Source organism: Chenopodium album, chromosome 19 (genome assembly GCF_948465745.1).
Source record: "Chenopodium album chromosome 19, dcCheAlbu1.1, whole genome shotgun sequence".
Classification (NCBI taxonomy): Eukaryota; Viridiplantae; Streptophyta; class Magnoliopsida; order Caryophyllales; family Amaranthaceae; genus Chenopodium; species Chenopodium album.
This window is the reverse complement of record NC_137852.1, coordinates 7,862,184-7,934,272: the sequence shown is the minus strand read 5'-3', so window position 1 is coordinate 7,934,272 and position 72,089 is coordinate 7,862,184. Positions and strand designations below refer to the sequence as shown.

The 72,089-nt window shown below is 32.6% G+C and overlaps 6 protein-coding genes across 7 annotated transcripts in view; 1 reads left to right on the top strand and 5 right to left on the bottom strand.

Annotated features, from left to right (window-relative positions):
- Nucleotides 1–16,276: 16,276 nt before the first annotated feature.
- Nucleotides 16,277–19,077, bottom strand: LOC145595786 (uncharacterized). Its single transcript, XM_081652208.1, has 2 exons — nt 18,402–19,077; nt 16,277–17,372 (listed from the first exon to the last, which is right to left on the bottom strand). The coding sequence occupies exons 1-2, from the start codon at nt 19,014–19,016 to the stop codon at nt 16,545–16,547; spliced, it is 1,443 nt and encodes a 480-aa protein (XP_081508334.1). The 5' UTR covers nt 19,017–19,077; the 3' UTR covers nt 16,277–16,544.
- Nucleotides 19,078–20,919: 1,842 nt separating this feature from the next.
- Nucleotides 20,920–23,460, bottom strand: LOC145595785 (uncharacterized). The gene is made up of 2 exons (XM_081652207.1): nt 22,814–23,460; nt 20,920–22,181 (listed from the first exon to the last, which is right to left on the bottom strand). The coding sequence occupies exons 1-2, from the start codon at nt 23,429–23,431 to the stop codon at nt 21,348–21,350; spliced, it is 1,452 nt and encodes a 483-aa protein (XP_081508333.1). The 5' UTR covers nt 23,432–23,460; the 3' UTR covers nt 20,920–21,347.
- A 6,667-nt stretch (nt 23,461–30,127) lies between these two features.
- LOC145595789 (uncharacterized) lies at nt 30,128–32,661 on the bottom strand. The gene is made up of 2 exons (XM_081652210.1): nt 31,989–32,661; nt 30,128–31,100 (listed from the first exon to the last, which is right to left on the bottom strand). The coding sequence occupies exons 1-2, from the start codon at nt 32,598–32,600 to the stop codon at nt 30,369–30,371; spliced, it is 1,344 nt and encodes a 447-aa protein (XP_081508336.1). The 5' UTR covers nt 32,601–32,661; the 3' UTR covers nt 30,128–30,368.
- Nucleotides 32,662–47,173: 14,512 nt separating this feature from the next.
- LOC145595937 (uncharacterized) lies at nt 47,174–48,814 on the bottom strand. The gene is made up of 2 exons (XM_081652368.1): nt 48,704–48,814; nt 47,174–47,820 (listed from the first exon to the last, which is right to left on the bottom strand). The coding sequence occupies exon 2, from the start codon at nt 47,809–47,811 to the stop codon at nt 47,185–47,187; it is 627 nt and encodes a 208-aa protein (XP_081508494.1). The 5' UTR covers nt 47,812–47,820; nt 48,704–48,814; the 3' UTR covers nt 47,174–47,184.
- Nucleotides 48,815–52,706: 3,892 nt separating this feature from the next.
- LOC145596040 (uncharacterized) lies at nt 52,707–57,849 on the bottom strand. Its single transcript, XM_081652474.1, has 3 exons — nt 57,774–57,849; nt 55,239–55,865; nt 52,707–53,692 (listed from the first exon to the last, which is right to left on the bottom strand). Exons 2-3 carry the CDS (start codon nt 55,854–55,856, stop codon nt 52,898–52,900), a joined length of 1,413 nt encoding a protein of 470 aa, XP_081508600.1. The 5' UTR covers nt 55,857–55,865; nt 57,774–57,849; the 3' UTR covers nt 52,707–52,897.
- A 12,989-nt stretch (nt 57,850–70,838) lies between these two features.
- The window catches only part of LOC145594819 (uncharacterized), a 5,460-nt gene continuing 4,209 nt past the window's right edge, over nt 70,839–72,089 (top strand). The window contains exons 1-2 of one of the 2 annotated variants that reach the window (XM_081651155.1): nt 70,839–70,926; nt 71,703–72,089. The exon at nt 71,703–72,089 is cut by the window's right edge and continues 2,212 nt beyond it. In XM_081651155.1, the coding sequence (XP_081507281.1) occupies nt 71,814–72,089 (276 nt within the window). In that variant the 5' untranslated portion in view covers nt 70,839–70,926; nt 71,703–71,813. Of the gene's footprint in view, nt 70,927–71,611 lie in introns of those variants that run through there. The other variant, XM_081651156.1, reaches the window with a different exon arrangement.

The following is a 72,089-nucleotide window of genomic DNA, read 5'->3' as shown; positions in this document are numbered from 1 at the left end:
TTATTTAATAAATGTGGCTAAAGGTAAAAGGAATGATGTTAGATTAATTAAATTATTTCGGATAATCAGAATAATGTATTAGATTAATCTTATAAATTAAAAAAAATTTATATGTTTTTTTTTTGTGTTTCACCCGGCTCACCCTTTGGGCTAATTCGGATTCAGAGATCCGTTATGAGTGGTTAAGTCACACTGTAAAGCCGGGGTTATTTTTCTCAATAAAAAATTAAAAATATATTTTTACTTGCCTAAACAGGTATGACATTATTGACATAATTACTACACATCTGTAACATATTAGTTACAACGTTATGTCTCAAAAATAATACTCAAAGTTGCAACTAATATGTAAAGGAGGTAGTACAAATATATTTCAATTTTTATGTTAAATACACCAACTTGCATTGGTAAGAAAAAAAAAACAAAACCAATTTACATAATTATATGATTATTGTAACAAAGTATTTAAGGTAAAGAATCATCAATTCACGCCTAACTAACTACGGAGTAGATAAAGATAAATAAAGACAAAGTTTATCAAAAACTAAAAATAAATCCTCAATTTACGTAACTAACTGCAAGTCCTTTATTTCTTCTTTCTTTTTATTTACTTCATTTCCTTTTTTTTCGGATTTAGAATTTATTCATTAACATAATTGTAACAAATAAATTTAATAAAATATCTTATAATATCTTTACCTAAAAAAATACCCATAATCAATACATTATAATATTTTTTCCCTAAACACACACTTAATAAAGGAATTTTTTTAAAAAATAAAAATAAAACAATATTACTCATCTTCAACCTATGGTCATCTTCAATCTTTAGTCATCTTCAACCTTAGCATTTAACAATGGCAGATTGTCATTCAAAGAAAAAAACAAACAAACAGACAAAACAATTGCGGATGAATCATTAAATTATATCAAAATGAGCACAATATAATTTCGACTAATATTTAAATAATTTTAATTCGAATCTTTAAATAAATTACTTGATTAGTTTATAGAACTTTGAAGTTCTTATTGATGAATGCATCTAACAAAGTTAAAAGACGAAATCAAAATATAAATATTAAGTGATTTTTTAAACAATGATACAAATAAAAAAATTAATTATAATTTATAAAATGTAACTAAATATAAGAATTTAATTAATTTGAACCAGAAGAATGAATGTTGTAGGTTGAACGACATGAAGGCTTTGAATGATAAAGGTTGAAGATGAATATTTATTTTTTAGAAGATATTTTTATTCAAATTTATAAAAGAAACAAAAAAAAAAAATCGTTTGAACAAAAAATTTAACCAAACAAGACTTAGTGACTTGATGACTAGACTTGATGATTGTTTTTTTGAGGTGTCGAATTGGACGCCTAGGATTAGTCAATAATAAAATAAACGGTTGAGATTTAATCTCTTATTGTAGTCGACCATAGTCGTCCGTAGTTGACGACTACGGTAGAATTTTTACAATTTTAAATATGGTTCGTTGCTCAAATATGATTCATTTGTAGAGCATGTTTGTTTATAACCTTGGATCAGATAACATCTCTTGCAAAATTTAATACTACCTCCGTTAACGGTTATTTGCAACATATACTATAAATGAATGCTAATTATTATGTGCAACAAATGTTTTTTTTTTCTTTTTAAGTAATCATTTCTCTCTATCTCTCTCCTTATCACATGCACCCAACTTTTTCTCTCTCCATTTTACTCTCACAAACAAATTTTGCCTAGGAGTCCGCAAACACCCCCTTTGTTGCAAATAATAGTTAACGGAGGAAGTAATTGATTGTCACAACCATTAGAGCATCTCCAATGGTGTTTTTTAAGGACTTGCTTGCAAATATGAAAAATAAAAAAATTGTTTCTTAACCATTGGAGCACTATTGAATTACCTGCTCTCTTGAGCAATACTGCTGAGTTAAGCTACACTGCTTGAAAATTTTAAACATTTAAAAATTTAATTAAAAATATCATTTTTTATCTTTTGCTTAAAAAATAAATATTACAATATTATTTTCATCATTATCAACTAACATATAGGTAGGTGATATTAACTGATCTTAATCCTAGCATATAGCTGTAGACTATTTTTTTTTTTATAAAAAAAAAAAAAAATTAACTATAGTTTACAAGATTTTTTTTTTCTTCTTTTTCTGAATAGTAGTTTACAGATAATAGGTTTTTTGAATAGTAGTTTACAGATAATAGGTTTACATATAACACATTCATTCACTGGTAATGTATGTTGTATGTTTCACTTTTCATTTTTTTTTTTTTTTTTTTACAATTTCTAAATTTAAAATTCCACTTTATATTGTAGTAAATAAAGAATTACAAATCAAGCTACAACTTCTTGTAGCTTATCATTGGAGTACTTTGTAGCTTAAAAAGGTTGTAGCTCTAAAAGTTGACATGGCAAAGCAAGCTACAAGCCTACCATTGGAGATGCTCTTAGCTTCTGCTTTTAGTTGAGATGATTCTTTAACTATTACCATTTATATCAATATGTTTATAATCTTGTAAAAGAAATTTTAAGGTGTAATTTTTATTGTTGTGACTTATTCCAGTGGTACTTACTAAGGAATTCATACACAAAATTGTATGGTTTGCAATAATGGATGACTTTTCGCCCATGATAGGGAAAGATCAATAAATGCACACATCAGGTCCGAATAACGTTGGAATTAGTAAAATTGAGACTAGTCACATATTCTGTTGGATTAAAATCCAAGAAGTTGCAGCGAAACATCGTAAATCTTTCTCGAAAACGCACATCATACATGCATTATGAATTTATGATAGGAAGTATACAACTTTTTTTATAAGATTTTACTATTAAAACAGTGATGTAAAAAGGTCACGATTTAAGTCGAGTGATAAAACGTTTGTTAACTCAATCTACTAGCTCTATTCTATTTTTTATTAGCCTCTTTATTTCACTCCTTTCACCAAATAATATTTTACGCAATTTCACCCACTCATGTTTTATTTTATCGACCCTTTTTTTTAGGCATGTGTTATCATTCAATTATTTTAGCCAATTATTTTATTACACTACTAACATAACATTAATCAAACCCTTGTATACAAAAGAAACAACAATGACTGAATAGAAAGCGTTGATTATTCAAGGATATGGACTAATTGTGTAATTGATAGTCCTAGCTCTTGTGGAAAAGTAAGCTTAAACGTATACCATTAAAAAAACAACGTTTGATATCTAGATCATCTGGTAGCTAGTAGGAGTGATGTACACTACTCAATTACTCATTCGTAGAAAAAAGACCTGGTCTAATTTGTATAATATGCATCATTGAAAGATATTTCAACGATAAAGAAGTTACAATAATGACATAATTTGTAGTAAAATGTTTAAAAAACCAATGACCAGTATTTTAGTAACAATTGATCTGATTTGAAAGCCTTATATGTATGATGGTATAGCGTATATGTAGGGGTGTCAATCGGTTTGCGGTTCGATTTTGGGTTCGGTTTATCGATTTTCGGTTTGTAACGGGTCAGTTTTTAACGGGTTGCATGGAATTATTATCGGGTTAGTTCGGGTTGATTTTAAATAATTTCAGGCCGATTCAGCTTGGTTTATTTTTATTACAGTTTCTTTTCGGGTCGGATTCTAATCGGTTCGGGTTATAATTGGTTGGGGCATAATCAGTTCGGGTTAAATTCGGTCGGTTTAAAAACGGGGTTTGTCAGTTTAAAGCGAGGTTTAGGTCAAAACATATCGAGACCTAATCGGGTCGAGTTGTAATCGATTCAGGTCATAATCGGTTCGAGTTGAACTTAGTCGGTTTGACAACTAATTTTGCCAGTTTTAAACGGGTTATGTTAACGTATATATTCTAGTATATCCTCAACATTCTTTAATTAATTATTCCAGTAGATCATACAGAGTATTAATGAGTTGTTTAGCTGTATGTCCCTTTTTTGTATAATAACTTATTACGGGCTATAAACTGTTCGGTCATAACTTATTACGGGTTATAAATGGTTTGATCCTAACCAGTTACAGGTTGTAAACGATTTGGGTTTATCAGGTCTTTGTCGAGTATAAACGGTTTCGGTTTACAATGGGTCGGGTTGCTATCGGGTTCAGAAGTACTCTGTTGGGGTTGTTCTCGGTTTCGGGTTATATCGGTTCGGCTTGATAACTGGTACGGTTCATAAACGGTTCTCAAACATTCGAATCTGTTCAGTTTCAGGTTATAAAAAATCGGGCTGGATCGGTTTACGGTTAAGTCTTTAAGCAAAGCTTTGAACTAAGTCACCTCACAGGCAGTCAGAGCCATTGCTCTATACCCAGCTTCAGCTAATGACTTTGCAACCACAGATTGCCTTTTGGACTTCCAAGAGATAGGAGATTGGCCAAGAAGGATGCAGTAACCTGTGGTTGATCTTCTAGAAGTAGGACAGCTTACCAAATTACTGTCACAATATGCAGTAAGAGTTGCTGCAGATTCTGTAGCAAGCAGAATGCCTTGAGTCTTTATACCAGCTAAGTATCTAAGAAGCCTTTTTGCAGCCTGCATATGGACGGTAGTAGGAGAATGCATGAATTGGCTTAGCATTTGTACAGTAAAAGAGATGTTAGGCCTTGTTACAGTGAGATAAATCAATCTTCCAAGAAGCTGCTGGTATATTATAGAACAGGATTAGGCAAAGCATCACCTCTGTCAGCAGAAAGCTTAAGATGATCATCCATTGGGAGCTTTAATGGTTTCGCATGAAGCATATTATAATCATTCAGCAAGTCTGTGATGTATTTCTTCTGAGAAATAAAAATCCCTTTATCAGATCTGTCTATTTCTAGGCCAAGAAAATACCTTAAAGCCCCTAGATTCTTCATGTGAAATTGAGATGACAGAAAGGACTTAACCTTATCAATTTCATCTTGATCACTGCCTGTGATCAATAAGTCATCAACATAAATTAGAACAGCTGTGAATTTCTTTGAATCAGTCTTTGTAAAAAGATTGTACTCAGCTTTTGATTGATGAAATCCAAAGGACAGAAGTGTATTAGACAATTTTGAAAACCATTGCCTTGGTACTTGCTTTAAACCATACAAAGATTTCTTCAATTTAATTTGCACACAAATTGTTCATTTTTCCTTGGAACAGAACCGCCTTGAAATAGCCTCCACCACCCTCTAACCCCAAAACCACCACTTCTAACCCTTAAAATCACCATCCGATTACGAAGCATGAAAATACGGAACATCCTCCGTCCAACCACCTAAAAAATAACCTTACCACCTTGAAAACCAACCACCGCCGTAATTTCGAGGGTGTTTTGAGGTGGCAATGCTGTGAAATTAGGTTAACGATACGGTGGAAATTCGGCTCAAGGTAGTATCTTAAAACATTTTACCTTTTTCTAGATAGTTTCTTACAAAAACATTTTATTAGGTATTTCTCACAAAATTTAGGTTTTAATACGTAGTTTCTGATTAAAAATAATAATAATAATAATAATAATAATAATAATAATAATAATAATAATAATAATAATAATAATAATAATAATAAACAAAAACAAAAAACTAAAACAAACCAATTTTCAAAATACATCTTCACATATCAAAATTTTTATAATGATTTTGCTAAAAAAAAATATTTAAAGATGCTAATGAGCAAAATTGTCCATTACCCCTCATACCAATCAAATCGATGTACTTGTCTTGTTCACATGCAAAATTATTCAAGACTTGTTAGATATGCTAGCCAGTTTTTACTTCCAGTCTTAGAAAACAAATATCTAGCGTGGGTTGAGATAGAGATTTTCCGCATGGTCGTTTTTTAAGAATTAAACAAAACATGAAAACAAGTATACAATTACAAACACAACTCATACAAATTAGTGCACACGTCATTAAGACTTATTCCTTAACTAAGGAACTGAGGCAACCATTTAATGGGGGAATTTGTACTGTGGCAGCTGCCATTTTCATGATAGCAAGATGGTCCCCCTACTATACATTAATATAAAATAAAAAGGGAAATTCCCAATGGTAACCCCCAACTTTTGCTACGCACCAATGGTAACCTCCCCTTTTTTTTATTATACAAAATGACCTCAATTAAGAATTTCATCTCACTTATGACATTAATGAGTGTTATGTAGTTAAAAAAAAAGTTTACTATGGTTAGCTTTGTAAAAAAAAAAATCAAAAAAAAAAAAAAAGCACCAACCTAACCACCACCTCCACCCTCATCCCTCACCAGACCTAGCCAGCCCGCCTCCAACCTCACCGGGACCTCACCCGAGCCACCGAAACCGCCGAATCACCCACCTGAACTACCGAACAATTGCCTCCCCCCTTCCTCCACCTAGACCCAAACCCTAACCTCGCAACCTTCTCTCTCCTGTGGCCGTTTTGGTCGAGGAGGGGCGGTGGGTTTAGGGTTTGAGGTTTCGAATATGGGCGGGATCGGAGAAGGTGGAAGGTGAAGAGAGAGAGGGTGGAGGAGAGGGCGGATAAGAAAGAGAGAGAGGGAGGGAGGATCGGTGGTCTGTTGGTGGTCTGGGGTGATCGTGGCTTGGCTCGGCGATCTGGGGTGGTTGGGGTTCTAAGTTCGGCGATCTAGGAGGGCTGGGTTGTCGGGGTTCTGTGTTCGACTGGGGTGGTCGTGGTCACGGTTTGGGTTCGGTGGTTTGGGGGCGGACGTGGTTTGGGGGTGGTCGCGGTTTGGGTTCGATGGTTTGGGGGAGGTCGTGGTTTGGGGGTGGTCGTGGTCGCCGGAAAGGGAGATGGTGGCTGGCTAATTGGGGTGGCTGGTTTATGGTGGTTGAATTAATTTATTTATTTTTTTTTTTTTTTTTGAAAAAAATCTAACTATAGTTAATTTTAATCAACTATTTAATGAAATAAGGTTATGAGTGAGATGAAAATCTTAACTAAGGTCATTTTGTATAGCTAATTTTCAAGAGGGTTACCATTGGTGCGTAGCAAAAGTTGGGGGTTACCATTGGGAATTTCCCAAATAAAAATGGATTAAAAATAATTAATGAATTCGTCACAAGTAAAAAAAACTATTGAAGTAAAACTAAAATACAATAATGTTACCAACAAACCGTTTTTATGTAGTTGTTCATTTTGCACAACCTTCACTGGTTATACTTTTAAATTCCGTATAAGCATAAATTTATCTATCAATATTATAATCATGTATTAGTAAAAATTGAAGATTTCACATGTTCTTGTGATCATATATATGCAATAATTTTATTTATTGGTGTAGATAGAGTCACACGATAGATGCAATAATATAGACAGTGGACACAGATCTTAGGTACCACATTTTAAGATTTTAGTCAGCTAATTAATTGATGTTTGTGTTAGCGACAAATTAATTTGATCATACTCAAAAATACAAATATAGCTATGATTTTACAACGGTCGTTTGAAAAATGACTATCATATTATTTTAATGATATATAATATGATCGATTCATTTTTTCACGTTATAAAATGACCACAATTACTCTTATAATATCAACGGTGTAAGTCTTGATTTTGAAAATTTTTATCCGACATAAAATAAATATTTTTTGAGAAATTATAAAATAAAAATAAAAATTACATAAATGAAACTAAATTTTTGATAGATAAAAAAAAGTTGATAATGCTATTTAATATCATTAATAAAGTAATATAATTAATTACTTGGAAAAATTATATCAATTATGAACTATATAATCATTAAAACATTATGATAGTCATATTTCAAAAAAGGAAAATTTGACAATTACCACTAACTATTATGTCCATTTTAGCAATTACCACACATTCTAGTTTTTTTTTTTAAAAAAAAATTACCACCTTCTCTGTTAAAAAAAAACATCAAAAGTTACCACATTCTTGCCTCCCAACTACTACATGACATTATCTTGGGCCCACCCTTTACCTTCCCTCCCTATTTCCCTCCCATTTCTCATTCCTAACTCGATTCTCATCTTTCCTTTCACTTTTCCCCCCCAAACCACCAATAAATGTTTGTCAATTTTGATTTGGAGGAGTGAATTGAAGTGTTTCTGATTTTTTGGGGAAAAAAAATGAAAGGGGAGATGAGATCGAGTTTGGAATGAGAAAAGGGAGAGAAATAGGGAGGGAAGGGAAAGAGTGGGCCGACGTCATACGGTAGTTGGGTGGCAAGAATGTGGTAACTTTTGATATTTTTGAAGATAGAAGATATTTTCTAAAAAAAATAATAAAATAGAAGGTGATAATTGTCAAATTTTCCCTTCAAAAAATTATTGTAAAATTTTCACATTTTGAAACGGAGGGAGTACCTCATAATGTTTTGCAGCCACTGCTAGGTGTAAAACGGTATTGCCATCGCTGTCCTTGATGTTAAGCAGTTGACCATCACCCATTGTTTGAACCAAAGATCTAAGGACTTCTGGCTGACTATGCTTCATACACAAGTGCAAAATACTTTCGCCGCTCGTAGTCCGCTCTCGCGCAGCCTCTGGCTTAGCCCTAAGAAGTGTTGAGTGATGATCAAAATCCACTCCTATTGTTTAGGAGTTTGGTAGCCTAGGATTCCTAATTGAATAATGTAGTTGGCAGTACTTAGTTAGTAGAGTATGGGATTAGCCGTTAGTGGAGTTGTGTTCCTAATATTTAGCATTTTATTTTGTAGGTAGTTATTATCATTTGCTTCTATTTAAGGCTTGTGTAAATTGGTTTTTTGGTGGAATATAATTAGATCATCAAATATTTTTTCTCTTATCTCTCTTTATAGTTTCAACAAGAAGCACTTGAACCACATGAATTTGACCGTATATAGCCGCAACATGGACTGCGTTCCTACCATCTATATCGCGGGTAAAACACATGTTTGGATTTGCACCTAACAATACACTAACTATCTCCAAGTACCCTTTCGTCGAGGCCATGTGTAGTGGTGACCATCTTTTTAGTTGATAAAGCTCTTCTGCGAGCTGGGGCTTTATTACCTCAGTTGTAAACTCTAAGTACCCGAGGTTAACAGCCACATGTAATGGTAATTGAATAAAACGGCTTGATTTCTCGATGATGCATCGATCTAGGATAAGTGGATCTTGTTGGAGGAAGTTGCGCAACGATGGTACGTCTCCCGTAAGTGCTGCATCATATAGTCTCGTTGTAAGTAGCTGAAGTCTTCTCTTGTTGTGCTTCCATCTAGGGATGGCAATGGGTCCTGGACCCGACCCTGACACGGTTGGACCCCACCCATATTTTAGGGTCTGGGTCCTTAAATTTTAGACTCGACGGGTCTGGGTCAGATTTGGGTCTAAGCTTAATGGGTCGGGTCTGGATCTATGTCCAAAAATTGTAGACCCAGACCCGACCTAGATCCGACCCATAGATCAGACCCATTTTAAATTTTTTATAAATAATAAATATATATTAGTAATAATATTATTTAAAAAATCACTTTATATACTACATAATTAGAGGTTGAGAAGATAGATTTTAGTGAAAGTGGGCAAATAAAATAGCAAGCAAGCAAAAAATTAAGTTTTTGCGTAGTACGGTTTTTTTTTTTTCTTACATTGTCTTTACTTTTTAATGAACAAATTTTTGTGTGTCAAAAATATAAACACATCTTTTTTAATGCATCTATTATTATTTTGAAGTAGTTATATAATTACAAATTTATAATATATATACAAAATTCTTAAATATTAATAAAAATCATAGTTAGACCCGTTTTGGACTCATTTTAGACCCTAGACCCGAGACCCGCTAGACCCGATGGATCTGGGTCTGGGTCTGATTTTTTAGACCCAGTGGATCTGGGTCCACCTCCGAAATTCCGGGTCTAGGTCTTTCATCGATCTTTTACAGCAACAATTTTGAGGAAGAATAAAAGGGATGATTATCAAGTTCAAATAAGGTTGAAGGCAAGTAAAAATTCTACAATGTCATTCTTTAAAAATGACACCACAACTTGTTGATGTGGCAAAATCTGATTGGCCTGTATTTTGTATTTTTATTTTCATTTTGAATTATTTTTAATGTCCATAATGTATTAAAATTGTATTTTTTTAATTGTATTCTTTTTAATACATGTATAATTATAAAGTATGAAAATCTAGTTTTATAATAAAAATTAATTTCAAATTTAAAATTATAATTAGGAATCATAAAATTAAATTCGTTCATCATCCGTGTTCATCATCGTTCTTCACATCGTTCATCATATCGTTCATCATCTTTAATCAATCATTTTCGACTGCCAATTCAGAGTTGTTGCTCACATTTACACCCTCGCCTAGCTCAGATAAATTCCACACTCGTCTTCCCTATCGAAATCAATCTCTGAAAGCTTTAATCATTTCATAAATTATGAAAATCTGTTTTATAATATTTATAAATTTTCGAAATAATACACCGCCTGAAAACTGACCATATCCCTCCCGAGAAAGTCGCTTGAAACCATCTTGAAATTGACCAAAATCGATCCTAAAACCGTCGCCAAATAGTCCAAGAACTGCCATGTCGGAATTTCTATGCTGTCGCCTGAAAACCGCACCAGAAACCCACCCAGAAACACCCCTAAAAAGCACCAAAAATGCACCCAAAATACGCCTAAAACCGCTTGAAATTTCATCAGAAGCTTGAGCCGCCGCCTTGAACCTTCGCCGGAAGAGTCGCCGGAACCTACAACCTAATTGCTGCATCCTAATTGCCCAGGAGAGAGATCATTAAAAAAGAATGGCCATTAACGATGATGAACGCAATTGTCAATTGAAGAACAGTACTCCGTAAATATTTGATTTGCATTTTTTTTTTAGTTTGATTTTCAGAAATTTAATTATAATTTAATTTTTGCAAATGTTTTTTTTTATATAAAAATTATAATGACGTATTCTTTATAAAAAATACATGTATTTACAAGCATATATACATGTATAGTACATTTAGCCTTTTAAAAATAAATAAAATATTGACCAATTATAACTTGACACGTCATTATATTATGGTGTCATTTATTGAAAAATGACACTGTAGAAATATCCTGAAGGCAAGGCTATAAGAAGCTTTTTTTTTTTTTTTTTTTTTTTTTTTTTTTTTTTTTTTTTTGAGGAAAGGCTATACTAAGCTTTGATGTATAGAATTTTGATAGTATTTTCATCTTTGAATAAAATTTATAATGACGGTATGATAATGAACAAATTGAGAGTTTTGAATAGTTAATTACAAGGTTGATCATTTTGAAATGTATTTCCTTACTAGTTCATGTCAAAGAGAACTCAATTAGAGAAGTGGCGTAACCGTAACCAGGGGCGAAGATAGATAATTATTTTTTATAAACTCAAATCGTTAAACTACCAAGCAACTTAAAAAAATGGATGAAAAACGTACAGTGTTAAAAAAAATTTCAAAATAGAAGATCGTATACCTATATTCATTGATAATCATTTTGAAATCAAATCATGCATGCTGCCACCACTTGACATTCCTACCATTGTTACCACTATCTTTGTTCTCTAACAACTATCGTTGATTTACTAACATTTTTAGCACCTTCTTTGATTGTATTGCATTAAAAAAGCTTAGGATATTGCAAAAATAAAGCTCCTCGTAGTTTATTGATTATAGGATAATGCTAAATTAGACAGAAAATAGAATAGAATGGCTTGATTATTATTCATCAATAGGTAGAGTATTTATACAAAACTTACCAACATAAGATAGGAAACAATATTCCTAAAAGATATACTACCATAATCATAAACCCTAAAGATATTATTCTCTAAATATATCTTAACATAATATAAACCTAAATATATTATTCCTTTAATGATATCTACGGAAAATATATCAGACATATATTTTTTCGATATCCCATATCTCTAACAGATGATCTCATTAAATGATACAATCTAAACTTGAAAAGTTGATAACCTACTTCTCCGTATATACTATATTGCGATTATATAAGAAATATATGAGACGACTTGGCTCAGGGTGAAATATGAAAGTGATATATCTTTGTATTTGTGAAAAAATGCAAAAAAGAGCAATATATTTACTTGTACAAGAAGAAGGTGAATAAAAATCTCTAAGCTTGCAATTGCAAGATTATGTACACCTTCTCAAACTCGAACGGTACATTTTATGACCAAGTATGAAAACACACATAAAACATTTTATGACCAAGTACATTGTGAAATCTATATGAAAGTACACACGATGATACATTTTTATTTAATAATTAAGCATGCCTTATTGGATTAGTTATACGTACTTATTAAGTGATCGATGAATTAAACATATTAACAAATATCTTCAGCTCCCAAAACTTTTTTAACTTTGACCTCAACTTATGACCGAGACACATCCATATGAAGCGCAAACCATGTCCAAAGAGTATCACTAACATGAGCCATAGCCAGATCTCGACGGAATACTCCATAGCTTCAACCAAGGCAGCTTTGTCCCAAAGCTCATTTGTGAGGTACCCTATCGTGAAAAAGTAAGTAGCTGCACTCGCGGTTACAGCAATCCACAGAGCAACCCTCAAAATGAACACAAAATGTCGCTTGCAAGGAAGACCGCTAATAAGGAGGAGGATGACACTTAGAGATGACATAAGTCCGATTGTGTTGCTAACTTGTACGACATTGTATAGACCTACATCTTTATCGTATGACATTATGGAAGTGCCTGCCTCATGACCATTACTGTTATCCTGCCAAACGCTTCCGGGTGGATTAATTCCGACTTGGAACGACAAGGTTGCAATACAAGATGCCACAACCATTAGAGCTGTGTTCTGCTCCTCCAACCATTTTTCGTCTTTGCTACGCTTCATCACCTTTTCAGCTCGTAATGTGTTGTGTCCTTTAAGTAATTTCTTAATTTCCTTATCTGCTGCTTCACCTTCCGTTGATTCATCCTCTGTTTTTCTCCCTAATTTTCTTAAAATAGTTTCCCAACAACTTGTTTTTAATTTATTCTCATCGGATTTTTTATCCTTCCTAATTTTTGTCAAGTCGTAAATATCCATTATTGTTTTGTCTTTCTTGTTCATAACATTTTTATCTATCTTGTCATCTTGCTCTAGTAGAAATCTTACCATCTGCATCGTCACCAAATACACATTTAATAAAAGGCTGGCAAAAATGCAAGGGTTTGGTTAATAAGTATGTTGATTTGTTGGTAATCTTACTCAACATCAATATTTGAATTGAACCCGTTTTTATTTTATATATACACACATTTACCTTTTCACGTTACTTTACAAAAATGGTTCTCACATGATTTTACATGCAATTTCCAAACAATTAAATTGGGGTTGAGATACTTTAAGAGCATAATTAAGTGGATCATGATCTTTAAAAAGGGTTTATATAGTGCAACTTAAAAATAAAAAAAAAAATAAAAAAAAAAAAAAAACCTTTATCCAGCAGTTTAGTTGGTAAGTAGCACTTTGTTAGGAGTTTAATATTTAGGTGGGTTTAATTTTTTTATTATACATTTATTCTAGTGGAGTTATGCTTCCTAATTCCTATCATGTAGCTTTGTTTGTTATTTTTGCTGCATGTTATACAAGCAGCAGCCGTGTACTCAGTCAAATTTAATGCAATTAATAAAATAGCTTTTCAATTCCATCTATCCTCTAATATTTCATTTATACTTTATTTTACTTTATAAAACTAACACATAATTGTCACTGATACGAAATTAAAGATGTTAGTGATCAAAGTTATGTATGATTGTATGGTACATGTAAAATAATGCAAGAGCAAATTCACGATAGTATAATACTAAAATCAACGTAAAAATTAAACCTTAATATGTAAAAATTTAAAGAAAATTGAAGTGTTATTTCACTTTTATTTCCCATTTCAAATTGCGGTTTTTCAAAATATAGAAAGCTGGGAAATTCTTTTAATGGGCTTAATGAAAATTTAATTGCAGGCTTTCTATATATGGTTATTTCAAAAGTTGGTTATTGAGATAGAGTGTAATATAATACGAAGTATAAGTATCAATCAAAAAGGATAAAGGTAACAACCAATATATTAAGCTGATCAAGGAAAGAATAATGAGAAACTTTGTACGACAACACTTAAGGAATATTATTATAATTGGACTTGTAACCTATAATACTTATTATTGTTGTAATAATTGTTGAAACTAAGGGCCTATTCTCATTGACTGAACTCAGCTGAACTGAACTGAACTCAGCTGAATTGAACTGAACTGAAATGAATATTTTATAAGAGAAGGAAATTAGGAGCTGAACTGAACTGAACTGAACTGAACTGAATTGAGCTGAACTGAACTGAATTGAACTGAACTGAATTTCAACGTAAGAGAACAGGCCCTAAGACTTAAGTGAAATAATATTAATGGAGGTAAACAAAAACTGATTTTATTAACTCAATGCTACACTACGAGAATACAGAGATGCTTGAATATAAATAGCATATGGAATAACAACCTAAAGCTAATAATTAGGAGCATGATCTTATCTAACTAACTCACTATGCATGACTCCACTAACAGTAACAATGACTACTCCCACTTAATTAGCCACTAACCATTTACTTCTAAAGACTCTAACTTATCAATAACATTTAACAAATTCACCTAAAAAATAGCTAGTTACTTTGAATCAATCCAACAATAATAGCATATTTTATACATTATAATATCATCTCATGTCATATTAACGGTGAAGTTAATTACGAAATAGACTATGTTAAAAACTTAATTTTAAACATTTGAAAGTGGCGGTGGATGAGATTTGAATGTAACTAACCCTTTAGGTGATGCTGGTTCTTGATATCATGTGAAAAACCAATTCAACTAAAAGCTTAAACTAATTATTGTTGAAGCCTAAGGAAATATTTTATCACGCCCTCTCATATGAGAGCCCGTTGGATTTGAAGTGTGGATACATCATGGGCCCTCATCACTGAGGGATAGTATATGGTTTTGCATGTCTTGCCTGTCAAAAAAAAAAAAAAAAAAAAAATAATAATAATAATAATAATAATAATAATAATAATAATAATAATAAAGGGAGTATTAAAATATTATCTCATTATCTCTTTTCAGTAATATTTTAAATTTAATGTTGATCAAACTGATGAAAAAGAAATAAACAAATAGAGTACTACGTATAATTAATCATTTTGATAACTATTAGTTGATAGCATTGAATGCTGATGCATGATTGCTTGATCACTTGCCTAGCATCTCCTTGTGAAGTGTGAGTAAAAGGCTTGAAGGGTGCCAAAATGTGATGCATACCAAAAAAAAAAAAAACACGATACTCCGCTATGTAATGGAGACAAGCTAAGATTGATTAAAGAAAATTCGATTTGTAAAGTGAGCGAAAGTAATATAAATGTAAAATCTCACTCAATGAATATTGTATTGGGCAAAAAAAGCGTTGTGGCCTTTACGCACCAACCATTAGAAGTACATAGTACTAGTATAAATTAGACTATTGAATATTGATAATTCTATTAGGGCAGTATTTAGGGCTTCGGTTGACCAAGGCCCAAGGATCAATCATCAATATGTATTAGTAATTCTTTGCCAATTAGGAGTAGTTCAATAGAGGTATATATGCCTACTCCTAGAATTGATAAAAACATTGGTGAAAATTAAAAACAAGTACTCCGTACTACGTACTACTCCTTCCGTTTCAGAATGATGTTCTTGTTTCGTAAATCAATGTAAATTTTTACCCATATTTGACCGCAAATATTTTTAATCTCACACTATAAAAAAATAAAATAATAAAAAACTATAAAAGTTAAGTATTAATAATCTATTCACCAAGACGAATCAAACTAGATCCCACATTAAGAGAAATTTAGAATGTTCTTTCTTTTTTAAAAAAGTCAAAGATTTCAACCAAGAATTTAGAATGTTCTTTATTTTTAAAAAATAAAATGGATAACACGCAAAGCGTTAAGAAATTACATAACTGAAGACAGTATACCCAATGGTTAAAGTGAAGATATGAACCTACATTTATTTTGGTTATAACATACCGATGGTTTTTTGTTGCAGTCATAGAAGAACCCTCAACATGGCCTAGATTATAGTAATCAACTAATCATAATTATCCATCCTCATGCTTAACAACCATTGTTAATTTGCTCACAGTTTAGCACCTTCTTTGATTGTAATGCATTGACAAAACTTAAGAGATTGCAGAATTTAGCTCCTCGTAACTCATTGAATATAAGTAATACAAATTAAATTTGAAATACATTACGGTCATATTATAAGAAATATATGTTTCAAATCAAAATAAGAAAGTGATACATCTTTGTAAAATACAGAAAATATCATTTGTACAAGATCGATAAATATTTAACCTTCTCAAATCGAATAGTACACACACAGACACACCGATTGTACATATGATGATCCGTACATACACATTAGACTATAAGAAAGCTCTTAATTAAAACACACAGGATGGTACATTTTATTGTTAATGCGATAATCAATAATTAAGCAGGTTATTTAATATCATAAGTGATGATCAACAATACCGACTCCACTGATCAGTTTTCAAAGTTTCTTTAATATTTTTCCTCTTTTTATGACCAATAATATTCCATATGAAGCGCAAACCATGTCCAAAGAGTATCACCATCATGAGCCATAGCCAGACCTCGACGGAATATTCCATAGCATCGACTAAGGCCGCTTTGTCCCCAAGCTCATTAGTAATGTACCCTATCGTGTAAAAGTAAGTAACTGCACTCGCGGTCACAGCAATCCACAAAGCAACCCTCAAAATGAACACAAAATGTCGCTTGCAAGGAAGGCCGCTAATAAGGAGAAGGATGACACTTAGCGATGACATCAGTCCAATAGTGTTGCTAACTTGTACTAGATTGTATGAATCTTTATCGGTATCATATGACATTATGGACGTACCTGCCACATGACCTTTTTCATTATCCGTCCAAACGCTTCCGGGTGGATTAATTCCGACTTGAAATGACAAGGTTGCAATACAAGATGCAACAACCATTAGAGCTGTGTTTTGCTCCTCCAACCATTTTTCGTCCTCGCTGCGTTTCAGCACCATTTTTGCTCGTAACGCATTTTTATTGTTAAGTAATGTCTTGATCTTTTCATCAGCTTCGCTATATTTCTTTTCTTTAGCCTCTTTTGATGAACCACACCATCCTACTATTGAACACAAGCATTGTGCTAAATTATTCTCGTTAGCTTTTTTACCCTCGTCAGGGTCCTTCCTTTTTTTTGTTAGGTCGAAAATATCTCTAATTGTCTTGTTTTTCTTGTTCATAGCGTTTTTATCTATCTTGTCATCACCTTGCTCTAGTAAAAATTCTAACATCTGCATCGTCACCATATACAAATTTAAGAGAAGTTAAGGAATGCAAGTATGCAACTAATAATGCAAGGGTTTGCTTAATGTTGATTAGTTTGGTACTCGATCCTATTACATATCAATATTTGAAAATGTATATTAACAATCTCTAACAATACATGCTAATAACTTTTAGATTTATTTTCAATTCGTTGTTTTTTTTCTTTTAATTATTTCTAAACATCAAAAACATTGCCATCATGTATTCTCTTATTGATGAATTTTTGTACATAACTATTAAAAACTAAACTTTCATAATTGTTACTACCATAAAACTAAGCTAAAGACATTAATGATCAAAGGTATGTATTATACATGGCATAAAATGCAGATAGAGGCACATACTTAAAACAAACATCTTGCAAGCAAGGAGCATAAACAAACAAAAAAATAGGCAAAATTGATCTCAACCCCATGAAATATAGCTTTTTTTTTTTTTTTTTTTTTTTTGACAAGTTAGTTGTTGGCACACCACCTACTAGATTGGGGGGTGTAGCGTACCGTGTCTCATTATTGGGTATTTTTAGACATTGAACCATTAATGGCATATGTTGCACCTCAATATAATAGATGGTGTACTAGCGACTAGTCGTCAAAGTTCAAGGTGCTAGGTACACAAGCTACAGTTCATAGTGTTCAGACTAATTTTGCCCATAAAATACGAAGTAATAAAACAAATTAGTAAAACTTGGTTGATAAAAACTAAAGGATGGACTACTTGTGAACCGAGTATATTCATGATAGTATTATTAAACTAACAGAGTAAGGATGATTTGAATAAGATAGTCATCATTAAAATTACTATCATTATCTATTTTTTATTAGCTGATTTTGTTTAAAATTTTAATTTCAAAATTAATTATAAATCACTATTCAAAAATAAATGAATAATAAAAATTTTCTAATTTTTAAAATTCAATTATAAATAATTACAAATCAGCCATTAAATAAATAAACATTGACACTAAAAATTTGAAGTCCTATATCTCATGTTACCTCAAATTCTTTGTAAGCCACAGCAAGGTGCAAGACAGTGTTGCCATCATTATCTCCGGAGTTGAGTAACTCAAGATCATATGTATCCTTAACCAAATTTTTCAAGGTGTCTACCTGACAATTTTTCACGCACAAATGTAAAATAGTCTCACCTTTCGGAGTTCGTTCCAAAGCAGCCTGACGCTTCTTCTCTAGAAGCTTTTCAAGCACTAGAGTATTCCCATTTACTGCCGCAACATGAAGGGGCGTCATTCCATCTTGATCGTGCACGAAACACATGTTTGGCTTCACGTCGAGCAACTTCTCGACAATTGGTAACGATCCTAATTTTGCAGCTGCAATGTGTAGTGGTGTTGATCTTTTTATTTGATCCACCACCTCCGCCATTTCTGGCTTTTCATCTAGAATTTTTTCAACGAATTTTAAGTGCCCCATTTTGACAGCTACATGTAATGGAGACTGCATGACGATACATGATTTTTCAATGATGCATCGATCGAGAATTAATGGATCTTTTTCTAGCAACACATTCAAGGAAGGGACGTTATTCGTAAGTGCGGCTTCATATAGGGTTGTAGCAAGTGTTTGATGGGTTATTTCATTATGTTTCTCCATTTAAACTGCGTGGTTTTTTTTAGTTAAAAATAAAAATAATAATAAATCTATTATTAAAACAAAAAATTTTAATGGGTTTAATGAATACATACTTGTAGGCATTCTATATATAGTAACTCAAGAGGTTGTTATTAGGGAAGAGTATGGTATAATATATCAGTTCAAAAAGGATAAAGGTAACAACCAATATAATAAGCTAGTTAAGGAAAGAATGAGAAACTTTGTAACACTACACTTAAAGAATATAATACTTGTAAGTAATTCCAATTGTACCCTACCACACTTATCAGTCCGTAACAATTACAGATTTATTATCATCTCATGTCATATTTACCTTGAAGAGTTGAAGTTAATTATTCAATACAATACATATGTTGCAGCTTTAGGCAATCATATGCAAACTCACCAAGCCATTGATTCTTTTTATATATATATATATATATATAATTCCGTCTAAATGAAACTATGAAAGTGATGCGTAAAAATAAGTAAATAAATAAATTAAAACTGGGCATGCTGATAAATTATAATTCCATAATCTCATTTTAATAATATTTAAATTACTAACAAATTCCATTTACAACTTCCTAAAACTTAATGCCAATCATCAAACTGACACACTTAGAATAAGATGGACAAATTAAATTACCTCTTATAATAAATCAAACTGACACACTTATTTATTTATTTATTTATTTATTATTTTTTTGAAGTAGAGCCCATTGAATGCTGATGTATGCTTGGTTGATCACTTTCCAAGCATCTCATGTGAAGCATGAGTAAAAGGCTGGAATTGAAGGACGACAACATGAGAATACACAAAAAGAAAATGTTATGCAGACAAGCTAAGATTAAGTAAAGAAAATTCGATTAGTAAAGTGAGTAAAAGTAAACTTGTAAAATTTAATCTCACTCAATGAATTAGATTCATAACCTTGCCCTACATATTCATGTATGTTTTCTTACTTATCCTACCCAAGTGGCAGATCTAGGATTTTCGAGATGGTGAGTCACCATCATTTATTTATTGATCACATATGAAAAAAATTTGGGTCTAGTTCATAATTGTTTCCAATCCAAAAATTATATTAAAAAAAAAATTATATTACAACCAAATTAATTGATTTCAATCCAAAGATAGGACACAAAAATCCATACTACAACCAAATAGTACTTAAAAATTTATCTTACAAGCCGAAATTACTACAAATAACATCTAACAAACAGATAGTATCCATCTATTACTTTTAATAGTAGCAAAAAAAAATTAAAAAAAAAGGACAATGACCTTAGAGACCGGTTGCTTAATATAACCGGTCTCTTTGACCCGTTATTATAAAGAATAGAAAAATATGACCTTAGAGACTGGAGCGGTCTCTTTTAATTTCTAAAATAAAGCACCGAGAATAAAGCGGGAGTGATTGAGTGAATACTGCATTATTACTGCTACCATCTAAGAGAGATTTTATTTATAATAATTTGTTTTTTAAAAAAATAAAATCAACTTCAATTTTTTTTTGGCATGCTGATGCACGTGCATCAGTGTGCACCAATGTACCTCCGTCCCTAATCCTACCCATTTCTATTTTTCACATGTATGTTCTTTGTTTTAGAAAATGTAATTATCGTAATTAGATATATTGTTTCCGGTGAACTCTTAGCTTCAGTGAGGGACTACTGATCACATGCATGGTCGAATTGCGATCGCCCGCTCGGGTGTGTGAGGAAACAAACATAACTGCCCTGGGATATTGTTCGAGGAACTCACTCCGATGATCAAGTAAGTAGTTAAAATTTATTGAGAGAGTGTACTACATACGTACTTTAGTGAGAAAAAAGTGAATGAAAGTACAAATTATCTAACCCCTTAATATTTTGTTGTTCTACAAATTAGCTTAGACTATTTATATTATACGTTTAAGGTCAACACGAGTTATTCTTAGGAGTCGTTCTACTGTCTTATTCTGACTTAATTAGATCCCGGTGGTGAACTAGTAGCTTGTCAAGGAAGCACCCACGCATAGGGCATAGGAAAGGCCAACATTAGGAGATAGATTAGCAAGAGTGATAGAAATTTGAACAATATTTTATTTCCCATGGAAAAAACATAAACATGTCTAGATGAAGAAAATGTAATCATAAGAAACTGAATTTGACAAACTTTTGCCGTGTAAGAGAATAGAAAACTATGCCCTCACAATGGGCATGCCAAAAATTAAAAAAAATAAATAAATAAATAAAAGATAATAATAAATAAAAAATAAAAAATAAAAAAAAAATAAAAAAAAAAACATATCCTTTAAACACAATATTGTATCTTTTCCCAATCATCTAAACATTAGGACAATATGTCTCTTTTCCCAAAACATGTTTAATATGCGACCTCCTGGTATGACCTATTAGCTTCCATATGAAGCGCAAACCATGTCCCACGAGTATAACCAACATCAACCATAGCCAAATCTCAACAGAATACTCCAAAGCATCTTCTACTAACACTGCCTTTTCAAGAATCTCATTTGTTAAATACCCTATCGTGTAGAAGTAAGTTGTTGCACTCGCGGTTACAGCAATCCACAATGTAACCCTCAAAACGAACACGAAATATTTCTTGCAAGGAAGGCCGCTAATAAGGAGAAGAATGACACTTAGCGATGACATGAGTCCAATTGTGTTGCTAACTTGTATAATGCTATAGAAATCTCCATGTTTATCATACGCCATTATGGAAGTGCCCGCCTCGTGACCATTATCATCTTGCCATACGCCTCCAGGTGGATTCATTCCAACTTGAAACGATAAGGTTGCAATACAAGATGCAACCACCATTAGCGCTGTGTTTTGCTCCTCCAACCATTTTTCGTCTTTGCTACGTTTTAGCACTTTTTTAGCTCGTGATGCATGTTTTTCTTTAACTAAATTCTCGAGCATTATATCAGCTTTTCTTAATCTATCCTCTTCATCTTTTCTTAATTTTTCCTCTTCACCTTCGTCTAAATCATACTCATCATCAACTTCTTTTTTATTATCCATGTCACCTTTTTTATCCGTAGATTCCTTGCTACAAATTTTAGTTTTCTCTAAAATGTCCTTAATTGTCTGCCCTTTTTTGTTTATAGCATTTTTATGTATCTTGTCACCTTTCCCTAGTAGAAATTTTACCATCTTCATTGTCACCAAATACAAAATTATCTAAGAGAAGGCATACAAATGTGCAAGGGTTTTGTATAATATGGAACTAACTAAGATGTTGGTGATGGAAGAACTTAATTAAAAAAAACACACGTATTCCGAGTTTTATGGTAGCCATTATACTAATTTTTTGTTGCCTAATTTTGATCTACTTTTTTAGTCAAAATTAATTATAACTCATTTAGATAATTTTAAATATTCATTTATTAATTTTGAGATTTTTTTTTTTATAATTTTCCTAATTAATTTACAAAATTCAGTTTTTATTATTACTGAAATTGAAAAATAATTCATAAATTAATTAGAATAAAAAGTACATTTTATAAATAAGAATAAACATTTATAATTAATTTTGACATGATAAAAAAATTTATAAAATCAACCAATAAAAAATTAGTACAGTATAATGGTATAAAACTTTTAGAAAATCAGAGTAACCCGGTGATATTCATGACAGTGTAACTTAAAAATAGAAAAAATTATGCTAGTATAACTTAATAAAGTAAATTGTTGATAGTATAACTTAACAACGTAAATTAATGCTTGTATAACGAACTTATGTAGAAATTTGAAGAGAATTATTGAAGTGTTAGATTTGATGTTACCTCGACTTCTTTGTAAGCCACGGCAAGGTGCAAGACAGTATTACCATCACTATCCTCGGAGTTAAGTAACTCGAGATCATACGTAATTTCAACCAATTCTTTTAGAGTCTCTAATTGACAATTTTTCACACACAAATGTAAAATAGTTTCACCTCTCGTAGTTCGTTCCAAGGCAGCTTGACGCTTCATCCGGAGAAACACCTTAAGCACTTTGATGTTCCCATTTACAGCCGCAACATGAAGGGGCGTCATTCCATCTTGATCGTGTACGAAACACATGTTTGGTGCCGCGTTGAGCAAGCAGTGGACAATTCCTAACGGCCGTTTCGTTAGAGTGGCCGCAATGTGTAGTGGTGTTGATCTTTTTAATTGATCAACAACCTCAGCTAGTTCCGGATTTAGTCTTAGAATTTCTTTGACGAATTCTAAGTGCCCCTTTTTAACAGCTACATGTAACGGAGATTGCATAACGACACACGATTTTTCGATGATGCATCGATCGAGGATAAATTCATCGTTTTTTAGCAATTCACCCAAGGAAGTTTTGTCTCCCTTAAGTGCGGCTTCATATAGTGTTGTAGGAAAAGATTGGCTAATTTCAACATTTTGTTTTTCCATTTTGAATTTTGGTTTATGAATTTAGAAAGTTGAAACAAATTGTTTTAAAGGGCTTAATGAAAATGTAATTGAACGCCTTCTATATATAGTATATGAAAAGTTGGTATGTGGGAAAGAGTATGATCACTACTACAAAAGGAGGCTTTTTTCGACACTATTCACTCGACGCTTAAGTTAGGGTGTCAACAACAAATTTAATGGTTCCGCGTGTCCACGACGCTTTTTAATGTCTGAAGTAATTCTAGACATTTTTTAGCGTCGAGAACACAAACATGTGCCCCGCACGTGTACTCAATTAGGTGAATCCACGCGAAACGCGGTCATCATACCGCTTAAAATTACAAAACCCCCAACTCGTCATATTCTTAACCCTAACTAATCTGTATTTTTTTTCTTCATTCGATCGAAATTCTACGCAGCGATTCATGGAGTTAAGGCCTAGATTTTGAATTCAAATCTTCTTCCTCCTTGCGTTTCTCAAATACTATCACACCAATTTACATATCTTGCCGAAAATTACTATCGTTCTCTCAGATCTGATTGTTTGCATTGAAAATTGATTTGCGACAGCTATTGCTCTTGTTCTCTTCACAGGTTACATTCCTGCATCACTCTTTGTTGATTTTTAATTCTTAATGGCAATTCTTTCATTTTTTGTGTGAGTTTAATTGATACTTGCAAGTTGCAATTGCCCAATTTCACTCATTTTGAAACCCTAGGTTATAGATGTCGTTGAATTACTGGTTCTTTTATTAAAACTCTTTGATTCTAGATTTTTTTTTTATATATTCGTAGATTGAAAAGTTTAGATCTTTTATATTACAGTATGAAAAATTCAACATTGAAATTTTTTGTTTATTGGAGCAAAATAAGATAAAATAAAAATCAGTTTTAGTACTTTATCTTGGTAAACAAGGTCCGTGGATTTCAAATCGTGAATCTTGCAGATTCTGCAATATGAGCATCAACATTAGCCTAAGCAACAATGGCGATCTACAAAGGAATCTTGAGGTACACTTACGAGAAGAAAATTAATAGTTGAACAAGTACTTATTGGTGAAATATGTTATGAACTTTAATGCTGAAATCTTTGTCTGTTGACTAATGCATCATAATGAATGGATAGTGGGAGCTATTGTTGGTTTTTACTTTTAGCTCAAGCAGTATATCTAGTCATTTTTTAATTTAATGTGAATAATAATTTTTCAAATTACACTTATTTAATTTGTTGAGAATTCATGCTAATTCACTTGTATTTCATGGTATTAGGTAAATTTCTTCCTATTCCTATCTCTCTGCCACCTATGTTTTGTATGTGGTTAGGTCCATGTTTCAATATTTTATAAATAAGAGAGAAATCATTTTATTATAGAAACGAGTTAGCAAAAATTGAATTTTGATTGATATTTACACTCTTCAACTGAATTGGAAGATATGTTACTTTAGTTGTATGGTGAAACAATTTTGGTGTGGGCCTTGCGGCCTTAGAGTGCCTGTTGATATGGAATATCATGAATATTGTTCTATGTTGTGACTATTTAGGTTCTGTATTATAATTGAATGGATAATTGAGAAGGATAGATGTGTGTCTCGGGCCTCTCGGCGCATTTGTGAATTAGGTGATAATAATTATTGTTTTGTATGAAAAGTTTGGTCTTAAAGTATTTTATTTCTACTACTGCCTGGACTCTCCTCTGCCATCTATGTAAGAGGGGTATAGTGCAATGTGTTCCCTCTATGGTTGTTCTGAAGCTATAATATCATACTTTAATTACCGTTTTCTACTGATCAGTTGTGTGGTTTTCTGTTTTTTCTTTCCAGGTTTATCTTAAACTTTGTTCATCAGATCTTGTTGCAGGCTTGTCATCTTTAGATCGACTTGAAAGCTTAAGAGGTATTTGTTTTATCCTTCTATATTTGTTCCTTTTAGAAGAACTAACATCAATACTTTGGGTTTCAAATCATACCATTTTATATTTCCCTTTAAAGTTACTGAATTCTAGAGTATTGGTGTAAAAAAATAGCTACACAATCTTAAGTAGCCGTAAAAACATCTGTTAGACTATTATTGTTAGTTAAATGACTTATTTTTTTAAAAAGTTTTGTAGCACTCAAGTTCATTTGTATGCATAATCAACATGATGCAGCCTCTTAGATTTTTTCTTCAAACCTTCTGTTTTTCCCATATTAAGATATGCCTTTCCAGTTGATCCCCTTGCCTTTACTGGGCTTTTAGGTTGGTCCTGCTGCCTTGCTATTTGATTTTTATAGGGAAATGTGACATTGAGCATCATCTTATTTAGAGAATTTTGTTTTTGCATAGTTAATGGTTGTTTTTTCTCTTTAGGTTGGTCCAGCTCCCCTGCTGCTTGCTGTCCTACTCCCCTGCCCCAGAACACAAGTTCTGATGTTCAGGCATAGTCTCATTAACCAAACAACCTTCCAATGCAACGTATTATTTGAAAACTCTCAAATCTGCCCCAGGAGAATGCAAACCCTGGTTTTTCCGATTTCCTTTTTTATTTTAATAAATCGTTTCAGATCTAAGGCATACATGATTGACATTTAGAGCTTGTGTGAATGCTTGCTTGTGATGTGTGTGTGTGTGTGTGCCCTGCTCCCCTACTACTGCTTGTCCTGCTCCCCTGCTGCTTTTATACTACTTGTCTGCCTTTTGCTGTTGGGGTAGCAAGAAGTTAGGAACTACTCTGAGCTGTCTTCCCTTGGGGACTGTTTCTTTGGAGACTATAGTATCACATTATCACACCAGAAACTATTGCTGTTTTTTTATGGAAAGAGAAAACATTGCTGAGAGGCTTGTAAAGGGGCTATTTCAAAAAAATTCCATATAAGTATTTTACATCCTCTATTTTTATTTAACTGAAAAAGGGTCCCATGCAATTGATTGTATAATGGGAACATTGTACCGTTGCACGGTTCTGTCTTTAGTTTGTTACCTTAAGCTCTCAGCGTGCAGTAACTTTACTTATTTGTTCCAGTGCTCTTTTTTCTAAAGTGGTGTAAGATGTAATCTGATCAGATTTCAAATCTCAATCTAATTGTATCTGTTGTATCAATTTACCCCGACTTTAGGTTCATCTCAAAATTTTTTCCTACATCTTTCATTCTAACCATTTCCTTTTACTCTAGAGTTCTAGCCTCTCTGGTTTAATATTATTTTATTTTAAAACATATGGAATGTGCCAGAAAGTTCACATAGTTGAATAGTTGATCACGATTGTGACCTTGAGCGTACAAGCGCGAGACCATTGCTAGTTGTTTATACCTTGGAAAAAGTTTCCTGGCATAGTTGTTTATACCTTGGAAAAAGTTTCCTGCCATATGATGACATGTATGTATGATTTTGCATAATGTGTTTGGGGATAAAATTGTCTTTGTTGTTAGAGTTGTTACCTCCCCCATTTTACTTGCTCTAATTTTTACAAAAAAAAAAAGATACAAAATTTCTCATAAAAGATGGATGAATAAATAAGACAAGTAAAATGAATGTGAGATGAATTCAAACAAAGCTGATGTACATATATCTATATGAAGTATGAACTGATTGTGATCAAGTTATTCATATGTGTAATGGTGGTTGCTCTGGTAAAAAATTATTTAGACTAATTTATACTTTGTAATTTTTTTTTTTGAAGATTGGAAAAGGCAATTTAGGTGCAACAAAAGAATAGGCCGGGACACTTGAGCATCAACAAGCGACTATATCGATCAATGTGGCCATCATCTATCTATTTTGGTTTAGTCTTATATTAGTGATGTATTTATTTAGGGACAAGCTACATACTATTTAATATGCGACCGTTTTTTTTTTAATTGTACTGTCTTGATGTTTTCTTTTCTAAATTTGGTAATTAACTAACTACGACTTACTCTTTTTATTGTTGATTAATTATTGTTTCTTTTAATCTAGTTATATAGAATTTTTGTTTATTTTTATTTTAATGTTATTAATTAATTTAATTTATGATAAATTTAAATAATTATAATGTATGTATGATGATAAATTGATAAAAGAAATAAAAAACTTAAAACATAAATCTAGACGCTTTTTAATGTCTACATAATTGCATATTTTCAAATTTCAAAGACTTTCCCGCCATACCATAGGCTGACACGAATAAACGCAAGACAACAAAAAGTGTCACTAAATTTGATTATGTGGACAGGAAAAAGCGTCGCTAAAAAACTACATACATTTGGGATAATGCGCGAAATACGTAATTTTCGACGCTTCGTATATTAGTTTGGACATTAAAAAGCGTCGAGATTCTCGACGCTTTTTTGTGTCTCTGAAAAATTTTCGACTCATGGATTTGCGACGCTTTTTTGCAGCGTCGAGAAATAATTTTTCGACGCTTTTTAGCGTCGAAAATATGCCTTAAAAGCGTCTAAAAAACACGCTTTTTGTAGTAGTGGATATAATATATCAATTCAAAATGGATAAAGGTAACAGCCAATTTACTAAGCTAGTGAAGGAAAGAATGAGAAACTTTGTAAGACAGTGTAAGGATTATATGCTGGCACTATTAAATCTAACTTTGTAAGACAGTGTACGGATTATTTGCCTTAAAACAAAGTCGATGGCCGGAATAAGGTTCAAAGAACCCTCTTCACAAGCTAAGTGGGATAAAACCATCTTTGTTGACACGTTTTTACAAAAGGACCTTTGTCACAATGTGGACCATTTAATAGGACTATTCTAACAAATTTTCCTAATTAAAATCACGGTAGTATAGTGAATGTAGTTCTATGACTAACAATATGAGTTAACTAGGTTAGTGCCTTGCAATGTAATTTTCAATAATTATTCTAAAATTTACACTACAATTAATTATAAAAAATTAAAAATTATTTGTATAAAATATTAATACTGCATACAAATAAATTTACCAAAATATATTTAGTTCTTATTAGAAAAAGATTATTATGAAAGAGCCTATATATTAGCCAAATAGGCGTTTTAAAATATGCATTAGACCATTAAATTTTTTTACATAAAAGGATACTTCAGCGACAAATTGGTATTGTACATAATATAACAATGACTCTTGTATAAGTCGAGTTTACATTAATTTTATTGTAAGACGGTCTAATTTATAATAAGTTTAATTATATAAAATGTGTAATTGTAAATGGATTTATGATATAAAGGCTATTATGATTTATCTAACTCATTATAACTAATTTTTGTGTGTAAATTTTATATTAAAAAATATTTACTTTTATAGTATATAAGGGTAATAATAATTTTAAATATTTTTATACGGAGTACAAACTTTAACCCGTCTTACAACAACTTATTAAACTTCCGTCCTAATGAAAAATTTGTGATAACATAATACGGGCATATCATCTTGACAACTTAGCTGATGTATAGGGCACATTGAATAATGATTATTTGATTACTTGCCATTTTGACAAGCATCTCCTATGCTTGTACGTGAATTGAGTAAATTTGTATGATACCGACCATGTGATACGCGGCAAAAAGATGATGTAACGAAGTCAAGCTAAGAGCGATTAAAGAAAATTCGATTACTAAAGTGAGTGAAAGTGGACAAAATCTCACTCAATGGATTGGATTCGTAACTTGTCATGCATATGATGTAAGCATTACTTCGTCACCTTTTGAAATACTTTGTATAAGTTACACTACTATCTAAAATCTAAATTGATACTATTCTAGTGTCGTATACTCGATTTGGGGCAAGACAACTAGAACGGCAGCCTAAGGCCCAAAGACCAAAAGCCCACAACTCACGAGTTTCATAATAATACCATTAAAAATAGCAACCCTAAGAAAATTGGAAAAATTACAAATTATATAACAAAATTTTAACTATTGCACTATTCATACCATTAACTATTGTATTATTCATAGATTGATATAAGTAATCTCATATGATGCAAAAAATTAATCATATAAGTATACACTTTACATTCATTAAAAAAAAAAAAAAAAAAAAAAAAAAAAAAAAAAAAAAAAAAAAAAGGTATGCACTTAACGTTTCTTTAAATTTTCATTTCTATATTTGTTGAATTTTTTTTTTTTTTTTTTTTTTGCATTTCTATATTTTTCCTTAACAATTGTGAATAAAATAATAAAAAGGAGTTAGTGTAAGAAAATGGAAGATTGATGATGTGTTTGAGTTTTTCGAAACCGAAGGTTAAGAGAATTTAAACAAATAAAAAGCTTTCAAACAAATAAAATAAATAAAAAGGCACGATAGTTTAAAAAAATAAATCAATGTTGGAAAATGCATGTTGAGTATGCATGTTGAGTAGTTATCTTTTATTCTTATACGTGGTTAGCCACATGGTGTGGCCATTTCACGTAATCACATATAAGTTAATCAATTAAGTAATAGGGGGTCACGGTGATTAGTAATTGGGGATACCTTAATGTATGTAGGTTACTTAAATGATAAAAAGCAGTTACTTTCTTAAATAAGTGGAATTATTCTTTCATTTTTTAAAAAACAAAAGAATAGGGGTTACTCAAATGAACAAATGAGATTACTTATTTCTAAACTACTTGATTTTACTCGTATAATAAATTTGTGTTACTTCTATATACAACATTGAGTTACTCTTATAAAAAAATACAATTACTCATACATATAAATGAATATTACTCTTATAAACCAATGCGGTCAAACCGTGTGGCTAGCAACATGCAAGACTAAGTTACAATCACAATACTAAAATTCTTGTGATTTTATACAATTTTATATACAATTCATACGATACTAAACCCGCAAATTTTTATAAACAGGATGGTACTTACATAATACTCGTAAATAACAAGATGATAACATGAAAAAGTACATTTTATTGTCAATGGGAAATACACAAGCTAGGTATTGTAGTAATTAATTTATTTTTTTTGAAACCATAATCCATAATCTACACAATATCAATATTTTGGACAGTACCGCGACCTTTGCGCTTTTTCCAGAACTCTTCTAATCTTCCTCCTATTTTTATAACCAATTGCCTTCCAAACTAAGCGCAACCCATGTCCAAATAGTATAATTAGCATTAACCATAGCCAAATTTCAACCGAATAGTCTAAAGCATCTTCGAGTAAGCCTGTTTTGTCGAAAATATCATTTGTGAGAAACCCTATCGTGTACAAGTAAGTTGTTGCACTCGCGGTTACAGCAATCCACAATGTAACCCTCAGAATGAACACAAAGTATCGCTTGCAAGGAAGGCCGCTAATAAGGAGAAGGATGACACTTAGCGATGACATCAGTCCAATTGTGTTGCTAACTTGTACAATATTGTACGAATCTTTACCTTTATCGTAAGACATTATCGATGTGCCTGCCTCGTGACCCTTATTATCATCTTGCCAAACGCCTCCGGGTGGATTAATTCCGACTTGGAACGACAAGGTTGCAATACAAGATGCCACAACCATTAGAGCTGTGTTTTGCTCCTCCAACCATTTTTCGTCCTCGCTGCGTTTCAACACCTTTTTAGCTCGTAATGCATGTTTCGCTTTAAGTAATTTCTCGATCTGTTCATCCTTGGAATCCTCGCTAATTTTAGTTAGCTCGAAAATATCCTTTACTGTTTTGTGTTTATTGTTCATAGCATTTTTATCTATCTTGTCCCCTTTCCCTAGTAAAAATTCTACCATCTGCACGCATTGTCACCAAATACAAAATTGAGAAAAGGCATGCAAATATGTATACTAGAACTCGACAAAAATATACTTCGTAAGTTCGTATAAATATATGTATGTAAGAAGGGTTCACTTTTTTCCAAAATAAGAAGAAAAAAGAAAAACTTAAAGAAAAAAGAAGGGTTCACTTAACATTAATTGGTATTGGTATAAAAAAAAAGCAAATGTAAAAAAAAAAAATATGGAGTACTCAATATTAATGCAATTATTTAGAAACTGAGGAAATAGGGCCATTGTAAACAACCCAAATCCTTGGCTCCACCTTTTGTGATAATGCATGTGTGTACCATTCCTGTTGATTGATATTATATTTAATAACATGCTCATTAATATTTATGAACTTGTTTGATTTGTTTTAATATGTACATCATTTTAAAATACCAACTTTTTATAATTACTAGGGCAGCTAACGCGCGCGATGTAGCTAGCCATATCTTGAAGGTTTTTTTGGTTTGGCTTTTAAATCACAAAATTAGTTAAATTAATAATAAGAGAAATTTTTCCTTAAAAAAAACAATAAGAGAAAATATGTAATCAACTATATTTAGGTGGTATAAATGTTCAAGACAACTAACATTTATGAAAGCATAAAAGTACATAAATATTTTAGAGGATATAGTTGTCTAAACACTATTCATTAAAATAGCATCTACATATTAATGAGGGTATGTATGTAAATACACATTTTGAAGGGTATAATTGACATTACACTATTCATAAGAGTATGTTTCTACTTTTTATAAGGTAGGGATTATATATACAAAGTTAAAGATGTTAATGATCAAAGATTTGTATTGGATATTATAATGAAAAATGTAACGTAGGACATAGCACAGGGCATACCTCGAGTTCTTTGTAAGCCACAGCAAGGTGCAAGACAGTATTGCCATCACTATCCTGGGAGTTAAGTAACTCAAGATCATACGTAATTTCAACCAATTCTTTCAATGTTTCTATCTGACAATTTTTTACGCACAAATGTAAAATAGTTTCACCTCTCGTAGTTCGTTCTAAAGCAGCCTGACGCTTCATCCGGAGAAACTCTTTAAGCACATCAGTGTTCCCATTTACTGCCGCGACATGAAGGGGCGTCATTCCATCTTGATCGTGCACGAAACACATGTTTGGTCTCGCTTCGAGCAACTTCTTGACAATTTCTAACGACCCTTTTGTTGCAGCTGCAATGTGTAGTGGTGTTGATCTTTTTAGTTGATCAACCACCTCCGCCAGTTCCGGCTTTAGCCTTAGAATTTCATTAACGAAATCAAAGTGCCCTTTTTTAACAGCTACATGTAACGGAGATTGCATAAAGATACATGATTTTTCAATGATGCATCGATCGAGAATAAATTCATCATTTTTTAGCAACTCGCTTAAGGAAGTTATATTTCCCTTAAGTGCGGCTTCATATAATGTTGTAGCATAAGATTGGCTTATTTCATGATGTTTTTCCATTATGAATTGTGTGGTTTATGAAGTTAGAAACAAATTGGCTTAGAATGAATACTTGTACATTTTGTAGGCTTTCTAAAAATAGCACTTTAGAAATTGGGTTTTTGGAAAGAGTGTGATATATTATATCAATACAAAAAGGATAAAGGTAATAATCAATTTATTAAGCTAAGCTAGTTAAGAAAAGAATGAGAAACTTTGTCACTAGAAGAATATTATTAGACTTGCGACCTGATCAAAACTATCCGAGAATCTAAAATTCAAGAATTCAATCGCAACTGATCCAAATTTTTGGATATTTGACCCGAGCTTTCATTTCGGATTGGATATGCAATGCGAAAAAGTGGATATCGGATGCAGATTTGGATAGTGATTTTCAAACTTTCGAATATCCGAGGCCATCATATCCGAAGTATAAAGGCTAAAATAGTGATATATATGAAATATTGAATTATAAAATTTTTAAAATGTCCGTATGAAACTAATCATGCTTTTAAAACTTATTATAATATTCTTAAAGTATTTTCTTTTATTTTTTAAAAATATATTGTACAACTTAACAATAAAAAAACGATAACATTAGTGAAATTTAAAATGTAATTATCACAGTCAATTTTAATTAATATTGGATATCCGAAGCATATGATAGGAATGATATTCATACTACCTCTGTTTCTTATTATTTGAAACAAAAGAATATTTTATGTCTTACTAATAATACTCCTTTGTTGCAAATAATGTAATAAAGAAATAGAGGTAGTAATAGTATAATTAAGGATATTTCTATTGAATATTTGCATCGACAAACGTGATGGAAGTATCGTTTTGACAACTAATTAATAAGTTGTGAGGGCTTATTAGTTAAATGTTGCAATGATGTGAATGAGTGATTGCTTGACTACTTGTAATTTTGTAAATGGACTTGATTATTGGATAGGATAGCTAAATGACAATACACAGAGTGAAGGTTAAAGGGCCCTTAATAGACGAGATCTTTATTGAGTAGGGTTAATATAAGGCCAAAATATTTGCCGAATTTAATAGACTAATTAAGAAAATAGATAATGTAAAATTGTTACGTAAAAATTATCAAATTTGTCGTATATATACTTAATTATTTGCTTGTTCTATACTCATTTTAATTATTAGTTTATTGGTCTGTCTATTATCAACTCGCTATTGACCATATAAAATATGTCCTTCTTTAACCCGATCCGCACCCGACCTGGCCAATACCAGGTCGGCCAGGTCTACTTGCCAACTATGCCAAGCATCTCCTATTCTTTTATGTGAAGTGTGAGTAAAAGGGTGGAAGGGCGCTAACACTACGTGATTCACAAAAAGATAACGTAACGATGACAAGCTAAGGTTGATTAAAGAAAATTCGATCAGCAAAGTGAGTGAAAGTAGGTAAATCAAAATAATCTTAAGTCTCACTCAATGAATTGGATTCGTCCAAGCATAATGCTATACGCACTTTCGAATTAAACCACTCGTATACATTACACTCTTTAAATGGGCACTCAAAGTTCTTTTGCTTTATTCCATTATAATATCCCCATATTTCCATTTTTAAAAAAATGAATAAACAGATTAAAACACACTAAAATCAATAGATACATTAAAGATGTTTCAAAAAAAAAAATATATAGACACATTTAAGATAAACCTCTTTCCTAAGCCCTAATATAACTTCCCTTGTTGAATTTTAAAGGGATTTCCATCGAATTTTCAATCTATATAAAAAGCCTCATTCTTTAATTCATTAAAAAAAAAAAAAAAAAAAAAAAAAGTAAAAATGTCGCTTCGTTCTTTTGAGAAGAATTTGTCTCCCTCAAAATAAAGGACACGCTCAATTGATGATGCGTGGATCCAGTCATCCAGACTCAATGACGCATATTCAGCTATTATTATTTTTTTTTTACCTACAACTATATTATTAGAAAACATAACAAGTTGTTTTTTTAGTCTGAATAGATAAGGTTTTTTTAAAAATAAATAAATAAATAAATAAGCTAGATATTTTGTTTAGCCTTGTTAGTTTACCAATAAATGAGCTTTAATCAAATTAAACTTGTTCTTTATTAGCTATTTACGAGGGAATGAGCTCACCTTTAAGATCCTTAAGATAATTGTTGCAATATTTAAATAACATCCACCGGTGAATGAAGGAAACATTAAACAAGCAATTGAACAGCCCATTTGCATTATAGTTTGGCTAAGTAAGAAAAACACAAATAATTACAAGTAAAAGTTTAACATGATACTAATTAAGAAATTGCTAGGAAAACATTATACATATAAAGCATACATAAACTAGAACTAATTGAGAAGACTTATAAATGACAACTATTATACATTGTTACTAGAACTTGAGTTACCAGCAGTGCTTGTTAACCTTGGAAAAGACCTCTTACAAAAGTTTTTAAGTGACTGCCTCGTTTCCCAACCAATCAACTTAAGTATGAATCGCACAACATGTCCAAAGAGCATGATTCCTATCAACCCTAACCAAGCTTGGACATAAAATTCCAAAGAATTCCAAATTCCTTCGTTTCCATCATAAGTAAGAAGATCAACAGCAAAGTAATAGGTAAATGTTGTTGCCGTGACAGAAATCCACAACGTTATCCTCTAAATAAACAAGAAATGTCGCTTACATGTAAAGCCGCTTATAAGGAGAAGAATGACACTTACGGATGACATTAGCCCTATTGTGTTGCGGCTAACTAATAATCTACTATATTCATTATCACCACCACTGTTATCATATGACCATATTGAGGTACCTACAAAGTATAAAGTTCTTCGGTCTCTTTAGCATTTGCTATTTTCCTCCAGGAGGATTAATTCCAACTTCAAAAGCCATGGTTGCTATCAAGGACGCCACCACAATTAACGACGTTCTTTGCTCTTCAAACCATTTATTATCCGCTTGGTGCTTCAGTACCTCATTTGCTGGTCTTGCCTTGGCACGCTTAAGATATTGCTTAACATTCCAATTTTTTGATTTCTTTTGATTTTGCTCTGTCACGATATCAACGGCAGTCATTTTGTTTTTGTTTAGCCCTAGGCACCTTATTGCTAAAAATTCGACCATCTGCAAGTCCATCAAGTGAATACAAAGTGTTAAAGAACTAACTCAACCAAAAATTTAAGCCAATGGTTATAGTAGTCCATTAATTTCAGTTCAGTAAAAATAATTTAAGTTCAACAAAAATAATTTCTGTTCAGTAAAAATATGGTGAAGTAGTAAATAGGGCCTTATATGTGGATTAAATAGCTATATTCAGCCCAATCTGATTCGATTTGAGTTTTGAACTACCCTTCTAATTATATCTTCTTTTTGCATACTTCCATCATATAACTTTTTTTTCTACTAATAATCAAATCCCAAAAACACATGTAAATATTAAGAAAAATTTAGAGTTTGGAAGAAATTCATATTCATCTAACCTCTGAATGTTTACCAATCACTGCAAGGTGTAAAACAGTATTGCCATTATCATCCGTATAGTTGATCTGAAAATTTTAAGGTACAGTCGTCAGTACCATGCTTGGTACAAACAAAAAATGCGGAATGAACATGTATATGTTTTGTAAAGAACATACAACTGTTTTGTAAAGAACATATAGCTGTTCTGTAAAGAAGATCCAGTTTTATGTTTTTTTTAATCTAAAGAACATGATAATACTACGTAATGAACATTATTTATATATAGCCACCATAATTTGGAGATAAAATTCAAAGAACATTTAACAATAAGCAATGAGTATTATGTCACAAATAAATACACATTATACAAATAATCAAAGAACATAAACATATGTTCTTTTTAATTTTTTTTTTTTTTTTGGTTTTTTTTTTTTTTTTTGTGCAAAAATGTTCTTTTCACTCTACTATATGTTCATTACATATTGAAAGTATGTTATTTTCATTTTAGGTATATGTTCATTACATTTTAATAATATGTTCTTTTCACTATAGCTATATGTTCATTACTTTTATATATCATGTTCTTTCCTCCAAAGCGACTGAACGTTTCACCGTACAGGCGCCTGTACGAACCATCTATCAACTGATTTCCATCATCATCTGCAACCTCTAACAATAAAAATTCTAGCGTAGTCGTCAACTACGGACGACTACGGTCGACTATGGTTGACTACGGTAAGTAGATATTGAATCTGAACCGTTAATGTATCATTTGTCTAATCCTAGTCGTCCAATTCGACACCTCAAAAAACCAGTCATCAAGTCTTGTTTGGATAAAACAATTTGTTCAAACGCTTGTTTTTTTTTATTATAAAATTGAATAAAAATATCTTTCAAATAATAAATATTTCAACCTCAACCTATAATAACCTTTATATGATTTTCAACATCATCTTCAACCTATGACATCTAAAACCTTTATATGATTTTAATAAAAAAAAAAGGAAAATTTGACAATTACCACCTTCTGTTATGTCCATTTTAGCAATTACCACCTTGTATTTTTTTTTTTTGAAAATTACCACCTTCTATTTTTAAAAACATCAAAAGTTACCACCTTCTTGCCCCCCAACTACCACGTAACGTCATCTTGGGCCCATTCTTTCCCTTTCCTCCCTATTTCCCTCACATTTCTCATTCCTATTTGGATTCTCATCTCCCCTTTCACTTTTTTCCCCCAAACCACCAATAATTGTTCGTCAATTTTGATTTGGAGGAGTGAATTGAAGTGTTTTTGATTGTTTGGGGGAAAAGAAGTGAAAGGGGGGATGAGAATCGAGTTAGGAATGAGAAATGTGAGGAAAATAGGGAGGAAAGGGAAATAATGAGCCCAAAATGACGTCACGTGGTAGTAGAGAGGCAAGAAGGTGGTAACTTTTGATGTTTTTGAAAATAAAAGGTGGTAATTTTCAAAAAAAAAAAAAATAGAAGGTGGTAATTGCTAAAATGGACATAACAAAAGGGGGTAATTGTCAAATTTTCCTAAAAAAAAACAAAAAAGAAAAAACTTATAAGAAGATAAGATTAATGGCTTTTCGATCATAAGACTTGAATGAGTTGAGCAGATAATGGTTCAAGCCGAGCTTGTTTATTAAATGAGCTTCAAATTTTTGTTCAACCTTATTTGCCTACTAACGAACGAGATTTAACCAAACTTGTTCATGAGCTTGTCAACACGAGTGCATCGGCTCATCATCAACATCAAATCCCAAAGATAATTGTTACAAAATTTGATGAACAAATATACCACAATCAAGGAAACATTAAACAGTACAAGAAGACAGCCGCCCCATTGCACATACATTAGTAAGAAAAACACAAATTACAACTGAAAGTTTAGCAAGAAACTAAGTATCAACAAACTAAATAACCATTATACATGGTTGCGCAAATTTGTGTTATCAGTAATATTGGTGTTTGTCATCCTTGCAAAACACCTCTTACAAAAAATTTTAAGAGCCTGCCTCCGTTGCCAACCAACCAACTTTAGTATGAATCGCACAACATGTCCGAGGAGCATGGATCCCATCAGCCCTTGCCAAGCTATGAGATAAAACGACAACGATGTCCAAACTCCTTGGTTTCCCTCATATATGAGAGCATAAACCGCGAGGTAGTAAGTAAATGATGTTGCAGTCACAGCGATCCACAAAGTTGTCCTCAAAATCAACAAGAAATATCGCTTACATGGAAAGCCACTTATAAGGAGAAGAATGACACTTAGAGATGATATTAGTCCTATTGTATTACTGATTAATAAATTGTTATATTCTTTACTATTATAATATGACATTATAGAGGTACCTGCAATGTGGTAAAAATTATCTCCTGTCTCTTTTTTTATTACTGTTTTTGAATCTTGCCTAACATCTCCGGGAGGATTAACTCCAACTTGAAAAGACATGGTTGCTGTTTAGGATGCCACCACCATATACGACGTTCGTTGCTCCTCTAACCAAGTACCATCCGCTAGGCGCTTTAGTACCTCTTTTGCTGGTCTTGCCTTGGCACGCTTCAAATATTGCTCAACATTCCAATTTTTAATATTATTCCGATTTTGCTCTCTATGAATGTCTACAACCGTCATCTTGTTTGTGTTCATAGCATTTTTGTTTAATCCTTGGCATTGCGCTAAAAATTCTACCATCTGTTGAGTAATGGTCAAAATCAGTTCCTATTTATTAGGAAAGTTGGTAGGCTTAGGATCTTGATTAAAATAATGTAGTTGTTGTTAGTGACTTAGTGGTAAGTTATTATAGCCGATTAGTGGAAGTACAGGTCACTAATTTGTAGGAGTTTAGTTTGCAGTTTGTTACTTTCATTTCTTATTTAAAGCCTTGTATTTTGTTTTTGAGTGGCATGAACAATCAGCTTTCTTTGGTTTTCTCTCTTTAATCATTTTGCTTTCTTAAACATATTCAGTTGACTTGTATTTTCATGGTATCAGAGCAACAAGTCAAAATTAGGAAAAGTGAAAAGTACTACCAGCAAGTACACGAGTGAAACTTACAAAAAAATTAGAAACCAGGTTCGATCCACCTTTCATCCATCAGCAAGGAGAAAGGGAAAGTTAGAGAGAGAAAACAAACCAAAAGAAAACCCCAAATTGAGAGTTGTGAGTGAAACACAAAACCCACAAAATTGAGTGAACAAAATGGCCGGAAATGGCACAAATCCATCCTCTCAGCCTTTAATTCCTATATTCAAAGGTGAAAAATATCATTTATGGAGTCTTAAAATGAAGACCATGTTTAAATCCCAAGAGCTATGGGATTTAGTGGAGAATGGGTATGACGAACCAAACCCGGCACCGGCCGTTCCAGACGCACAATTGAAGGAGAACCGCAAGAAAGATGCTAAGGCGTTGTTCTTTATCCAATCGGCGTTGGATGATAGCATCTTTCCCCGAATTACAGCAGCCACTAGTGCACATGAAGCATGGGAGACACTCAAGCAAGAGTACTTGGGTGATCAGAGAGTAATTAAGGTACGATTGCAAACTCTACGTGGTGAATTTTCTGATTTATCCATGGGAGACAAGGAGTCTGTTCAAAACTACTTGTCTAGAGTGACTGAAATTGTAAGTCAAATGAGATCGTATGGTGAAAAAATTAGCAATGAAACAATTGTGAGTAAGGTGTTGAGGAGTTTGAATGATGAATGGAATAATATTGTTCCTGCAATTGAAGAATCAAAGGATTTATCCAATTTTACCTTTGATGAATTAATGGGCTCTCTTTTAGCTCATGAAAGTAGGATGAAAAAAGGCAATGTTAAGAGTGAAGAGAAAGCATTTCAGGCTAGGGGTGAGTCTTCCTCTAAAGGGAAGGGTTGGATGAGATTTAAAGCTTGTAAAATTTGTATCACGTTAACTCTAATACCTATTAAAGGATTAACCTAGTCAAAATCTAAACTTGATGATTTAAGCCCAAATGTGATTAGTGATAATAATAATAATAATAATAATAATAATAATAATAATAATAATAAATGGTTGTAACCCACATATTAGATATTTTTACCACTTGTAATTGACAAATTTTCCTTTATATTTAAGTCTACTTTAAACTTGAACATAATATAAGCAACTCACATTTACTTATCACATTATATCCTTGCCAATTTATTCATTGCACATTTTTTATATGCATAAGTTTAATCTCTAAACACTTTTAATAGCATTTACACGCTAAAAAATATATCATTACTACTCTTTGCATTTTTATAATGTTACACTTTGACTTGCACTGTTGCACATATAGTTTTTTGGTGACTTTAATTGACTCTTGAAATATTAAATAGATTATATTAAAAAGATAATGAAGATAAAAGTTTATTGAGAAGTAAGAGACGTGAAAAAAGAGAAGTAAATAATATAGAAAATAGGCATATAAAGGACCTTTTCCCACCAATTAATCAAATCTCGGCACAAAACACATTGCTAATACTCCTAGGTAATTTGTTTGGGTATATATCACCTCCATTACATATTAGTTGTTACTTTGTGGTATTATTTGTTAGGCATAAAATATTTCAAAGTTGTAACTAATATGTAACGGAGATAGTAAGAAAAAATTAATTCATCTAACCTCGAAATGTTTACCAATCATTTCAAGGTGTAAGATGGTATTGCCATCATTGTCCCTAAAGTTGATCAATTGATTTCCATCATCATTTACAAGCTCTAACAAACGCTGCAAAGCCCTCAGTTGGTTATGTTTGACGCACAAATGTAATATAGATTCACCATCATTGGTCCGGCCTTGTGTTGCATAAGGATTTGCCCGATGGAGCAGCTCAAGTGCCTCAATTTGACCGGTCACGGCAGCAATAAAAATAGGAGTTCTTCCATCTTGATCGTGTGCAAAGCACATATTAGGTTTCGCAACAATTAGGGCTTCAATTATCTTCAAGTGCCCTTTTGCTGAGGCAATGTGTAATGGTGAAGATCTTTTTGATTGATCAAGTGTCTCTTCTAGTTTTGGCTCTCGACGTAAAAGTTCAAGTACGAACTCAAGATGTCCCATTGCAACAGCTACATGTAACGGAGACTGCTTGGTGGTACTTGATTTTTCAATGATGCATTTCAGGCTAGGGGTGAGTCTTCCTCTAAAGGGAAGATGGAATATTCTGGAAACCGTGGAAGAGGCAGAGGTGGTTTCCGAGGCCGAGGTAGAGGTCGTGATATTGGTCCGGGTCGTGGTAGAGGCCGAGTCCAATTTTCTGGAGAATGCCGGTATTGCAAAAAATATGGGCACAAGGAGGCTGAATGTTGGTCAAAGCAGAAAGCTGAACACAGGCAAGCAAACTTTACAGAAAAGGCAGATGATGACAATAACGAGAGCAAGTTGTTTGTGGCGCACTCACCTTCTGCGGGCACTCAAAAATGCAATGATGTATGGTTCCTTGACAGTGGCTGCTCTAATCATATGTCCGGGGCAAAGGAATTATTCAGAGATCTTGATGAGTCAAAAAAAGGCATGGTGAGACTTGGAGATGATAAACAGATGCATGTTGATGGCAGAGGCACAATTGGCATCAAAACCACACAAGGTGATATCAAACTACTCACTGATGTACAGTTTGTGCCTAATTTAGCCCATAATTTGTTAAGTATAGGGCAATTGATGAGTAGTGGATACAAGATTGAATTTGATGATGATGTGTGTGTTGTGATTGATAAAAAATCTGGTCATTATATTGCAAATGTTCATATGACTAAAAATAGAATGTTCCCTCTTGACGTGTCTAATGTTCTGTCATCTAAAGCATTAGTTGTCAAAGGAAAAAATGAGTCTGAATTGTGGCATTTAAGATATGGACATTTGAATATAAGAGGGTTAAGACTTTTGAGTCAGAAAGATATGGTGGTTGGTCTTCCAAAAATTGGAGAGCTTAATTTTTGTGAAGGATGTGTGTATGGAAAGCATAGTAAAACCTCTTTTCCACTTGGGAAAGCATGGAGAGGCTCTGTTGGTCTTGAACTTGTGCATACAGATCTCTGTGGGCCTATGAAAACCGAGTCATTAGGTGGAAGTCGCTATTTTCTATTATTTACTGATGATTATACACGCATGAGTTGGGTATATTTCTTAAAGCTCAAATCTGAAGCCTTTGAGAGCTTTAAGAAATTCAAGGCCTTGGTTGAGAATCAAAGTGGTAGGCGCATAATTACTCTTCGAACTGATAGGGGAGGTGAATTCGTGTCTGATGAGTTCAATGCGTACTGTGATGAGCATGGCATACATAGAGATCTCACTGCTCCATACTCACCTGAGCAAAATGGAGTCGCAGAGCGAAAAAATCGTACAGTGGTGGAAATGGCCAGAAGTATGATGCAGGCAAAAGGGCTCTCAAACAGATTTTGGGGTGAAGCAGTTGCAACAGCGCTGTATCTTCTCAACATTTCTCCAACCCGGGCTGTTCTTAATCAAACACCTTTTGAAGCATGGAGATCCAGAAAGCCCCGGGTAAGCCACTTAAAAGTCTTTGGTTGTGTAGCATATGCTTTGGTTAATCTTCATTCTAAACTTGATAAAAAATCTGATAAATGTATTTTTATTGGCTATTCTCATCATTCCAAAGCATATCGTTTATATAACCCAACTAGTGGCAAAGTTATTATTAGTAGAAATGTTGTATTTAATGAAGAAGTGATGAGTCTATTTTATATATATATTTATTCCCCGTCCCATGGTCATAGTTGTGCTTATTTGAGCTCTACAGAGCTATTTTTATTACTAATATACGTTTTCTAGTGTTTTTGTAGAGTGGATATTATTTTGTAGGAATTTGAAGAATTATGACAATTCCCGAGCTTATTGAGCCACAACAAAAACATTAGAGTCGGATCGTATTTTATGACCGTATATTTAAAGCTCAAGACCGAGTTAAAGAAATTTAGTTCGGTGAATAAAGGCTCAATTTATGAGGTGATCCAATTTAATATTTCGGATCAAGTAATGAACAAGCTAGCTAAGGATTTTGGGTTCAAAGGAAAAGAAGCCCAATCACAAAGAAAATTAGAGATGTTGGGCCAATTAATTGACCGGGCCCGATCGGGCGAGTTTATGCTGCAAGCCGTCAGTTTCGCTTCATTATAATGGGCTCGTTGTTAGGCCCACTTAGTTTTGTTTTGGCGGTGAAGTGTTTATAAATAGGAGTAGTAGTATGTTATTAGGAGGTGAGCGTAGATATTATTTTTCATAATTTTTAGCTTAGTTTTCTTTTCCTTGATTTCGTTCAGCGAGAAATTTTCTTTGTTTTGTTCGTTCGTTCGTCAATTTCGTTTTTATGCAAGTCTTAGTTGACTTCTTTTAATTTAATTTTATTATAGTTTTCTTTAAGTTTTAGTATCAATATTTTCTTAATCTCATCATATCTTTTCAATTATGCTTTGCTTTTATTTTGTTAGTTAAGTATACATACGTAATTCTTGTTTATATTATTATTATTATTATTATTGTTATTATTATTGTTATGTTTTCTTTAATTGCTCTGATTAGTTTAATTTTAATTATGCGCGAGTAGTTTCCTTTCTAGGGTTTGTGGGGATCCATAAATAATATGATGGGGTAATTTATTGTATTGTCAATGCTAGATTAATTTCCTATTGATTGATTTAATGCTATGCAATTAGATTAGCGCTGGTTTAATTGTATGAGTTACGCAATATTGATTCGAGATTCGAGAGATGAGAATTAATATTAAGGCCTAGTTTCAATAGGCAGTTTAATTTATAAATGGTTAAGTCGAGATTCGAGAGATGAGATTTAATACCGGTAAATTAACTCTGTGATTGTAATACGTAGCGAAAGCCCTTTATGATCTGATTAATTGATACATTGATGATTGATTATTATGTTTTACCCTGGAGTATTATTTATTGGTGAACCTATGCCCTAGGTCCTTTATTCATTGATTTTCCCCTACTTTTATTTCTCCCTACTCATATTCTTCGTAGTATAATTCCTTTAAACAACAACTCTTGGTTACTTTAATAATTTAGATTATAATTAATTAATTAGAAATAGAAAGACCAGTTTCCCTGTGGATTCGACCCTACTTCCCTATCTACTTTAGTTAGAGGACTTAGGTAATTACTTTTAATTAGGTGATACGACTTTAGCCAGTCAAGAAGCTAGTTGGGAAGATGAAGAAAAGAAAAGTTCAGGTGATCATGTTCCAGCCAATTTTGATGATGCTGAGCAGATAGATGCAACACCTTCAGTAACTCCAAATTCGTCTCCGTCAAGCACACCTCCTTCTACACCTTCAGGTAGTAAGAATGCATCTCCAACACCTTCAAATTCCAGCAGCAGCAGTGAAAGTCCTCCAAGAAAGTTTCGAGATTTACAGGATGTTTACAATTCCTGTAGCTTTGCTTTATATGTCTCTGACCCAACCAGCTTTGAAGAAGCAGTTGCTGTACCAGAGTGGCAGAATGCTATGATTGAAGAGTTGCAGACCATTGATAGGAATGCAACTTGGGAATTGGTTGATGCCCCTGAAGACAAGAACATAGTGGGTTTGAAATGGGTGTTCCGTACGAAGTATAATGCTGATGGAAGCATCCAGAAAAGAAAGGCTCGACTCGTTGCCAAAGGGTACTCACAGATGCCAGGTATCGATTTTGATGAAACTTATTCTCCAGTTGCTCGATTTGAAACTGTAAGGATATTCTTGGCTTTAGCTGCTCAACTTCAACTTCATGTGTACCAATTTGATGTTAAATCTGCCTTCTTAAATGGTACACTAGAAGAGGAAGTTTATGTCTCACAACCAGAAGGCTTAGTTTTGAATGGCAATGAAGATAAAGTTTTCAGGTTGAGGAAAGCATTGTACGGGCTAAAACAAGCACCTCGTGCTTGGTATAGTAGAATCGATGCATTTTTCTATGAAAGTGGGTTCACTAGAAGTGAAAATGAACCTACTCTTTACTTGAAGAGGCAAAGCAATGGAGAATTTCTGGTTGTATGCTTATATGTTGATGATATGATTTACATGGGTTCATGTGAGTCATTAGTTGCTAAGTTCAAGTCAAGCATGATGACCAACTTTGAGATGACTGATTTAGGTCTTCTTCGATATTTTTTGGGTCTTGAAGTCAAGCAGAGTGAGGAAGGTATATTTGTCAGCCAAGAAAAGTATGCTACTGACTTGTTAAAAAAATTCAATATGGGTTGTTGTGAGGAAGCAGCAACTCCTATGAATACAAATGAAAAGCTGCAGCGTGAAGATGGAACTGAGAATGCAGACCCGACTTATTTCAGGAGCCTAGTTAGGGGTCTAAATTACTTAACACACACTCGACCCGACATCTCTTTTGATGTGAGTGTCGTGTCGAGGTATATGCATAGCCCAACAAGGCAACATCTTGGTGCAGCCAAGAGAATACTACGCTATGTAGCTGGAACAGTCAGATTTGGTCTTTGGTATTCGAAGGTGTCAAGTTGCAAGCTGATCGGGTACACTGACAGCGATTGGGCAGGAAGTTTGGATGATCGAAAAAGCACTTCTGGCAACTGTTTTAGTTTTGGTTCAGCAATGGTGACTTGGAGTTCTAAGAAGCAGGAAACTGTAGCTCTCTCAACCTGTGAAGCAGAGTATATAGCAGCATCTGTAGCAGCAAGGCAAGCTATTTGGCTCAAAAAAATTCTTGCAGACTTCAATTTTGAGCAAAATGAAGCAACAGAGGTATACTGTGACAACAAGTCAGCAATAGCATTGACTAAAAATCCTTGCTTTCATGGTAGAACCAAGCACATGGATACTCATCACCACTTCATTCGGCAGCTAGTAAATGATGGAAAGATCAAGTTGACTTTTTGTGGCACAAATGAGCAAGTTGTAGATATATTTACAAAATCTCTTTCCCCTGCCAAGCATCTTTTTTTCAGATCAATGTTGGGTGTATGTGATTTTGACTCAAGGGGGAGTGTTGAGTAATGGTCAAAATCAGTTCCTATTTATTAGGAAAGTTGGTAGGCTTAGGATCTTGATTAAAATAATGTAGTTGTTGTTAGTGACTTAGTGGTAAGTTATTATAGCCGATTAGTGGAAGTACAGGTCACTAATTTGTAGGAGTTTAGTTTGCAGTTTGTTACTTTCATTTCTTATTTAAAGCCTTGTATTTTGTTTTTGAGTGGCATGAACAATCAGCTTTCTTTGGTTTTCTCTCTTTAATCATTTTGCTTTCTTAAACATATTCAGTTGACTTGTATTTTCATCTGCATGCATGTCAATCAAGTAAAAACAAGTTATAATCCGTTACATTTAAGGTGTCAATGCAGCATGCGCATTCCATTTTAAAAGGAAGGGTTGGATGAGATTTAAAGCTTGTAAAATTTGTATCACGTTAACTCTAATACCTATTAAAGGATTAACCTAGTCAAAATCTAAACTTGATGATTTAAGCCCAAATGTGATTAGTGATAATAATAATAATAATAATAATAATAATAATAATAATAATAATAATAATAATAATAATAATAATAAAATGGTTGTAACCCACATATTAGATATTTTTACCACTTGTAATTGACAAATTTTCCTTTATATTTAAGTCTACTTTAAACTTGAACATAATATAAGCAATTCACATTTACTTATCACATTATATCCTTGCCAATTTATTCATTGCACATTTTTTATATGCATAATTTTAATCTCTAAACACTTTTAATAGCATTTACACGCTAAAAAATATATCATTACTACTCTTTGCATTTTTATAATGTTACACTTTGACTTGCACTGTTGCACATATAGTTTTTTGGTGACTTTAATTGACTCTTGAAATATTAAATAGATTATATTAAAAAGATAATGAAGATAAAAGTTTATTGAGAAGTAAGAGACGTGAAAAAAGAGAAGTAAATAATATAGAAAATAGGCATATAAAGGACCTTTTCCCACCAATTAATCAAATCTCGGCACAAAACACATTGCTAATACTCCTAGGTAATTTGTTTGGGTATATATCACCTCCATTACATATTAGTTGTTACTTTGTGGTATTATTTGTTAGGCATAAAATATTTCAAAGTTGTAACTAATATGTAACGGAGATAGTAAGAAAAAATTAATTCATCTAAGCTCGAAATGTTTACCAATCATTTCAAGGTGTAAGATGGTATTGCCATCATTGTCCCTAAAGTTGATCAATTGATTTCCATCATCATTTACAAGCTCTAACAAACGCTGCAAAGCCCTCAGTTGGTTATGTTTGACGCACAAATGTAATATAGATTCACCATCATTGGTCCGGCCTTGTGTTGCATAAGGATTTGCCCGATGGAGCAGCTCAAGTGCCTCAATTTGACCGGTCACGGCAGCAATAAAAATAGGAGTTCTTCCATCTTGATCGTGTGCAAAGCACATATTAGGTTTCGCAACAATTAGGGCTTCAATTATCTTCAAGTGCCCTTTTGCTGAGGCAATGTGTAATGGTGAAGATCTTTTTGATTGATCAAGTGTCTCTTCTAGTTTTGGCTCTCGACGTAAAAGTTCAAGTACGAACTCAAGATGTCCCATTGCAACAGCTACATGTAACGGAGACTGCTTGGTGGTACTTGATTTTTCAATGATGCATCTTTCGAGGATAAGTGGATCTTCTTTGAGCAAGTCAAGTAACAATTGTATGTCTCCTAGAAGTGCTGCATCATACAGCCGACTTGTAGCTATTGATTGGCCTTTCTCTATTTGTACATCCATGCTTCAATTCTGCGGTTTATCAAAAAGAAACAACTCAAAAATAATGACCTTATAAGGAATTAATTTGTCAAGAATGTGGATCCTTAGTCAGTGTATTACGTATAAGGGTATATTTATACAACCTAGGATCGGGCTAAAACATAAGCCCGATAGAAGCTAAATACATAAGCCTAGCTCAACACCCCCCTCAAGTTAGAGCATGCAAATCACAAATGCCCAACTTGCCAAGTAAATACAAAAATTGTTGCTTGCTCAACGCCTTAGTAAAGATGTCCGCTAGTTGGTCCGTGGTCTTCACATATGATGGTCATACCATGCCATATGGTTTTGAGGTGGAACCTCCTTGGTCTTGTAAAGTGGTGGACTTGCACTCTCCCGTGACGGATGCGGCCCAGACCCGTTTTAACATAATTCTTTTTAGATTTTACTAATACATGACTTATCAAAAGCTATTTGAAAAAATAGAACTTCCTCTTTTTCTTCCAATACATCCTCCATTTGAAAAAATTTACATTAATGTTTACATAGCATATCGTACAAAATTTGAAATAGTGCCAAAAAAAAAAAATTAAAAAAAAAAGAGAGGGAGCAATAATTAAAAATTTAAAAGGAAAAAGAATATAATTAAAGCAAATTTAATGATTGCCTTTGGTTAAATTTCCATTTTTTTGAACGGAATTATAATCTGAGTAATATTATTAGACAATGAAGTTGACATAATATAAACTTAAACAAAAGAAGAAAAAAAAAATCAAACAAAGTAAGTAAAAGAAATTAAAGGTAAATTTATTTAGGGAAAATTTTTTGGAAGTATATTGTTTTACATATTCATCAAGACAAAAGTAAAATAACTTAACTTCCTTACAAAAAAATAAATAAAAAAATAACTCACCGGTGACGAAGAGCAAAACAATTCAATACGTGTGTTTGCAATGAAAATAGCGTACAGCATCTGTGTGTTTTCTTTTTAACGAGAAATAAGGATATCTCATCAAAGAATGGAACTTGCAATGTACATTATTGCCAATTATCAATCGAAAATATGTTGTGTTTATGCCTTGCTTATACCACGATAAAAAAGAATAAGTGGCTAGCAATTCAGCATATATTCATGATTTGACAAAAGTAACAGACTTTAGCTATTATGATTGAAAGAAAGAAAATTCTCCAACTTCGGTTGTCGTTGCAAGTTATATTATGGCCCTCGTAGTTGTTCTTGTTCGAATTTTAGGAGTTATACGTACTTGTCGTTTATATTCGTATCACTTGTTAATATTTTATACTATCTCAGTTCCTGAAAGTTCGATTCACTTATTATTTAAGTGTTCAAAATAAAATAATTTTGACCATATTTTATGATTTATAGAGTTAAAATAAAGTAACAAGTTTGATCTATTTAGATTCCCCTTAAGATAAAATTTTCAGTTATCAACCTTCTAAAAAATTTATTTATACATAACAAAAGTTATTAATGGTCAAAATTGTTCATTGAAAACCATGCAAATGCAAAGTGAGTTGAATTTTCAAGAACAGAAGGAGTACAAGTTTATAATAATTATTATTACATTTTATGCAATGATTGGGTATATTATACAGAGTATGTTGTTACTTCTATGTGGATATCTTGTTTATAGTGGAGAGAAAGAAATGTATTACGATAGAATATAAAATGTATTTTTGGGCCCCAACCATCGATCAACTTAAAATTTTGGTTGAATTGGTCCTTTACCATAATATCAAGAGCTAACGTGACACAAAGCAAGACCCATGCTAGCTAGCTGCATCCACACTTAAAGGCTTTAAGCCCAATATTTTATTACACCATAGTATATATCAAGAGCTAACATATTTTTGGACCCCTTTAGCTAAGCTTATTGTATGTAAACTTTAAAGGTATATCTATACTTTATATACTAAAATGATCCCCGTAGTTATCCCTAAGTACACGTGTCATCACCATATAAAAAAAAAAATTCCGCCAAATAATTTTGTTACTTTTTTTCCAACAAAAATAATTTTAATAAAATTAAAAAAAAATTTAGTGGTATTGAATACAATGTTACGTAATTTTATTAAATACTACTCTCTCCGTCCCAAATTACTCGCAACGACTTGACTTTTTGAACTATTCACACATCTCTCTTTCACTATCATTTTTAACTATTATATAAAAGTCAATGTAATCATGTAAGAAATTGTTGGATCTATTTTAATGTATAAATATAAATTTTATATAACTTATATAAATATATAAAATGCATGGTTGATAATTGAAGTAATTAGCAAGAACAATTAAGAAATTTGATAGTAAAAGAGACAAGAAATTAGAAGGTGGGAAAATCCTTCAAGCAATTACTTGAAGACTATAAAACCCACCAAAGAACAAGTAGAATGATTGTATTGATTATAATTAGTGTTTACAAGAGTAATCTCTCACTAATTTCCACTCTAAAGTACAAGGGTTTCAAGAATAAGAACCCTAGCTCTAATTGTGTTTCCCTCAATTTGGGGATAATAAACAAAATAACCCCAAATGGGTATTTATACCCACGATAAATTGGGACAGAGCATCAGGTAGGCACGGGCGTGCCAACAATGGCACGAACGTGATAGCCCAAATAAATCAGACCAGAAGGTACTGGTCGTCTGGAATTGCAACTGCACAGACGTTTCAAAATTGGCACGAACGTGCAGCCCCTGTTCGGGTCAGCACATATAGCTCGTAGTAAAACAGCTATACCTTCCTCGTTTCTCATCGCAATTAAGCTTATGACCTATCATTGGAAAGATCTTGAAACAAGCTTTCACCTCCAACTTGAATCACTTCAAAAATCCAAGTAGTTTGAGAGATATGCCTAGTTGAAGTTGACTCATTTAATGCTTCCTTGCTTAACACAAGTAATTTATTCCCTTAGCTTATATGCCAAGCCTTGATTAATTATTGAGTCACATTCAAACATGTTTCAAATAAATAAATAGTAAAATATTATTGTAAAACCTTGCATAGCACGGGTTTTGAACTAGTAAGTATAATAATATTGAGGTCTTTATTACCAAATAAAATTGTTTAAATTTACTTGATCAGATGGTCAAAAAAGGACAATGTTAGGACTATTATATTATAAAAGTGGGTATTATTTATTATTTTTTTGAGGGATATTAATGTATTTTTTATTCATTTTCAGTAAATTAATACAAATGTATGCAATTCTCAAACTAATGCAGAAACTGAATTGCCAGCTTTATTATATAGCAACTTTATAATGTAGAAACTATAAAGGGAGAATGGAAAGAATTACAAAACTAACTTGTATTCATCGATTCAATTAAAACTAAGTACAATAAAAGCCCTTATATAGGCATAACAAATTAAGGAATAATATGACCCATATTCCCACGTCTAACTTTAATAAAGCACAGCTAATTAACCCACTAACTCCACTTAACTCCACATATTCAGCAAACTACTTAACAACTAACAAAACATGTTCCTATCCTAAATTATAGCAACTACTTTGAATCAATCTAACATATAAGTCATAGTGCATTTATATATATATATATATATATATATATATATATATATATATATTTTAAGTAGGACTTTTTTTTTTCTCTTTTATAAAGTAATCATTCTTTTTCATACAGTCAATCGCTACTGAAAATTGATGCTCTCAAATTGTGATATATACTATATTTATTCTCTTTCGTTAAATTCTACAACGTATATTCTGTCGAAGTATAGGCCTTCCAGATAATATATACTTCGTATAAGTGTTTAGATAAAAGAAGAGATTAATATAATAACTAAACACTTTATAAGATTAGAAGGTTGCTCTTTTATTGTCATATGATTTTGGGGCATGTGCAATTAAATGGAGCTAGATTAGATCATCAAATTATGTCAACTATGTACGGCATAAAGTTTCATTGTTTAAGCAATCTCCCATATTATGGGGATACCTAAACTGGTAGTACAGCAGTGGCAGCACCCAATAGCTTAGTGACCTGCTTGGGCCAAAAGTAGAAGCATTATTCTGGCTAACACATACTCCCTTTGTTAAATAAATGGGTCAAACTTATGAAACTTTGATCGTGAATTCTTGTTAAATCTATAACTAATAATATATTCAATTGTCATCATGTTGGATCTTGTTAAAATCATCTCATTATCGTATCTTTTATTAATATCGAAATTTTATAATTTTATGCGTATAGAATTGGAGATATAAACGTTGGAATACACGTCTTGGAGATTGTGTAAAGTCAAATGGGTCAAAAAATAAAAAGCAGAAAGAGTAGCGAGTAATAGCTAATAGAGAGGATTAGGGAGAGCACGGGTTTAAATTAAATGAGCTTAAAATTTTTGTTTAGACTTTTTTAATTTGTTAGCCAGAAAACGAGCTTTACAAGCTTGTTCACGATTTATTCAAGAATGCATCAGCTTGGTAACATTCCTAAAGATAAATACCCGTATGTTGCAATATTTAAAGAAAGAAGTATACATAAATTGGATTTTTTGTGAAAAACTACCTTATAAAAAAAATGTTGTAAGAAACTACTTTATAAAAACTAAATCTTGTAAAATGCTCTTGCTAGTTGTTACCATGTGATTGATATAACAATGAAAGAGAAGGAGAATTAGGGATTATATGGGTTATGGAGGAATTGGGTGGGAAAAGGAGAAAATGGGTCATTAAAAGTCCTTTATTCAATGCAAAAATCCAGCATAAGGTAGTTTCTTACAACATCTAATTTTTATAAGGTAGTTTTTTACAACATTTTTTTTAATTAGGTAATTTTTCACAAAAAACTGTAATGTATAAGGTAGAGTAGTTTTTCCCCAAAAAAAAAAAAAAAAAAAAAAAAAAAAAAAAAAAAAAAAAAAAGAGAAACCTAAATTTAATGCAACAGCCAATAATGAGCTGGGAAACCCATTTGCATTAGTTTGCCTGATCGACTAAGAAAAGCACAAATTAATATTACAAACACATAGTAACATACATATAACCGTTACATAAAACATAAACTATAATAACAAGCTAGTATATAAGAAGTGTGACACATTAGTGAGTAATAATGCCCATTAAACATGGTTGCTAGAACTTGAGTTATGAGCAGTGCTTGGAAAACACATCTTGCAAAATCTTTTAAGTGACTGCCTCCTTTCCCAACCAATCAACTTAAGTAAGAATCGCACAAAATGAGCAAAGAGCATGATTCCTATCAACCCTACACAAGCTGCGAGAGAAAACCAAGTTGAAATATACATGCCATCATTATCTGCTTTAACATAAGTAAGAATGGTAATAGCTAAGTAGTAAGTATATGTCGTTGCAGTCACAGCAATCCACAAAGCTATTCTCAAAATCAACAAGAAATGTCGCCTACACGGAAATCCGCTTATAAGGAGAAGAATGACACTTAGTGATGATATTAGTCCTATTGTGTTACTAATTAGTAACTGAGTATACCATGATGAAAAATTTATTATCGAATAAGCTTTATTTGTATATGACAATATAGCGGTACCAGCATAGTGGGTAGAGTCGTTAGAGCCATCTTCTTGTACAATTTTGCCATATTTATCTTTTACTACCTTTGTGTCCTGCCAAACGCCTCCTGGAGGATTAATTCCAACTTGGAAAGCCATGGTTGCTATCAACGATGCCACCACCATTAACGAGGTTCGTTGCTCTTCTAACCATTTACCATCCGCTTGGTGCTTCAGTACCTCATTTGCTGGTCTTGCCTTGGCACGCTTCAGATATTGCTCAACATTCCAATTTTGCTTTGTGCCGATAATATCTAAGGCTGTCATTTTATTTTTGTTCATAGCACTTTTGTTTAGCCCTGGGTATCCAGAAAAAAATTCTACCATCTGCATTCAGCATTCAAATCAATTTAATCAAATTGTTTATAGTAATATATAAAGTGAAAGGGGTTTTTTTTGTGATAAATTTTACTTTCCCAGACCAAAATATATCTCTCATCTTTTATGTTTATTTTTTTTTTTACAGAAAATTCAAACAAACCGTATATTGCACGAGCTCAAATTAAACTCAAGATTGACCTAAACGTAATATAACCGTATTAAAATTGACTGGAACTCAAAACTATGAATGATTAAGGCTCACAAAAATTCAAAGTGGCCCAAATCGATCAACTCGACCAGAGTAGACAAACTAAACAGATTCTAGCACTAGATACAAGAAAAAAAATTATTTAAAAAAATTCAAACAAACCGTGCATCGCACGGGCTTCATCTAGTTTTTTTGTAAATATAACTACCATCTTTTATTAAAAAAAAAATTAAAAACTACTTGTTCTTTAATATAAAAATATGTTGAGGGAAGTCATATCCTACTATTAGCCTACATGAATAAGGTAGATAATATTTCAAAAAAAAAGAAAAAAAAAAAGATATTCGAACCACTTAGATTATTTCTTACAAGTATATTGCACACGCAATGTGCGTATGTTTCCTAACTTGTTATATTAAAACCTCGAGATGAAGCATGTTTCTCTCTCTCTCATACAAGTGTTGGTACTCACTAACTCTGCCTCAAAACAAACCCAATAAAAAAGAAATGTTACACAAAACACATTTTTAATCATTCATATCTTTAATTAATTCTTCCCAGTGAAATTGTTCTGCTCATTAAACAATCAGGCAAGTTAAAATGCGGAATACTAGTGTAGTTAGCTAGGGGTGTACATAATTTAACCCGGACCGGCAAATTCATGTCCATTGTCGGTTTTTAAATTGGACCAGTGTTCACCTTAATGTACATAAAACGCCCCGGACTGGAACCCGGACCTGAACCGAATCGGGAGATTCAGATCCATTGCTGGTGTGAGTAAACTGGTCAGGGTCCAATCCGGTTCAGGTCCGGTCTGGTTCAAGTCTGGACCGGTGGCTCACCCCTAAATGTAGTCATTTGAAAAATGACGACTACTTAAAATTGGATGGCTGTGATTCAACAATTTTTTATTTATTTTTAATGCTAAAATTAATTAAAATTATTTTAAAATTATTGAAAGTTTAATATTCTTTTTAATTAAGGGAATTCTTTTTTTTTTCCCCGATAGCTCAAGTGGTGTTAGAGTTTCCCTCCCAATTTCAGATTATCCTAAGATTGATTCTTACCCCATCCTTGTGGCTCTCTAAACACCAAAAAAAATAGAAAAACTAAATTGAAAAATTATTTAAGAAATAATTGAATTAATTATTTTAATTAACATTAACAATTAATTCAAAAATCATTAAATCTTAATCTTTCATATTTAAAGATCGATTATGGCTCTCAATTTTTAAAGGACAACCTTAAATCATTGAACAAATTTATTTATGTTCAAGAATTTCGAGTAAATAATTGATCATTTTGTGTTATTTGTTTATATGCAGAAATTAAAATTCATCCAACCTCGGAATGTTTGCCAATCACTGCAAGGTGCAGGACAGTATTGCCATCATTGTCCCTAGAGTTGATCAACTGATTTCCATCATCATCTACCAACTCTAACAAACGCTCCAAAGCCTTCAGCTGGTTATGTATGACACACAAATGTAATATAGTTTCACCGTCTTTGGTCCGCCCCTGCGCTGCATAAGGGTTTGCCCGATGAAGCAGTCCAAGTGCATCAATTTGACCGTACACAGCAGCAACAAAAATAGGAGTTCTTCCCTCTTGATCGCGTGCAAAGCACATATGAGGTTTCGCACCAATTAAGGTTTCAATAATTTGCAAGTGCCCTTTTGCTGAGGCAATGTGTAGTGGTGAAGATCCCTTTAAGTTATCAATCATTTCATCTAGCTTTGGTTTTCGGCGTAAAAGTTCAACTACAAACTCAAGATGTCCCATTGCAACAGCAACATGTAATGGAGACTGCTTGATGTTGCTTGACCTTTCAATGATACATCTTTCGAGGATAAGTGGATCTTCTTTAAGCAAGTCGAGTAAAAATGGTACGTCTCCTAGAAGAGCTGCATCATATAGCCGAGTTGTAACTACATATTGACCTTTCTCTATTTGTACATCCATGCTTCAATTCTGCGGTTTATCAAAAAGAAACAACTCAAATCAAAACTCAACACAAAGAAAAAACCTCTTCCGACAGAAGAATTCCGACAGAAGTCAGAAGAAGACATTTTTCTTACAAAAGCTTTCCGACAACCTGTTCCGTCGGAAATGGGTTTTCCAACGGATTTCGGGGTGTTTTGGACGGAATTTTTCCGCTGGAAATGAGCTTTTTTCTAGTAGCGACTCATTCTAACTTATTTTTGCTGAAATTAACCTACTAGTATTATAGTATAACTCATTTTGTTGATTTGATTATATTTTTACTGAACTATGTTTTTGTTTGTTGACTTGTTGTTGTCAAACTCAACTAATTTTAGAAATTTAATTCATGTTAATAAATTAGTGAGAGGAAATTAAAGTCTTACTTAGCCAACAAAAAGACTACCAATATACAAAATTGATATGTGGTCACACAGAAAGTACAGTACTACACTAAACGGATAATGTTGCATTGTGTAAGTTAACTTCATTTTTGGAAGTCATTGAGTGAGTGTGGAGCTCATCATTTTAATAAACCTTTTGATTAGGTAGTGTTAAATACCGTCAACCAAATTTATTAAAATTGCCATCTTTTCAAGTAAAGGGTCATTATTACTTTTACTAAATTCTAAGTTCTAACCAATTTTTCCTCTTTTTTTTTCTCTCTCATCAAACACCCCAACCTCATAACCTTTTTCCACACAACCACCACTGTTGAATCCCATTGTAACCCACTTATGAGTGTCCCACATTGGAGAAAGAGGAGAGATGGTTTCACTTTATAAGGTAGAGGAGTACCTCCTACTATTGCCAATTGGTTTTAGTATGGAAGCTCCAAAACCTTGTTTGTGGACCAAACTCCTCCTCCTTGTTCGGGTTGCCCAGGCCCATTTCACATTGTTTCGAAATTTAACAACCACAACAACAAAGTAGTAGTCACAGGCAGCAATTGTCCGTGAAAGAAGGCGGCGGCAGCAGAACCAGGCAACCGATCCAGTAGATCTGAAGAGGCGGGGTTCAGGTGGCGAAATGGTTGAAAGGAGGTAAGTTTTCTGAGGAGTTTTTTTTCATTTCTTTTTTACAAAATTAGTGGTTGGTAACCGGAGGTGAAAATCGGCTGCCTGTCACCGGTAACCGGCGACCAAATCTGATTGGCTTCAACCGTCAACCCTTTTGACCGCCGGTTATTAATGACAGTCAACCGGTTTTTACCTCCGGTCACTAGCCACCGATTTTTTTTACTTTTATTTTTTGAAATAAAAAAATTGAGAAAACAATTTTTAAAATTTATTATGCTTTTTTTTAAAAAATTAGATTATTATTATTGTTGTTGTTGTTGTTGTTGTTGTTGTTGTGGTGGTGGTGGTCGGCGTGGGTCGTACCGGTGTCGTGATTGGTGGTGGTTGACTTAGTTGTGGTGGATGGACTAATGTTAATTAGAAAAGAAAATGGGAAAAAAAAATTTAGTAAGATCGAGCAAGGATGTCTCTTTGCTTGAAATGATGACGGTTTGATATTTTTTATGGCGGGTATTTAGCATTTCACTTTTGATTTTTCAGATTAGATCACTTTATCTCACTTACAATTTCAGAGAAAATTTAATAAGCTTTTTAAATTAAATAACCTTTGTTCAAACATTGCTGTGAACCAATATATTTCACACAAATAATAAGTTCATAAAACAAAATGGAGTATCAGATATATATTTTTTAAGACAGGAGTATCAGATAATTAAGTTTATTCCTCAAAAAAAAAAAAGATAATTAAGTTTAAGCAATATAAAATCGAATACAACAAATAATAATTAAACAAAATAGAGGTTAATTTACTTAGTAGGGCAAAAAATTTCAAAGCAGATTGTATTACAAAATCATCAAAATAATGTAGTAAATAACTCACCGATGAGTCGATGATGAACAGCAAATTAACCCCAATATGTGTACTGTGTGTTTTCTATGAAAAATGTATGTGTTTGTTTAAACGAGAAATAATGAAGTCTCATCCAATGGAGACGCAATATATAATTGCCAATCATCAGTTGAACAAATACTGTTTTTAATACATGCTTGGCTTATAGTCTTATACCACGATGATTAGCACAAGTGGCTAACAACTCAGCATACATTCATGTTTAAACAAAAGTTTGACATGATTTGACAAAAGTTGACAAAAATTTATAATAACTAGCCTAAGAAAATTCTCCAACTTTGGTTGTCGCTGGAAGCTATGCCCCTCTTCAATTAGTCGCTCTGTTCCGACAACTTTAATCATAACTAGCCTAAGAAATAATCTAAGAATGAAAATTCTCCAACTTTGGTTGTCGCTAGAAGCTATGCTCCTCTTAAATTAGTTGCTCTCATTCCAACAACTTTAATCACGTGTCGATGGGTGTATTTGATATTTCAATTCACCTATTATTTAAGCTTTTTATATGCAACCCTATTACAAAATAATAGTTGGATCTACTTCAAATAAAAAGTGTTTATGTTAGTCTCAGATGGTTAGAAAGGCAAAACATTACTGATCAGAGTAGAATTATTATTTTGCAAATATGATGTATAAAATGAAGTAAATCTTTTTTCGGTAAAATAATACATGTATGTAAATTTAAAATAATAAGTATTACAAATTCAAGAAATACATTGCTACTGTAGTACTAAATATTATTATTACCTACATAGCTATGTATTATTCAATAGATCAACGAACTTACAAGTTACAACTGTCGTTTCTAAAAAAATATAAAAAATCCAAAACCTCTCTTCTCTCTCCTCAACACAGTTTCCCACTGAAAACCTAGGGCCTCACCAGGGATCCGGCTCCGCGGCCGGAGCTCTGGTGAAACCCCTTTTGTTAATTGAGTTTTTCTAATTGTCGCTTCTCTCATGTGGGTAGTTCCAATTCCAGCAAGCTTTCTCCTCTTTCAAGTAAGGGTTTCGGCCGGGGTTGCTTAGGGTATAATACCATCTTCTCCGGTGGCCGCTCCTTGAGTTGGGGTGTGTTTTCTTTTGTGTTGCAGGGAGACCTCGAAGGTCTTGATTAGTTGCAAGTCCTTACCGCCAAGAAGGAAGATCGGGTTTACAAATCCGGTTGTAGTCGTTTTAGGGGTCTTGGGCTAGCTCTAACGCCGCTGTCAGGGGATCGCCGGAAAAAAGGTTATCGCGACAGGTGTTTGGTAAAGTTAGGGTTTTGTAGATTTCTTGCATTTTGCTTCAAAATCTCTGTTTTGGTTTTATTTTGGTTGGTTTGTATGTTGTCTTCTTGTCTTTGCTTGCCGGTTTGGTTCTCTTTAGTTTTAATTGTGGTTTTAAGTTCGCTAGTCTGTATGGTTAGTGACTTCCTGTCTTTTTGGGTTCTTTGCTGAGATGGTGTTGTTCTTGGATGCTATTGTTGTTGTTTAATAGTAACGTAGTTAGAACTAGCAAGTTTAACGTAGAGGAGAAAATCGTGTAAGTAGTATGTAACCTATGTTTTCGGCACTAGTTAGGCAGTTGTTAGCTTAAGATTAGGCTTTATTAGTGTTAGTCTTCAACCCATATAATTAAATGAAAATAGTATGGTACACTTGGGTGCACTCGAAACACGAAAAGAACATATACTGTTATTCGACAAAGAACATTCCGTGTATGACAAAGAACATACTTATATTAGGCAAATAACATACCTATATAAGTATATATGTTTGACAACATGTTCTTTTATACTTTTATTTTTTTAACATATGTTGATTAAACATATTTTTTAGGTTTAAATAATATAAAATATGTTCTTTGAATTTGGCTAGTATGTTATTTGAGGTAATGAGTGATGCACAAATTATTTTTTTATTTATTTATTATCATATATTATTTTTTATTATTATCGTATGTTCTTTGAGTTTGATCAGTGTGTTCTTTGCGTATTTTTTTGATGTTTAGTGTTCTTTGGGTATTAATTATAGTATATTCTTTACATTATAACTTATGTTCTTTTAACATATGTTATTTTGAATTTTGAAATTTAATTTGAACATGAAATCTTGAATTTTTTTTAATTGAAAATAATTTTAGAGAGAGAAAACTAAACTTATTATGGAAAGTTGAATTTTTGAAAAGAGAGAAAACTATCTATTTTTGGGGAAATGATACCGTTGGTAAAGATTTTTTTCGTTAATGTGTAATTTTTTATGAAATTTTAATAAAGTTTTTAACATGTTCTTTTTGTAATGTATTTATGTTCTTTAGTAATGCATATTCTTTGTTAAAACATACATGTTCTTTTTTCAATGGTAAGCTAATTTTAAATTAGCTTGTCATGCCACATATGATTTCAAGCTAACTTTCTTTATAGCTATTTTGTGCCCCAATGGCTAGCTACCAGCTTGCTAATTAAATAAGCTTGACTTTTTCAATTAGCCCTAGAAATTTAATAATTTTAATATACTAATGTCCAAAAATTTTGGAAACTTTTTTGTCAAGCAAATTAGCTTGGCCAAGCTAATTGTATTTTTTAGCTCCAATGGTCAAGCTAGTAGGTAGAGACTTTTGAAAATTACAAGCAAATCCCTAGCTAAAACCATTGGAGTTGCTCAAATGTTCTTTCCGCCTTTTTTTTGTTTAACCGGCTCATGGTGCACAAAACAAACATTATAATTAAAGGTCTTCTAATGTACCTTCGTTATTAATTGCAAAAATATATACAATTTGTGTTTTCTAGCCTTTGTGCTTTAACTTTCTGTGCATGTATTTATTCTAATTTCCCCAACATGAACACTGATAAGGAGAAGTAATGGGTTAACTTTCGTTATTTAGCCCTTTGATATGTACTCCTCTATTTCATGATAACTTAGCAATGGGCAAGGACGGATACACCCAACCTTTCTAATCTAACTAGGTTATATCCCGTACCATGTACGGTTTTTCAATCTTTGTTATGGTGTATTAATTTAAAATCTTTTTTTTTTATCCCAAATCAAGCTACATAAAATACATATATTTATATATAGTTTTTTTTATCTTCATTGAATACATATTATATTGCTTTCTTCTATTTTGAACCTTGGTGACATTTTTTTTCATAATTTTTTTCTCCTTATTAATGTTAAAAATTCTCACATATTTATGAAAAAATACTCCTTTTTTTGGGGGGGTTATAAACTGATAAATCAAACTAAAATGACCAAATATATCTATGTTCAATGATTGATGGATATCATTCAAGATTCACCACATTATTTAGCATCTAGCATATTCACATATAACGTCCACTTCTTAACTTCTATCACCACAATATTACCGCAACCATCTCTATCATGATTCATCAGTTCGATCATGACCCTTATTTCACCCCACTTTAATTACTCTTAGTTTTGGAACAACAATTTATAATGTTTTTATTACTTTATGGAAAACTTACTTTATTAAAGTAAGGCTACTTTTTCGTCTTTGAAAATAATTTCTTTAATTATTATAGTTCAACCATCTTCAAATAATCTTACTATTTCATATTCATCGATCACAAATTGAAGTTGTAATGGCTCTCAATCTTCTCATCCTATATTCTTTGTAGAGTAGTAATTAATTAATATTTAATTTTGTATCTATATATGGATGAAGTTGTACTAGTTCTCATCCTATATTCTCTATAGAGTAGTCATGATTAAGTTTGTATCTATGGACAATTCAAAGTTGTAATGGTTCTCATCCTTTTTTTTTTTTTTTTTTTTTGGAGACTTTGGCTCTCATCTTATATTCTTTGTAGAGTAGTAATGTTTAAGTTTGTAACCATGTATGAAACAACGAATCGAATAAGACTACTTTAAATTGGAGTAATAGTTGATCGGTACTCGATACAACAAATCACAAATTCGGACACAAATTTCGGCCCTTAATAGTGGTCAGGCTATCTTATTAGTCTGCCCCATGTAAAAACATTTTTTATAACCAATAGTTTCTGCTACTTGCAAGATTTTACCCCTAATTGTGGGCTTTGTGGCTCAATACGATGCTTTATGTTTTTAAAAATTTGGTCTAATAATCAGTTCATGATGATCAACTCTACTGTAATACTGTTCTACATAGTATTTCGTAGTAAATATTTAGATCCCCTAACGATTTTCTCTCTATCATCTAGCTACGGAGTATCCGAGTATATACACGTTTGAGGGAAATAATCTTCACAACAAAAAACAGGTGTTTTACGAGGATTTTTAATTTTTTTTTTCCGCGGCTGAAAATAGATCTTCTAATAGGAAAACTTTTGTATACACCCGATTTTCAGTAATTTACTCGCATTAAGTCAACGTGTGAAGAGTGTAAAAGTCAACATATGGTTTAATATTAAAAGAACGGATGTAGTATCAAATATAAAATGTATGATCGAGATTAGGCCAATTTCACAATATACAAAACTAATGTTGGCCAGCTCCCAAACCACAATATACAAAACTCGTGCATTGGTGACTTGGGGTTTGGGTGCTGGTGAAATTGGGCCAAATTCTGGAATTGGGCTTTGTCATGGGCCTGGCTATGCCTTCACTTTATATTGGATTCACGTAATTATGTGTGCAATGAAACAGTAGCAAAAAGCGATACCGCCCACTTGATAAATGAGTCCATTAGATCAATTTCAGTACAATAATCCGCCTGTTTTATTAAGTGCCCCATAATGACATTTCATGCATGCCGACGTAAAACTTTAACCAATAATATCTTTAATATCTTCAATTATAAATTATAACAATTGAATATTATAAATCAACTTATTGAGACGATTCTAACAAATACCCACAAAGCTTTAACCAATAATATCTTACTACCTCCGTTAATTATTATGTGCAACAAAGGAATATTTTATGTCTCACAATTTATACCCCGTTGTTACACATAATAATTAATGGAGGTAGTATATAATTTTGGATATTTTAAATATTTGAGTTTTAAATTATAAAATGAATAATTTTATTTTAGTAAAACCCTAAACAATTGGATTTCAATTTTTATAGATATTATTAAATTCAGATGCATTCAGAATTTTCATGAAGAATATCCGTGTTTTATTTAGATTGAATTCACATCTTTATCATATCTCAATACTAGTTTTGGTCCCGTGCAATGCACGGATTAATAAAGTATGTTTATTATAATAATAATAATAATAATAATAATAATAATAATAATAATAATAATAATAATAATACTCAATTGAAATAGAGTTAATTGAATTAAATGACTTAGGTAACAATTTTATTTTTGTAAAATTTAAATTTATTAATGTCTATCCTTTAAATTTTTTATGTGTAACAAATATATATAAAAAAATTTATTAAAAGAATTATAATTTTTTAATAGAATTTTTTTTATATATAAAATAGCATTTAGAAGGAAATTTTTTCACAAAATTATTATGCCAAGTGTCCCCTCCGGTGATTACTTTTATAATATAGATTTGAATTTATTAACTAGTGTGTGCCCCAGGTGATGCCCCGGGACCCAGATTGATAGTTTGTGTACTCTTTTTTTTAATTTTATAATTATGTATTTGTATAGTTAGTGTGTGGTTCGGGCATTGCATCAAGTGTTACTCTTCTTTTCCCGTCATATGTATTTATATTTAATTCTTGTGAAAAATAGATGAATAATATTACCTCTAATTTACGTAATAAGTGCAAGGAATATACAATATTGTATGTGAAATTTAAAACATAAATAAAAGTTCGTTGAGATGGTAAATGCATTACTATTATGTATAGGAGGTTTTGGGTTCGAGTCTAGCTCAAGCAAATTTTATTTTGTTAATGAGGTGACAAACTTATGTGGTGAATGTACTTTTGGATGATGACATGGCGCTTATACTTTGAAGAGTGTCACGTGGCACCGTTCCTTTAAAAGGAACGCCTTTTAATATATAGTATAGATGTCCATCGTTTAAATCTTTTAAATAGTTTTTTTTTTTTTTTTTTTTAAAAAAAAAAAAAAAAAAAAAAAGTAGAGCATTTTGGAGGAATTTTTTTTTCACAAAATCATGCCAAGTGACCCCTCCGATGATTGCTTTAGTATATAGGGCTTGTTCTAATTGACTGAACTGAACTGAATATTTTATGAGAGGAGGATATTAAGAATTGAACTGAACTGAACTGAAAAATCTGAAGTGAACAGGCCCTAAGTATAGATTTTCAAATATTTGAACTTTCTATTTGTTGGTCTTAAGCTAAATCTTTAATTAAAATAGTTGAATTATGGTGATGAGTAGAGCAAAGTCTTAGGGCCTGTTTACATTTACTGAACAGAACTGAATAGAACTAAAATGAATACTTTATGATTGAAGGAAATTAGAAGTTGAACTGAACTGATTGGAGCTGAAATGAACTGAACTTATTGGATCGGAGTTTGAAGCTGAACTTAACTGAACTGAACTAAACTGAAATTAAGCTGAAGTGAACAGGCCCTTACTCTCTAATGTTGGTCTTTTGCTCAATTATGCGCGCACATATCATACTTAGAATTTTTTAATTAAGAAATGATTCAATCTTAATTCTATAAAGAATGAATATAGGCATAATACTAAAGACTACGGAGTGTCGTAGATTTATTAATTCCAAGTTTTTTTTTTTTTTTTTTTTTTTTGACAGCTGAGAAAAGGGAATTACCCCCTACAAACATATTGACAAGCTTGTATTGATCCCCTGCACCCAGCTGAAAAGTCGTTTGTCTGTTGTTTCCATCTTCAAGTGCCAATACCTCAGTCTTCTAGCAGATTGTATGCCTTGGAGAATAGCCTGTAAACAACCTTCTGATGTGTCCTGCTGCTGAACCTGTACCATACCTTGAGCATGTTCCACCCCTGCATTATGAAGCCTCCACTTCCATCTACTCTGACCCTTTCTGCTGCCAACCTGTTTTATGGTAAGCAAGGTCTGCTCACATTCACCAAATCCTCTAATCAGCTCAACACACTCAACACGACGTTCACTGCCATGCTTCTCTGTCTCTCTGGCACAAACAAATCCCGGGGGGCCATTGGAGTCTTCTTCAATCATTGTGCTAGAATCTGCAGAGTTATCTGTCCTCTCACTCTCTCCTTGCACCTTCCTGTAATTACCATGCTTCCTGTGGTTTATATTATTAATTACAGTCAAGGGGTTTGGATTCACATCCCTAAAGATCTTACAGTTCCTAGCTTCCCATATGCACTCCAGCACATTGATAAAAAGGTGAAGACTGTCATCCAAGTTGTTGTCCTTCCTGCTCAAAACCCTTAGCCAATTATAGACCCACTCAGAGATTGGAATACTCTCCTGCTGGTACACATTAATACCCAAGCTGCAACCCTTCCAAATATGACTAGTAAAGGAGCAGTCTCTGAAGATATGTTCTAAGGATTCCAGATGCTGAGAGCTGCTGTCATCTTCTCTTAGACACAAGTTACAGAGGTGATTATCACCTAAGCCTCTCCTCTTCATTTCACTTCCCACAGGTAAGGCACCTCTAAGGATTTTCCATAATAAAACTTTTTGCCTAGGTGTGCTATTTAGACTCCATATCCACTTCCATTTGATCTTCTTCTGAGCTGTAAGGGGATGCATGTTAGAATGACTTATGCTTTCCTCAATTAAGGCTGCATACCCTTTCTTCACAGTGTAGTCCCATATTTATCACCCTGCCAAATGATCAGATCCTCAAAGTTATGGTAGTTATCAATCGTGTACCCTTGAGGTGCAAATTGAAAGAATAATCAACTAGCTAGTTAATGTTACATTAATATCCCTTGTCACAAGCTAAGATCTATCTAAGTGCATAATGACACAAGCTGTAATGGATGCATAATCCATCTTAGCTATTCAATACTTAAACCTAAAAAAAAGTACACTTTGGCTTTGTTATGCTATTAATCATAATTATTAATTAGTTAAAGTATTAAACATAAAGTTTAGTGGTCTTAAATTCCAAAAGGAAGGCCTTATATTGGAGACCACTAAAGAAGATAATGGTGGAGATCCAAGATATGGTGTTAAACCCTAGACAATGGCAAAGCATGCCGTGGTGTTTGACAAAGACACTTCACTGTATATTCCTTCGAGAAAAAAGAAGATGGTAGGCTCTTTTTTTACCAGCGCACGAGCATTTTTCTATTACTACATTAATCAAAAGCCAAATAATGTGGGAAATCTGTAATAATTTCTTCATTCTTTTAGTAATTTCACTTTAATTTACCTTTTACATTATTCACATTATTTTTTACTATCATTGTCGTTGATTTATCTCGATATATACTTTTAAAATCCCAACAATTTATACTCTCTCTATTTCAAAAAAACTGATCAGACAATCTGACTCGGTTTTTTTATTGCCATATACTACCTTCGTTTTTTTTAGTTGACACCTTTCTATCATATATCACGCTTGCCAACGCATGTTTTTAACGCTTAGTATCTCTAATTATCAACATTGTAAATTTATAAAAAAAAAAAAAAAAAGTGGATATTAATAAAATATATATCAAGACAATTCAAATAAGATCCACATAACTATATTTTATTGTATCTATAAATCACAAAAGCGAGTTGAAGTGTAGTGTGTGAATAGTGTAAAAGTCAAACGGTGTCAACTAAAAAAAACGGAGGTAGTATATATATCAAGATTATTGATACAATAGGATTGAAAAGAGAATTCGTTGTTAAGATATATTTACCTCATCATACCAGATTAATAGATAATTTACCTAGTGGAATTAAACGTGTCAAATCAAAATGAAACAATAATAAAAACAAGTAGAGAGTACAAAAAAAGAAGTATACAAAAAAGGAGTAAAAGACATTCTACTTTCCCTTTTTATTCCTTTGCTTTTTCTTACTTTCCTATCAACTTTATCTAGTGTACACAATTACATGACATCTATATCCTCTTTTGCCTCTCTATCAATCTCAGTAGACACCTTTTTGTATGATTGTATTTGTACACTCTGCAAATTCTCATCTTTTATTCAGAGTTATGTATGGTGGACGAATAATTATATTGTATTGAAGAAGAAGAAAGTATATTGTATTGAAAGGAACAATTTTTTTTAGATTTTCTACAGTTATTCATGAAGTTTGCTGCATACGTACGAAGTGTTTTTTTGGATTTTTCTTGCATAAATTAGCACTACAAATTCATTAAATAAATAACATTTGTACGTAGGAGTTCTAAATAACTAACAATGTACATAAATATAAAAATCATATAGGCCAGGTCATAAAGTCAATGCGTATTTAAAATCATAATCTACTAATGGCTTTATTTTCTACGATATGTTTAGATGAAGGAATTAATTATTTTCTAATAATAAGCTAACCTTAACCGCAACTAATCCCTACTATTTAGCCCCACTAACTAACATGATTCTCAAAGTGGAGAAACAAACTCCACGTACCACTACACTATGACCATTAACATTGACTAAAATAATAACTACTATTATTGACTCCTAATTAACATTAAGCAACTAGTGATAACTAACTAACTAAAAGATAGGAAACCATAACATTTCTAATAATTTGAAGCAATATACACCAACACACCCCCTTGCTTCAAAGCCACCAACACCTACGACCATATTGTGACGATGATTCGACTTGACTCGACATGCATCAACTCACGACACTCAAGGCACCACAACCACGACTTTCACGACATAACCACAACACACGACTTTAGAAGAGCTTGCTCTCTTCTTCTTCGACCTTTTGAGCATAGTTGTTTTGTCCACCACCTTGCTCGTCCCTTTGCTTATCCCAACCGTACCTCTTGCAATAATAGCATTGAATGCTACTCATTGATGAACGACCCCGACCACTACTTTCTTCACGACCTTGACCACGACCACGACTACCTCGACTTGGATGATGCTATTCCCATGAACGGAAACTACGACCACAACCACACAATTACTACATACACTCGACTTTTCCTTATCGCCATGGACTTCATTACTGCCAACACTAAGCAACCACGACCCAAACATGAACACAAATAAAAACACAATACTTGGATTTGAAGATGATTTGCATCATGACCACCGCTACTACATCCGTAGCCACCACAACCTCCACCTTTTTCATAACCATGACCACCTCGACAATAACTACAACCACTTGCATACCCACGACTGCGACAACTAATACAAAAGGTACCCATCGACACATTAAACGCACCCATTTCTACAATGACCAAACACACAAAATTTAAAATTCATTCTGAAAAGAAAAAAACTCACCGTGTCTTACGCTCAAACCTCACGACTCTTTTATTCACAACAACCAAGACTGATAATTTTAATTTGTTTCACTCTCGTCCTTTTTTTTTCATCATTTCAATCCCTTCCCGGATCTAACCTGAAGCTCTGATACCATGTTAGTGCTATTTGTGTAATTTAGAGAAGGAGAAAACAATAATGAAAACATATGAAACCACTCATAATAAGAATACTGCATAATTAACTTGACAAAGTACAAACAATTCTACGACTTAAATAAGCTAACCTTAACCGCAACTAGCCCCACTAACTAACATGATTCTCAAAGTGGAGAAACAAACTCCACGTACCACTACACTATGACCATTAACATTGACTAAAATAATAACTACTATTATTGACTCCTAATTAACATTAAGCAACTAGTGATAACTGACTAACTAAAAGATAGGAAACCATAACATCCCTAATAATTTGAAGCAATATACACCAACACTATGTATTATGTAAAATGATGTGAATAATTTTAAGTAATACTAATAAGTAAGGAGTATACAAATTCTTAGGGGCATTTATTAAGTTTTCCATTATTTCGATCAGCGATTTTATTGTAGTGATCTGCATAATTTGAACAACCATGCAGTATTTAGCTAGATTTAATAAGGCTACTAATTAAGTTTTAAGTCCGTAATGATGACGAACGGCTGATTAAAGAACATTGATACAGTATTATCAATGATAATATATATAAATACATCTGACTAACTGACTTTAGTCATCTTAATATTGTAATGCTTTAATAAAACATTTAAACACATAACATACATTAATTTTGTGATGACGCAGATAGAGTTGCATATCCCTTCTTCTTTTTTTTTCTTTTTTTTTTTTTTTTTTTTGACACGATAGAGTTGCATATCCTAATTAAGTGATTTGACCAAAATAAAATTTGGTGAAGTTAAAATTGGTGAACAATACAGTATCTTAGCTTGGGATTTACTCTGGTTTTTAGTGCTGAATTGTTCGCTAAAGATCCTAGTCCGTTATTAGTCTCAAAAAAAGTGACCACTCGTTGATTTGAAAAATGCAAGATGTAAAAATTTTGAAAAAGTTTAATAAAATTGATTACAAAAAAGAGCAATAGGTTATTAGGTTTTCATGTGAAAATTTCATACAAGTCTAGAGTTGTCCAACGATTAACATACCCACATTGCAAGAGAAGGATAGACTCACATGTGAAGGCCTCAAGTTTAATACAAAACTCATAAATGAGTTCATTGGCATACATATATTCTATTACGGCATACATATATTCTACTACATAATAGAGAACTGAATAACTCATATATATAGTACGGGGAGTACATAAGTGTTTGTTTTTATCTACCAACCTATAGGCTAATATAGTGGCATATTGTAGGTCTAACAAGTATATATTATTAGAGCCGATATATACTTTATTCTGAATAAATGCATAAGTACCACGCTCCATATATAGAGTGAGTTGGCCTAATGCTATAGCAGATGAATATTGAGCATATAAATAGCACATCGAATTGAAGCCGAAGGCATATTACATTCAATGTAGTTAAGTATGCATTAACATATTCTTAATGAAGAGTGTGCAATTGTAGACATTAAGTAACATTCACTATAATCAAATTCTCAAGAACTGTTTCAGTCTGATCCTGACTTCCCCAAGAATTCGGACCTGAGATTCTGATACTCCTATCGGCAAGCTGAGAACCTACACAATGAGAAGAAGTTAGCTAACCCCGGGGTGATCCGGGGATAACCACTCCGATGACAAAGTCAGAAAGTGTTTAAGAAGAAGATAAGTAAGAGAGAGAAATTAGAGAGAGAGAGAGTGTGTGTGTGTAATTAATGCCCTCATTAATGAGGTCTTACCCACTATTTATAATGATCTACCTTGACAGGTGGCTCTCATCCATGCAGAGCTTTTTGTGCCAAGTGTCGAGCTTCTTTTGCCACGTGTTGAATTCCGGCAGGCCGACATGTCTTCTTTCTGGAACATATTAGCATCCTCTCATAATTGTTTGGAGCCTGGTCACGTGCTTTCACAAGATATCGGTCATACTCAGATATCATCCCATACAAGAACAAATATATTTCTTGCAAAGATCTTTCGATTAAGTTATTTTTATTAGAACTCATATATAATTTGTGCTGATTATAGAAGGATGATTGAAAGGAGAAGTGTAGGGAAAAGGTAACAGTCTTGCACACATGCATGCATGATGCTTTTAATTGCTACTTTTACGATTACATAATGTCAAGTACAAGATGGAAGCTAACCAAGTATACTCATCATTACTTCCCAAAACTTTGAATTCCTTTTCAACGGCTAAAAGCACTCTCTAAAATTAAATTAAAAAAACCAAAAATAAATATCAAATTATAAAGTTGTTATCAATTATCATCACCATTTTGATCAAAAGTGAGTCAAAGGAGGATTTTGATCAAATCTCATTCCGACAAATTCAATTGAGGGCTTTCCAAACATCTGTCCCCTTTAATTTCAACCGTTGTATATTTTGCATTCAAACTACACACACAAAAAAAATTGAAAAACAACCGAAAAAAAAATAATAATAAGGCCAAATTTTTATAATTATCCTTCATTTTATTGCCCTATTTGTTGATCTATAACCTTTCTATTTAAAGTTCTTAATCACACACTCTTTGCTTCACTCTTTCCTCTAAACAAGTCTTATCATACAAAGTACGTCTTACCTCTCTCTCTCTCTCTCTCTCTCTCTCTCTCTCTCTAATTATGCGAAAGTTTCTCTCAAGTTCTTTGGTGGTAATACTAGCATACAAGGTAAAATGAATTTCATATGCAAGTAGACTAAACTTCTAATTTATACATTATTTGATATATGCATGTTTTGTGTTGTTTAAGGTCGATCATTAGGTTTGCCTACTTAATTGTCTAGCTATATATTGCACAATTATGCATATGAGGCCTCGATATGAATATTGTCTTCAATTAAATGAGTTGTCTCATCTATCTATGGTAGGTGTATTTTTAACTAAGAATTGTATGTAACAACTATCTCGATGGAGGTACTATTATGATTTTTGGTGTATCTAGTCAATAAATAGCAAATTGCTTGTGCATGTTATCTGATATGATAAATTTTGTTGTACGTGTTGTGCAGTGTCTTATTATAATGTTGATTTTTACATCCTAAATTATATTATTTCATATGTATTATAGAGATAGATTTTTACATCCTAAATTATATTATTTTATATGTATTATGTCAATCAAACAAACACTGTAATCTTATAAAAATATTATAATAATACTATCACCCCTTTTTCTTAATAATTCAATCTAGTCAAATTTGGCTCATTCATTCCCTCCATTACCTTGGGATGAGAAAAGGCCCATAAATCCCACTATCTAAAGAACCCTAACAAAACAAAACAAAAATGAAGACATACCCCTTTAACTCAAAACTAGTGCATGTATAGCTAATGTATGAAGATATACTTAACATTAGTGTAAACTCATTATTTCATAACCTTTTACTTTTGTGTTTTATACCAAACTTTATGTCTGATTATATAATTTTATGTGCTTTTGATCAGATCCAAGGCATAAAAAGGATGATCACACTTATCACTTCACTCTACTAAATCATCTCCTCTGTTTCCTCTGACTCTAAATCCTCATATATTCTCTCCAAAAAGTCCAAAAAGATGAGAAAATCATCAGAAATCACCAAAATCCTCTTCTTCTTTATGTTCATTGCATTTGAACTATCCAGAGGCAATGAAATGGACCATCTTTTATCCTTCAAAGCTTCAACAAAAGACCCAACTCGATCGCTTTCGAGTTGGGATCATTCAACCTCACCCTGCAATTGGAGTGGCATTACATGTTCACCCAACAAAACCCATGTCACTGCCATAAATTTGTCTAGCAAGAACATCTCCGGCGAGCTTTCGCCTTCGTTGTTTCGCCTTCCCTTTGTT

Coding starts and splice junctions, on each gene's coding strand:
- LOC145595785 (XM_081652207.1), bottom strand. CDS start 23,431: ATGGAAAAACAAAATGTTGAAATTAGCCAATCTTTTCCTACAACACTA. Junction 22,182..22,813: donor TGGCTTACAAAGAAGTCGAG/GTAACATCAAAT, acceptor GTGACAATGAAG/ATGGTAAAATTTCTACTAGG.
- LOC145595789 (XM_081652210.1), bottom strand. CDS start 32,600: ATGGAAAAACATCATGAAATAAGCCAATCTTATGCTACAACATTATAT. Junction 31,101..31,988: donor TGGCTTACAAAGAACTCGAG/GTATGCCCTGTG, acceptor CAATGCGTGCAG/ATGGTAGAATTTTTACTAGG.
- LOC145596040 (XM_081652474.1), bottom strand. CDS start 55,856: ATGGATGTACAAATAGAGAAAGGTCAATATGTAGTTACAACTCGGCTA. Junction 53,693..55,238: donor TGATTGGCAAACATTCCGAG/GTTGGATGAATT, acceptor TGCTGAATGCAG/ATGGTAGAATTTTTTTCTGG.
- LOC145595786 (XM_081652208.1), bottom strand. CDS start 19,016: ATGGAGAAACATAATGAAATAACCCATCAAACACTTGCTACAACCCTA. Junction 17,373..18,401: donor TGGCTTACAAAGAATTTGAG/GTAACATGAGAT, acceptor GTGACGATGCAG/ATGTTAGAATTTTTACTAGA.
- LOC145595937 (XM_081652368.1), bottom strand. CDS start 47,811: ATGGATGTACAAATAGAGAAAGGCCAATCAATAGCTACAAGTCGGCTG.